At 43.8% G+C, this 72,089-nt stretch overlaps 1 long non-coding RNA gene across 1 annotated transcript; it reads right to left on the bottom strand.

The window, feature by feature from the left end:
- Nucleotides 1–35,974: 35,974 nt before the first annotated feature.
- LOC123107726 (uncharacterized) lies at nt 35,975–38,328 on the bottom strand. The gene is made up of 4 exons (XR_006451729.1): nt 38,092–38,328; nt 37,781–38,004; nt 36,775–37,039; nt 35,975–36,689 (listed from the first exon to the last, which is right to left on the bottom strand). It is a non-coding gene; the product is annotated as an uncharacterized lncRNA (long non-coding RNA).
- Nucleotides 38,329–72,089: the final 33,761 nt, after the last annotated feature.

Below are 72,089 nucleotides of genomic sequence, written 5' to 3'. Positions count from 1 at the left end.
TCTCCATCAACCTCTCCTTCCCCTTTGCTGGATCAAGAAGGAGGAGACGTCGCTGCTCCGTACGTGTGTTGAACATGGAGGTGCCGTCCGTTCGGCGCTAGGATCATCGGTGATTTGGATCACGACGAGTACGACTCCATCAACCCCGTTCTCTTGAACACTTCCGCGCGCGATCTACAAGGGTATGTATATCCACTCCTCTCTTGTTGCTAGATGACTCCATAGATTGATCTTGGTGACACGTAGAAAATTTTGAATTATTGCTACGTTCCCCAACAGCCTTCCGGGGCATCCCCAAGCTTTGGCTTTTAGGTGTCCTTAGATTATATTGGGGATGCCATGGGAATCCCCAAGCTTAGGCTCTTGACACTCCTTGTTCCATAATCCATCAAATCTTTACCCAAAACTTGAAAACTTCACAACACAAGACTTAAAGTAGAAAATCTCGTGAGCTCCGTTAGCGAAAGAAAAGAAAACACCACTTCAAGGTACTGTAATGAACTCATTCTTTATTTATATTGGTGTTAAACTTACTGTATTCCGACTTCTCTATGGTTTATAAACTATTTTACTAGCCATAGATTCATCAAAATAAGCGAACAACACACGAAAAACAGAATCTATCAAAAACAGAACAGTCTGTAGTAATCTGTTGCTAGCGCAAGATCTGGAACCCCAAAAATTCTGAAATAAATTGCTGGACGTGATAAATTTATCTGTTATCAATCTGAAAAAAAATTAACTAAATATCACTTTCCAAATAAAAATGGCAGCAGTTCTCGTGAGCGCTAAAGTTTCTGTTTTTACAGCAAGATTAACAAGACTTTCCCCAAGACTTCCCAACGGTTCTACTTGGTACAAATACTAATTAAACACAAAAAACACAACCAAAACAGAGGCTAGATAAATTATTTATTACTAAACAGGAGCAAAAAGCAAGGAATAAAAATAAAATTAGGTTGCCTCCCAACAAGCGCTATCGTTTAACGCCCCTAGCTAGGCATAAAAAGCAAGGATAGATCTAGGTATTGCCATCGTTGGTAGGCAATCCATAAGTGGCTCTCATAATAGATTCATAAGGTAATTTAATCTTCTTTCTACGAAAGTGTTCCATGCCTTTCCTTAACGGAAATTGGAATCTAATATTTCCTTCCTTCATATCAATAATTGCACCAATCGTTCTAAGGAAAGGTCTACCAAGAATAATAGGACATGAAGGATTGCAATCTATATCAAGAACGATAAAATCTACGGGCACATAATTACTATTTTCAATAATAAGAACATCATTAATTCTTCCCATAGATTTCTTAATAGTGGAATCCGCAAGGTGCAAGTTTAGAGAGCAACCATGAAAATCACGAAAACCTAACAAATCACACAAAGTCTTTGGAATCGTGGAAACACTAGCACCCAAATCACACGAAGCATAGCATTCATGGTTTTTAATTTTAATTTTAATAGTTGGTTCCCACTCATCATAAAGTTTTCTAGGGATAGAAACTTCCAACTCCAGTTTTTCTTCATAAGATTGCATCAAAGCATCAACGATATGTTTGGTAAAAGCTTTATTTTGGCTATAAGCATGAGGAAAATTTAGCACGGATTGTAACAAGGAAATACAATCTATCAAAGAGCAGCTATTATAATTAAATTCCTTGAAATCCAAAATAGTAGGTTCATTAACATCTAGAGTTTTGATCTCTTCAATCCCACTCTTATCAAATTTAGCATCAAGATCTAAAAACTCCGAATTTTTGGAACGCCTTCTAGGTAAAGGTGGATCATATTCAGTCCCATCATTATCAATATTCATATTTCAAAACAAAGATTTAATAGGGGAAACATCAATAACTTTTAGATCTTCATCTTTATTATCATGGTAACTAGAAGAACACGTTTTTATAAAGGAATCTTTCTTAGCATGCATCCTAGCAGTTCTTTCTTTGCACTCATAAATGGAAATTCTAATGGCTTTGAGAGACTCATTGATATCATGCTTAGGTGGAATAGATCTAAGTTTCAAAGAATCAACATCAAGAGAAATTCTATCAACGTTCCTAGCCAACTCATCAATCTTAAGCAATTTTTCTTCAATCAAAGCATTGAAATTCTTTTGCGAAGTAATAAATTGTTTAATATTAGACTCAAAATCAGAGGGCATCTTATTATAATTTCCATAATAATTGTTGTAGGAATTACCATAATTATTAGAGGAATTACTAGGATAAGGCCTAGGATTAAAATTTCCTCTATACGCGTTGTTACCAAAATTGTTCCTACCAACAAAATTCACATCCATAGATTCATTATTATTCTCAATCAAAGTAGACAAAGGCATATAATTAGGATCATAAGAAACACTTTTATTAGCAAATAATTTCATAAGTTCATCCATCTTTCCACTCAAAACATTAATTTCTTCTATCGCATGCACTTTCTTATTAGTAGATCTTTCAGTGTGCCATTGAGAATAATTAACCATAATATTATCTAGGAGTTTAGTAGCTTCTCCTAAAGTGATTTCCATAAAAGTGCCTCCCACGGCCGAATCTAAAAGATTTCTAGAAGCAAAATTCAATCCGGCATAAAAAATTGTATAATCATCCACAAAATCAAACCATGAGTAGGGCAATTACGTATCATTAATTTCATCCTCTCCCAAGCTTTTGCAACATGTTCATGATCAAGTTGCTTAAAATTCATAATATCGTTTCTAAGAGAGATGATCTTAGCGGGAGGAAAATACTTAGAGATAAAAGAATCTTTGCACTTATTCCAAGAGTCAGTTACTAGTTTTAGGCAAAGACGAAAACCAAGCTTTAGCACGATCTCTAAGCGAAAAAGGAAATAGCTTCAATTTAACAATATCATTGTCCACATCTTTCTTCTTTGGTATATCACACAAATCAACGAAGCTATTTAGATGGGTAGCGGCATCTTCACTAGGAAGGCTGGAAAACGGATCTTTCATGACAAGATTCAGTAAGGCAGCATTAATTTCACAAGATTCAACATCGGTAAGAGGAGCAATCGGAGCCATCGTGAGCCATCGTGACAAGAAAGCAATCCAACACACAAGCAAACACGAAATGGGCAAAAAGAGGCAAATAGAGAAGGAGAGGGAGGATAGAGAGAGAGAGGGCAAATAAAACGGCAAGGGTGAAGTGGGGGAGAGGAAAATGAGAGGCAAATGGCAAATAATGTAATGCAGGAGATAAGGTTTTGTGATTGGTACTTGGTATGTTTCACTTTTGCGTAGACCTCCCCGGCAACGGCGCCAGAAATGGCTCGTTGTCGGGAGTCAAATCTTGACTTGCGCGAACCTCCCCGGCAACGGCGCCAGAAATCCTTCTTGCTACCTCTTGAGCACTGCGTTGGTTTTCCCTTAAAGAGGAAAGGGTGATGCAGCAAAGTAGCGTAAGTATTTCCCTCGGTTTTTGAGAACCAAGGTATCAATCCAGTAGGAGGCTACGCGCGAGTCCCTCGCACCTACACAAAACAAATAAATCCTCGCAACCAACGCGATAAGGGGTTGTCAATCCCTACACAGTCACTTACGAGAGTGAGATCTGATAGATATGATAAGATAATATTTTTGGAATTTTGATGATAAAGATGCAAAGTAAAATAAAAGCAATGAAAATAACTAAGTATTGGAAGATTAATATGATGAAGATAGACCCGGGGGCCATAGGTTTCACTAGTGGCTTCTCTCAAGAGCATAAGTATTTTACGGTGGGTGAACAAATTACTATTGAGCAATTGACAGAATTGGGCATAGTTATGAGAATATCTAGGTATGATCATGTATATAGGCATCACGTCCAACACAAGTAGACCGACTCCTGCCTGCATCTACTACTATTACTCCACACATCGACCGCTATCCAGCATGCATCTAGAGTATTAAGTTCATAAGAACAGAGTAACGCCTTAAGCAAGATGACATGATGTAGAGGGATAAATTCATGCAATATGATAAAAAAACCATCTTGTTATCCTCGATGGCAACAATACAATACGTGCCTTGCTGCCCCTACTGTCACTGGGAAAGGACACCGCAAGATTGAACCCAAAGCTAAGCACTTCTCCCATTGCAAGAAAGATCAATCTAGTAGGCCAAACCAAACTGATAATTCAAAGAGACTTGCAAAGATAACCAATCATACATAAAAGAATTCAGAGAAGATTCAAATATTGTTCATAGATAAACTTGATCATAAACCCACAATTCATCGGTGTCAACAAACACACCGCAAAAGAAGATTACATCGAATAGATCTCCACAAGAGAGGGGGAGAACTTTGTATTGAGATCCAAAAAGAGAGAAGAAGCCATCTAGCTAATAACTATGGACCCGTAGGTCTGAGGTAAACTACTCACACTTCATCGGAGAGGCTATGGTGTTGATGTAGAAGCCCTCCGTGATCGATGCCCCCTCCGGGGGAGCTCCGGAACAGACCCCAAGATGGGATCTCATGGATACAGAAAGTTACGGCGGTGGAATTAGGGTTTTGGCTCCGTATCTGATTGTTTGGGGGTACGTAGGTATATATAGGAGGAAGAAGTACGTCGGTGGAGCAACAGAGGGCCCATGAGGGTGGTGGGCGCGCCTGGGGGGTAGGCGCGCCCCCTACCTCGTGGCCTCCCTGTTGGTTACTTGACGTAGGGTCCGTGGGTCTTGTTTGTTCCAAAAATCACGTTGCCGAAGGTTTCATTCCGTCCGGACTCCATTTGATATTCCTTTTCTTCGAAACCCTAAAATAGGCAAAAAAAACAGCAATTCTGGGCTGGGCCTCCGGTTAGTAGGTTAGTCCCAAAAATAATATAGAAGTGTATAATAAAGCCCAATAATGTCCAAAACAGTAGATAATATAGCATGGAGCAATCAAAAATTATAGATACGTTGGAGATGTATCAGGTGGCGTGAGCTGCGAAACTATTTCGCATTGTTTCAAATGTAGACCAAACTCGTAACTCAAATATTCTCCTCCACGATCAGATCGTAGAAACTTTATTTTCTTGTTGCGATGATATTTCACTTCACTCTGAATTTCTTTGAACTTTTCAAATGTTTCAGACTTATGTTTCATTAAGTAGATATATCCATATCTGCTCAAATCATCTGTGAAGGTGAGAAAATAACGATACTCGTCGTGAGCCTCAATATTCATCGGGCCACATACATTAGTATGTATGATTTTCAGTAAATCTGTTGCTCGCTCCATTGTTCCGGAGAACGGCGTTTTAGTCATCTTGCCCATGAGGCATGGTTCGCAAGTACCAAGTGATTCATAATCAAGTATTTCCAGAAGTCCATCAATATGGAGTTTCTTCATGCGCTTTACACCAATATGACCCAAACGGCAGTGCCACAAATAAGTTGCACTATCATTATCAACTCTGCATCTTTTGGTTTCAATACTATGAATATGTGTATCACTACTATCGAGATTCAACACAAATAGACCACTCTTCAAGGGTGCATGACCATAAAAGATATTACTCATATAAATAGAACAACCATTATTCTCAGATTTAAATGAATAACCGTCTCGCATCAAACAAGATCCAGATATAATGTTCATGCTTAACGCTGGCACCAAATAACAATTATTCGGGTCTAAAACTAATCTCGAAGGTAGATGTAGAGGTATCGTGCCGACGGCGATCACATCGACTTTGGAACCATTTCCCACACGCATCGTCACCTCGTCCTTAGCCAGTCTTCGCTTAATCCGTAGTCCCTGTTTCGAGTTGCAAATATTAGCAACAGAACCAGTATCAAATACCCATGTGCTACTGCGAGCTCTAGTAAGGTACACATCAATAACATGTATATCACATATACCTTTGTGCACCTTGCCATCCTTCTTATCCGCCAAATACTTGGGGCAGTTCCGCTTCCAGTGACCAGTCTGTTCGCAGTAGAAGCACTCAGTCTCAGGCTTAGGTCCAGACTTAGGTTTCTTCTCTTGAGCAGCAACTTGTTTGCCATTCTTCTTGAAGTTCCCCTTTTTCTTTCCTTTACCCTTTTTCTTGAAACTGGTGGTCTTGTTGACCATAAACACTTGATGCCCCTTCTTGATTTCTACCTCCGCAACTTTTAGCATTGCGAAGAGCTCAGGAATTGTCTTATCCATCCCTTGCATATTATAGTTCATCCCGAAGCTCTTGTAGCTTGGTGGCAGTGATTGAATAATTCTGTCAACCACACTATCATCCGGAAGATTAACTCCCAGTTGAATCAAGTGATTATTATACCCAGACATTTTGAGTATATGTTCATTGACAGAACTATTCTCCTCCATCTTGCATCTCTAGAAATTATTGGAGACTTCATATCTCTCAATTCGGGCATTTGCTCGAAATATTAACTTCAACTCCTAGAACATCTCATATGCTCCATGACGTTCAAAACGTCGTTGAAGTCCCGATTCTAAGCCGTAAAGCATGGCACACTGAACTATCGAGTAGTCATCAGCTTTGCTCTGCCATATGTTCTTAACATCCTCAGTAGCATCTGCAGCAGGCCTGGCACCCAGCGGTGCTTCCAGGACGTAATTCTTCTGTGCAGCAATGAGGATAATCCTCAAGTTACAGACCTAGTCTGTGTAATTGCTACCATCATCTTTCAACTTTGCTTTCTCAAGGAACGCGTTAAAATTCAACGGAACAACAGCATGGGCCATCTATCTACAACAACATAGATAAGCAAAAAACTATCAGGTACTAAGTTCATGATAAATTTAAGTTCAATTAATCATATTACTTAAGAACTCCCACTTAGATAGACATCCCTCTAATCATCTAAGTGATCACGTGATCCATATCAACTAAACCATAATCGATCATCACGTGAGATGGAGTAGTTTTCAATGGTGAAAATCTCTATGTTGATCATATCTACTATATGATTCACGCTCGACCTTTCGGTATCAGTGTTTGAAGGTCATATCCGCATATGCTAGGCTCGCCAAGTTTAACCCGAGTATTCTGCGTGTGCAAAACTGTCTTACACCCGTTGTAGATAAATGTTGAGCTTATCACACCCGATCATCACGTGGTGTCTCGGAACGACGAACTTTGGCAACGGTGCATACTCAGGGAGAACACTTTTACCTTGAAATTTAGTGAGAGATCATCTTATAATGCTACCGTCAAACAAAGCAAAATAAGACGCATAAAGGATAAACATCACATGCAATCAATATAAGTGATATGATATGGCCATCATCATTTTGTGCCTTTGATCTCCATCTCCAAAGCACTGTCATGATCACCATCATCACCGGCGCGACACCTTGATCTCCATCGTAGCATCATTGTTGTCTCTCCAACTATTGCTTCTATGACTATCGCTACCGCTTAGTGATAAAGTAAAGCAATTACAGGGCGATTGCATTGCATACAATAAAGGGACAACCATATGGCTCTTGCCAGTTGCCGATAACTCTGTTACAAAACATGATCATCTCATACAATAAATATAGCATCATGTCTTGACCATATCACATCACAACATGCCCTGCAAAAACAAGTTAGACGTCCTCTACTTTGTTGTTGCAATTTTACGTGGCTGCTACGGGCTGAGCAAGAACCGTTTTTACCTACGCATCAAAACCACAACGTTATTTCGTCAAGTTAGTGATTTTTTAACCTTCACAAAGACCGGCTGTAAAACACACTCGGTTCAACTAAAGTTGGAGAAACTGACACCCGCCAGCCACCTGTGTGCAAAGCACGTCGGTAGAAGCAGTCTCGCGTAAGCGTACGCGTAATGTCCGTCCGGGACGCTTCATCCAACAATACCGCCGAACCAAAGTATGGCATGCTGGTAAGCAGTATGACTTGTATCGCCCACAACTCACTTGTGTTCTACTCATGCATATAACATCAACGCATAAACCTGGCTCGGATGCCACTGTTGGGGAACGTAGTAATTTCAATTTTTCCTACGCACACGCAAGATCATGGTGATGCATAGCAACGAGAGGGTAGAGTGTCATCTATGTACCCTCGTAGACCATAAGCGGAAGCGTTATAACAACGTGGTTGATGTAGTCGTACGTCTTCACGATCGACCGATCCTTGGCACCAAACGTGCGACACCTCCGCGTTCAGCACACGTTCAGTTCGGTGACGTCCCGCGAACTCACAATCCAGTAGAGCTTCCGGGAAGAGCTTCGTCAGCACGACAGTGTGGTGACGGTGATGATGATGCTACCGACGCATGGCTTTGCCTAAGCACCGCTACGATATAACCGAGGTGGATTATGGTGGAGGGGGGCACCGCACACGGCTAAGAGATCAATGATCAATTGTTGTTGTCTTTGGGGTGCCCCCTGCCCCCGTATATAAATGAGCTAGGGGGAAAGCGACCGGACGAGGAGGGCGCACCAAGGGGGGAGTCCTACTCCCACCGGGATTAGGACTCCTCCTTTCCTAGTAGGAGTAGGAGAAGGGAAGGAAAGGAAGGAGAGAGGAGGAAGGAAAGGGGAGCGCCGCCCCCCTCCTTCTCTAATTCGGACCAGAGGGGGAGGGGGCGCGCGGCCTGCCCTGGCCACCCCTCCTCTTCTCCACTAAGGCCCAATAGGCCCATTACATCCACCGGGGGGTTCCGGTAACCCCCCGGTACTCAGGTATATGTCCGAAACCACCTGAAACACTTCCGGTGTCCGAACATAGTCGTCCAATATATCGAACTTTACGTCTCGACCATTTAGAGACTCCTCGTCATGTCCGTGATCATATCTGGGACTCCGAACTACCTTCGGTACATCAAAACACAAAAACTCATAATACCGATTGTCATAGAACTTTAAGCGTGCGGAGCCTACGGGTTCGAAATCTATGTAGACATGACCGAGACATGTTTCCGGTCAATAACCAATAGCGGAAACTGGATGCTCATATTGGTTCCTACATATTCTACGAAGATCTTTATCGATGAATCCGCATAACAACATACGTTGTTCCCTTTGTCATCGGTATGTTACTTGCCCGAGATTCGATCGTCGGTATCTTAATACCTAGCTCAATCTCGTTACCGGCAAGTCTATTTACTCGTTCCATAGTGCATTACCCCGTAACTAACTCATTAGTCACATTGCTTGTAAGGCTTATAGTGATGTGCATTATCGAGAGGGCCCAGAGATACCTCTCCGACAATCGGAGTGACAAATCCTATTCTTAATCTATGCCAACTCAACAAACACCATCGGAAACACCTGTAGAGCACCTTTATAATCACCCAGTTATGTTGTGACGTTTGGTAGCACACAAAGTGTTCGTCTGGTATTCAGGAGTTGCATAATGTCATAGTCATAGGAACATGTATAAGTTATGGTGAAAGCAATAGCAGTAAACTAAACGATCAAGTGCTAAGCTAACAAAATGGGTCAAGTCAATCATATCATTCTCCTAATAATGTGATCCCATTAATCAAATGACAACTCATGTCTATGGCTAGGAAACTCAACCATCTTTGATCAACGGGCTAGTCAAGTAGAGGCATACTAGTGACACTATGTTTGTCTATGTATTCACACATGTATTATGTTTCCGGTTAATACAATTCTAGCATTAATAATAAACATTTATCATGATATGAGGAAATAAATAATAACTTTATTATTGCCTCTAGGGCATATTTCCTTAAGTCTCCCACTTGCACTAGAGTCAATAATCTAGATTACAGAGTAATGATTCTAACACCCATGGAGTCTTGGTGTTGATCATGTTTTGCTCGTGGAAGAGGCTTAGACAACGGGTTTGCAACATTCAGATCCGTATGTATCTTGAAAATCTCTATGTCTCCCACCTGGACTTGATCCCGGATGGAATTGAAGCGTCTCTTGATGTGCTTGGTTCTCTTGTGAAATCTGGATTCTTTTGCCAAGGCAATTGCACCAGTATTGTCACAAAAGATTTTCATTGAACCCGATGCACTAGGTATGACACCTAGATCGGATATGAACTCCTTCATTCAGACTCCTTTATTTGCTGCTTCCGAAGCAGCTATGTACTCCGCTTCACACGTAGATCCCGCCACGACGCTTTGTTTAGAACTGCACCAACTGATAGCTCCACCGTTTAATATAAACACGTATTCGGTTTGCGATTTAGAATCGTCCGGATCAATGTCAAAGCTTGCATCGACGTAACCATTTACGACGAGCTCTTTGTCACCTCCATAAACGAGAAACATATCCTTAGTCCTCTTTAGGTACTTTAGGATGTTCTTGACCGCTGTCCAGTGATTCACTCCTGGAATACTTTGGTACCTCCCTGCTTTGGTCCACACTTAGGTTTCTTCTCTTGAGCAGCAACTTGTTTGCTGTTCTTCTTGAAGTTCCCATTTTTCTTTACTTTACCCTTTTTTCTTGAAACTGGTGGTCTTGTTGACCATAAACACTTGATGCCCTTTCTTGATTTCTACCTCCGCAACTTTTAGCATTGCGAAGAGCTCAGGAATTGTCTTATCCATCCCTTGCATATTATAGTTCATCACGAAGCTCTTGTAGCTTGGTGGCAGTGATTGAATAATTCTGTCAACGACACTATCATCTGGAAGATTAACTCCCAATTGAATCAAGTGATTATTATATCCAGACATTTTGAGTATATGTTCACTGACAGAACAATTCTCCTCCATCTTGCAGCTGTAGAAATTATTGGAGACTTCATATCTCTCAATCCGGGCATTTACTTGGAATATTAACTTCAACTCCTGGGACATCTCATATGCTCCATGATGTTCAAAACGTCGTTGAAGTTCCGGTTCTCATCAGCTTTGCTCTGCTAGACGTTCTTAACGTTGTTAGTAGCATCTGCAACAGGCCTGGCACCCAGTGGTGTTGGGCTTTGGTGTGAGGTCTGGGCAGGCGGCCTGGACAATACACACCACTTCATCAAGTTGATAGGAGTAGCGACAGATGTTATCAAGATGGTTGCTTCAAACTTATTGATCTATAGATGTTGTAAGGTCTTCATGAATCTATATCTATATCTATACCTACTAATAAAGTAAGGCGCGTTTCTCCAAAAGATTCATCCGTTCACCTTCGTTCACCGATGAATTTTTTTATCCGAGGTGGTACTAAATTTTTGTGCGTTCGTCTGCTAGTAAAAAAACTATTTGTCTAGAATTTCATATCTGGGCCAGGCGCGGGGGCCCAGCGAACCAAGCCTACTTATTTTCTTGCCACACAGCTAGGAGAAACCCATTCGCCGCACGGTGCATCAAATAGTCAAAACTTCGTACAGGTCACCCAATACTGGGTCGGGCCATTTTCGTTTTAACCCGTGTTTTGTTTTTTTTCGTTCCTTTCTCATTTTCTATCCAATTTCCTTTTAATATCCCTCCCTTCCAAGTATAATTTCTTTTTTTATTTTTCATAAATTTGAAATTTTCAAACTCAGCATTACAAATTTTGTTCAAATTTTTAGTAAAATTCCAAAATTCCAAAAAAGTTCCCGTTTAAAAAAATGTTAGGAACTTTAATTCCTTTTTGTCATTCCGAAATTTGTTCAGTAAAAATGGTCCCAATTTTTAAAAAATTGTCTGTGTTTCCATAATTATTCGAGATTTCCAAAAATTGTATTTGCATTTAGAAATGTTTGAAATTCAAAAATATTGTTGTTTTAGTGAAATGTTTACAAATTTAAAATAATTTCACATTAAAAAACAAATTTTCAATACTTGTTCTGAATGTTAAATATATGTTTAAAAAGACTGTTCACTAATTCAAAAATGTTCGTGTTTTTATAAAAGATTGATGTTTCCAGAAAGGTTTTGTGAATTTCACAAAATACCAATTTCATATTTTGTTCATGTTTTTCGGAAATGTTCAGAATTTTTAAAAGACTGTTAGGGATTTAAAAAATTGTTCATGTTTTGACGAATATTCAGAAATTCATTCTTATTTTTATGCAAAAGTCAACCAAATCGGAAAATGTTTTGAATGTGATGGTGCACTATTTTCTTAAATATTCTAGCTGGTCTTTGGTTATTTGGACTCGTGTGTTCGACTAGCTAGCAACATGTCGTCAGGTCTTTGATTTATGTGCTAGAATTAGTAATCCATCTTGTTACTCCATCGTACGAGACACCGACAACCCACCACTATGTAGATCTCGGATCTCGTGGGCCAAACATGACCCGCAAGAAGACCGCAGCTCCTCACTCTGTCGGCCACCGCTGCGGTGACTGTTTTCGGAAGACACATCATTTCTATCCCGTTACTTCTCATAAAAAATCTCCTTCGTTGCAACACACGGGCATATGTGCTAGTAATTAATAAAATGGCTGTCTGCATAGCCCTGGTGCAGAGGCCGGGGTTCATCCTTTCTCAAAGAAAAAGGAAACAAAGAACAACCATTGATATTTAACAAACCTAGATCGTTTTCGTTTTGAATCCACGGAGCAGAACTTTGGGGAACAGGACTAGTTTGGTATGCTGTTTGATCCCTGATTGTTGTTTTAGCCGACTGGGGCGTATCTTCTATCTCTAAATAGGAGTTCCCTGTAAAAGTAAAACGAGAGAGAGGGGAACAAATGATTGAACAGTGATTGTATTGACTGAAGAATAGGGTATTTATACCCATGTACAGAGGCGGTAATTACATAGTCGGTAACTGGCGGTTGCTAAACTAAACAACCGACCTAAGCATTGATTATTAGGATTTAATTAATCCTTAACACTCCCCCTAATCTATGCTTCACTAGATGGATATTCATCATCTTGATAGACTCCTCCTAATATATGGCCGCCCTTGAGAATGCTCATCATCTTCATCTTCAGAAATGCTTGTATAATCTTTAAAGTCTCCTCTAAAAACCCTGTGGGAAAAATATGAGGAGAATAGTGTAGATATGTTGCTAAAACTCCTTTAAAACCCAGTGGGAAAAATAATAAGGAGAAAATGATGCAACATATAATGATTATTGTCTCTTGATAACTCATGTGAGAAAAACCTTCCAAGAAGGAGAAAAATCATTGGTGAGTTTAGAGAACAATAAATATGCTTTGTATACTTTCCTTTAAAAACCCAATGGGAAAAACTTGAAAGTATAGCATATAATCTTAAAAAGATATTGCCTCATTAAAAACCGTTATGAGAAACTTTGAAATAAAACTCATAAGGAAAAGAGTGCGATCTGATATGTCACTGAAAACTCCTTTAAAACCCAATGGGAAAAAATATAAGGAGAAACTGACATGACATATGTGAACACTTGTATCAATATTGTCTCATTAAAAACCTTTTATGAGAAACCATGGGGAAAACGCATGAAGGGAAAAATAGTACAATATATGTAATCTGATGATTGTTAACAAGTTATAGTTTGGGAGATTACTCCCCCTTAACTTTGCAAATCTCGAGGATGTCTCGTACCAATTTCATTGACATGATCATGCCATTGTGAATAATCTATTGGATTTCACAGTATTTTCTTTGCAAATTGTTTCCTCACTTTTCTACAATTCATGAGAATAAGTGATCTTTGAGCAATGTGCTTTATGATATTGCTCTTCATATAACCTGTAGGTATTGAGTAACACAAGTGGTAGCATCTTGATAAAATCAAGTTATGTGATTGTTATGAATCTCAACCACAAGATTTTGAGTGTGGTTAATCATTCTACCGAGACATGCATATTATGTGATTCTTTTAGATAAAGCAATTATGTCAGAATGATAAGTGGAAATAGTCATTAAAGTCTATTTGGATGACTTTCATGAGAAGACTATTACAGTGAATTCAGTCATTGATATGGCATTATTGGGATCAAATAAAGAGCCAATATCATTACATCATCTCATGGTCATATTCTAATTTTCCTGATGGAATCGTCCAAGATTTATTATGAGCTTGAGATATAAGCTAATATTTCTTATATCGACCATATACGTTTTGTTGGTGTGATATATCCACATTGAACTTCTCATACATGTTTTGGATATATGTAGACTGATATGTATTCTTGAGAGAATGCTCAAGTTATAAACTTAAGCTAAATTTGGTTTAATCCAAATTTTCCGTCTTGAGATGATTTTGTGTATGTTTAGGTCTTGTATAGACATTGATGATGAAGTCATTGATATACACTAAGTGATATAAGGAAATCAAATTTGGGATTCCCTTATTAACACATAAGGAATCATCATTCTTTGAGTACTCCTTTTGAAGAAGGAACTCATTTAGTCGGTAGTACCATATGATTTCCGACTATTTCAAGTCAAAGAGTGACTTATGAAGTTTTACACAAAACTTGTTGCGATTTGCTTTTGGGTTCGGAAGTATAAGCCCTTCAGGGAATTCAATAGAGATTTCCGAAATGAGTGACTCATATGAGTATGTAGCCACATCACCCATCAACTGCATGGATAACATTATTATTTTTATCGCCAATGATATTTAGTATCGAAACATAATTCCACTCATACCTAGAGGGTATGTTACATCGTAATCGATGATCGGGTCTCTGTGTGAACCCTTTTGCTACAAGCCTCGCTTTCTCACCACCTCATTGACTTTGTCTATGAATGAGAAGTTTTTAGTATTCCATGTGGAAGATAGTTATGAGGAGTAGGTATTACTGCGGTAAATACCACTCGTTTGCAGAGCGAGTGCTATTCTTCATTACTTGCTTCCTTTTTGTGAACCAATATGAATGCAAGAGGCACTCTACCATGGATTTTGGTTCAGGGCCCAAAAGATTTTAGCAATATTGAGAAGAAAATATATGTCAACAAATGTAGTCTTTATGTTATATGATTCTGATGGAATCATTGAAGTTTTTGGAAATATATTTATTCCTTTTTAACTCCTTGTGATTTCCTACAACAAATGGAGTTAAGGTGTTTCGATGTTCCGGCACCACAACATTTGTGCACATTTATGCCGGACCTTGGATGATGAGCATCCAGTGAGGTGTTTTTAAACTTGACGTTGAATTACATTTACTGGTTGAGGATTTGATTTCCTCTGTTTCCGCGGAAGCATATGAGAAGTTATATCTCGTTTTGTCAGATTTTCTCCCCCTCTTGCTCTCATTTGGGGAGAAGAGTGGTTTATCAGGTACCTCCACTCTTTCTGACACTTTACTGAAGGAATATAGAATTTAGTAACACCTTGTTATCAGTAAATGTATGTGGCAGATTTGCAATGTTTTGCAAATATATGATTCTCTAAACTTCTAGTTCAGATTTTCTGAGTATGTGGATATAAGGATTGAATGTCAATAACATTTCTAATTTATTTCTCAGCATTCTTTGTGGTACTTATCTCCCCCTAATGCCGGAAAATATCCTTATTGCTGATGCAATCAGCATACGGGCTATGAATAATTTTGATTGACGGATAAGCCTCACATAGATCCCTAATTTTCTGTGAGTGCCCATTGATGTACGCTGGAGTGGTGATATCGGTATGTAACCGAAATATCGCAGATTGGAAATACTTTGTTGACTTTCACGTAATTATTACAAGGGGAAAGTAGTATGATATGCAGTTGGTATGATTTAAATCATACTTACGGTGTGTAAGGCCGTATCTGTCTAGCAAGAGGCTAGTAAATTACAATTCTTTAAGGTTGGTCATGTAATTAATTTCACTATCTTTGATAAGATATTTAACTAAACCATTATGGGTATGTACATAAGGTACTATTGCTCGTGAAATGAGTTCAACAACATTGTCCATTCGAACGGGTCTATCCCGTGTTTAGGATAATTTGCTCTCACTTTGATAAGTTGAGCGATTAATTTAGTAAGATCATTCATGGTTGTGTGTGACAAGAGACACACTTGAAATCATTTTATAAATGTTTATATGAGTACCATGAAGTATCTAAAATAATCCCACATAATGATTAAGTAATCCACATATATCTTCTAAACATGCTGAAGAAGAATGAGTGGCTCATTTAGAATCTAGGTGAGAGTGCCTTAAAACTATTTTCCCCTATGGCACATGCGGTGCACATAAAATCTGATGATTTGGGATATTTTGCAACTTGTTAAGTTGTGACCAACAGAATTGTCAATAATTTTCTAATCATCCCCAAACCAGGATGGTTAAGGCTCCAAGCCAAATATTTAATTTATCAAGATCTAGAAAATTATTGTGTACGCAACAATATTGAGTATGACGTGATTCATACATCCAAAATTTATCGAATATCATGTTCGAGAAATAAGATATTGAACATCGCACTACTTGTAGTACAACAAGTAGGTATTACGCAAACATACCATCGTTACAATGGAATTCACCATCCCTTTATTGCACTATATTTTTGGTTCTCACCTTCTGATGAAGATTTGAGAATAATCATTTACCAGAATATTTTCTGGTTGTAAGTTTGCAAATTTTAAAATTTATCCCAAATATGTGGTGTGGTTTGACTATGTATTTGAGGGTTTGGTAATCATAAGTACGATGTTTGTATAACCACACATTTGACAAACTTGAGAGTTGTCTTTGTGATCGTTTGAAAACGATTTATTCCCTATTAGAGGTAATTCTGTCTTCAGTTGCCTCCACTTTACTTTGAATTCCTCATGGTTCTATTTTGTGAGCACTAAGTTGCACAAAATACTAAATACTAACAAGAACTACAAATAATGTAATAGAACCCGTTGGGTGAATCTGATGATTTTAAGAAATTACATGTTTCTCCATCATGGAAAATGGTAATACCATCATATGAGGATGTAAAGGGTATTAAGGTCTTTTCAACCGGATTTACATACGAAAATATTTGATCATAGGATCTCAACATAAAGTTGATTAAATGACAGAATTGTGAGCTGCCATAGACTTGAGGTCTTAAAAAATAAATGGATGATCATTCGCGATGTTCTCATGGCAGCATGTTTCTCTTAAGTAAAATATTCGAGATGAATAAATATTCATCCATTGTGTACTTAGTTTGAGAACTAAGTGAACTTGGTGACTTATAAATTCCATATGTGCATATTTAGCTATCAATAGAATAGCCATGTGTTACATGAAATGATCATGCACTATTTAATTTACTTCTTGGAGTAAAAGATCTATATGGATGAAATGATCTTGTTGAGAACAATCCGCCAAGGTGATGCTTGGTGAATCTGGGTGTAGCCTTCAATGCAACGCATGTGATAAAATCGTTGCTAATGTTTTATACATCATTCTTGACAAAATGTATGACTTTAAAGTCAATGTCAAAAACATATACTTTGCATGTTTAACATTGGTAGTCACTATTAAAGTATAGCCACAATGTGATGTGGACCTTACAATAGCGCTTGAGAAACTCGAGAGTTGCTCTAAATTATGGTCACCATCTTGATAGATGGACAGCACTATAATTAGAAATAATGACATAGGCTTCACTGCCATGCATTTAACCAATGTAATTGAAGACCATCATCGGGGTATGCACATATCTGCATAATTTTCTACGACTTATTCAAACAAAATGAGGCTTAAATAATGATAGTAGTAGGAAAAAAATCAACATGTAATGACCATGCATTAGTATTTGTTACAATGAGAGTAACCATTTTTAGTGAACAACAACAATTGCTTCAGAGGAGCAAATTTTTAAGATAGCTGATGCTATATAGTCATATGTGTAGACCTCAATATATATAGAATAACACTATGAAGATAATCACCGGATGCGGTGTAGATCTCGCAGTAATAGAAAACATAGTCTGACTTTTGTCAGTAGATGTTCATATCTCTATTACCTTATGTTATGCTATATTTAAGAAAATCACTTTGAAGGTAATCATCTGTCAGAGTGACATGATGTAGACCTTGCAGTAATAGTGGATAATCTGCAAAATTTTGCAGTGGATGCCAATATTACCATATGATATCTTGAGGTAGTCACATCTATTATTAATATTTGGAAGAGCACTTTGAAGGTAATCATCTTGTAAAATTGACAAGATGTAGATCTCACAATAGTGGTGGATAATCTGCAAATGGTGCAGTAGATGCCACCAGTACCTTGTGATTCACAAATAAAATTTGAGGTAGTCATATTAAGTATGACACTTCGTAATCCTTAATTTGGATTTTGTCAAGATTTGCAAGAAAAAATAATTCCAATTGCAAAGGCAGAAAAATGTTGTTCTAAAACTGATATTGACAATGAATGCTGAGGCAAACATATAAAAAAAATACTACAAATTTTAAAGAAATCATATCTAAAATGTAAGAATTTTTTTCATTTTTGCAACTATATTTCTGTGGAAATACTTTTGCAATATGTGAAGACCTGCATGCTTCATACTTAAATTATGGGCGTAGAATGGAGTATCAACCAGACTACTTAGAGGGTTAAAGACTGAACTTAGCCTGACTAAAGAAGCCCAGGGACTTATATGTAAATAAATACGTCCACTGGGATTCAACTGCAAGATGGCCGAGAGGATAAGAATCCCCAATTTCTCTTGTGCGGTCAGGGATTAACCGCTGCCGCCGGAGAAGTATGCCTCAGGTGAGGGAGAGTCGCCGGGGAGCGTCGCCGTGGTTGGATGGACGCCGCCCTTTCGCCTTGTGACGGAGGAAGCCCCGGATGAGGGCGCGTTGCGCCATGCGCGTGCGCCTGAGGGCGCTGCCGTCGCGTTGCCGCAGTGCCTCTTCCAGCCCCAGCCAGTCATCCGCGTCGCCGTGTGTGCTCTAGCCATTGCATCCCGTGGATGAGCAGCGAGGCGCATGGACGCGGGAACCGCTAGCGATGTTGCAGATCGCTTGATCCAGTGCAAGAAAAACTGAAGTACGTATGGTACCTTTTTGCTCTTTGCATCACTAAATCGAAGAGATTTTCCTTGTATGTTTTCTCTTGTTCTTCGTTCTTTTTGTTGTTCTTGCTGACCGGATGGTTCTTTCTTGATTGAAGCTTTTCTTCCTTGGTCAATGATCTCTTCCGGTTGATGCTTCAGCCATCTATTCATCTCACCATATCCACATACTATGTGCAGAAAAGCAGTTGATGTTCAGATCAAGGGAAGAACTAAAATTAAACGGAATTAGTGTTTCCTGATTGATTTCCCGATGCTCGTTCAGGCAGTCGCTGTGCTGACGCCGTTTAAGGCGTTCGTGCTTGACTCGTTGGCTGCCGCCGCCGCCGACTGGAAGGGTCCCGCTGATGGTGTCTGCGCCACCGGGAGGAGCGAGGCCGCATCACCCCGCGCCGGAGGACGCCCCATGCACCAGAGGGCGCCTCGTGTGGTGCTTATGTGCGGGTGACCGCGCCGCCGGACGAGGGCTGCGGTGTCGCGCGCCCGCTGGTGGCCACCGCGCTGCAGGGCTAGAACAGAGGCGTCTCCTATGCTTTTGTGGCCTTCTCGCTCTCGGTAGAGCCGAGTGCTGATAACGTGTAAAAGTAAAACGAGAGAGAGGGGAACAAATGAGTGATTGTATTGACTGAAGAATAGGGTATTTATACCCATGTACAGAGGCGGTAATTACATAGTCGGTAACTGGCGGTTGCTAAACTAAACAACCGACCTAAGCATTGATTATTAGGATTTAATTAATCCTTAACATTCCCCACTAGCTAATTTTATTGGCATGTAGTGAAGCCACGTCATCCTCTATTTTCCCGCTGGCAGTGTCCCGCTTCCTGCGTCGTTTCGCTGCTCCCGGTCGCAGCGCCCCGCTCCCCTTCTTCGGTCACGCCTGCCTCGGTCGGTCGATTCGTTTTGCCTGGCCTATTATTATACACGAAGGCTGTTTGCATGTGTTCAAACTCATGTGTTTGCACGTTATAAGCCCATGGAAAGCCCATACGAAAACAAAACCATGAGAAGTCCATGGACCATAGTATAGGATATAAGAAAAAAAATCTCAAAAAAAGGATATAAGAAAAAAAAATACATCCATCCTCATCTTTCCCATCGCCTACATCTCTCGCTCGGCCAGCCGCCGCCGCCCACCAGGGGGCCTTCCGTCATCTTCCCCGGCAATCCCTAGGCAGCCGCTGCCGCCAATGATGTTCCACAAGCACCCTCCACCACCCATGCTTCCCTCCATCCAGCCATCGACCGACGCTCCTAACCCTTCCGCCGTCGTCACCGGGGGCGGTCCCCCGGCGAGCCGCCAAGCCCGACGGTTCCCCTACCAGCCACCAGCGCTAGCTCTTCCGTCGCTGTGCATTAACTCAAGGTCATTCGTTTATCTGCTCGCTGCCCTTTTTTTGCCACAATCTCTTCCACAACCATGCCACAAATGCGCATGAAACGGCCGCACTCACCACTCCATTGATGATCCCTCATTATCTCCGCCTCCGTTACCCTTCATTTGTGGAGAAAACTGTGCTTAAAACCCCCTTTGTACCGTCATCGTCGTCGACCATGGACGCTTGCTTGCATCCACATCTACGAACGGCTTTCTGCTATGTGTAGGTGCATACTCCCTATTTTCAATCGTCGTCTCTGAATATTCCTATCCTGAATATTATGTTCTCCAATTTCTCGGGATGCACTAGGAATCAAAAGGTGTTGAATGTATCGGTCTTTGGCTGCTTGGATATCTTCACAGGTCGTTTGCTGCTACCATTTGTTTCACATTGTTATTTAATCCCACTTTGTCATCTGCGTAGATCATATACTTCCTCCGTCCGAAAAAACTTATCCCTCAAATGGATGTATCTAACACTAAGTTAGTGCTACATACATCCATTTGAGAGACAAGCTTTGGACAATCTTTTCTGGACGGAGGGAGTAGATGCTAATATGACAGTCTAGGATTTGAAGTTTCGAGGTACTTGGCATTACTTCTAGGATACAACCTACCTTATCCAAAAAAAAAAAAAACACTCTTGGTTCTCATACTATTATACCACAAACAGTGCCTCCGTGTAAATTGTCCATTCTGTTTTCAATGTTGCCTCACGGATATTCCAATTTTTCTTGCTTATCTCCTATACCTTTGTACATTTCTTTATTTATCTTTCTCTAATATGCTAGCTCCATTGTTCCTGTTTTCATCCACCCTTAACATTGAAACCGTGATCTTATGTTTTCCAATTTCTCAGATTGCACACGGAATCAAAAGCTCAACGTTGCCTTGTCCTTGCTGCAACTACTAGCACGTCAAGCTCACCCTGGCCCCCACCCCGCCATGTGCGGCATCTTCGCCTGGTGCCGGCCCGCCTCGCTGGTCGCCAGATAGCCCGGGCCACCACCTCCTCATGGCCCTCCTAGCCGCCGTCGCACAGGGGCGAGGTGCTTGAGTTTGTCATTCGCTGGAGCACTAAGCTCAGATTCAACACCCACAGGAGCCAATATTCTGATGGTAAGGAGGGGGGACGAGATTTCAATCTGATTCTAATCTACCATCACAACAACTTTACTCAAACCATCATGGCCCTCCTGGCCGCCGTCGCACAGGGCGAGGTGCTTGAGAGGTTGTTTGGTTCCTTGTATGGTTTTTCATACATGATGCCCAAATATCTACTGGAAAGTAATCTACTGTTTAAAAAGTTTGTCTTTTTCTTATGAAGTTGTACATTTTTGCATGCCATATAGGGGCATTCTGTTGGGTGATTTGGTAGTTTATAGTTCTGCCTATGTTTATGTAGTTTTCAATCAAATTGTATTTAAATATTTATCTTAAATTCGTATATTGGTACCAATTTCTTCTTTTAATGAGCTAATGTTGCGTATGTTTATATAAATATTTCTCTACAGCCAACATTTTATTCTGATGCTTACCATTGTCTTTGCAATTTGAGACATTTTTTACATTATGAATTCTCATCGGGTGCCATCACTAAATTTATCCGAAGTCACCAATTGTTCACTGTTGACACCCAAACCAAAAGCTTCTGCTCTTCTCTTCAGCTCGGTCCCGCCTGTCCTTTCGTGTGAAAACCATCTAACATCATATTATATCCATTTCTTCTTTTTTGTCGGGCCCTCAAACATAACTATGGTAACAAGATCTTCATGATATAGATGTTGCAGTGACAATAAATGTCGTTATTACTGATCACCATAAAGGCTTAAAGTTTGCATATGTTGATTTGTGTTTGCTATATTTGATCTAGATTTTACTATAGAGGTTCAAGCCAATGACAAGAGGGGAGATATGCAACTAATCTATATGTATCATTTTATTTTACAGTAATGCATAACTAATTAGGTTTTTGTTATCGAGCAGTCATTTCAAGGAAGAGGTTCATCTACAAGCACTTGCCACGGCACAAGGACCCAACCTCACATTCTAGATTGTTCACTTATTGTTTTACATAAACATGCATATTACGTCCTGTCCTAAAAAATTATATCCGCCAATGTATGTAACGAATTTTATAAGTAGCTGCTATAGTGAGTTTGCTATTATCAGAATTGTATTCCATAACTATGTGTATGGTCCTATTTTGTTTCCAATATATCACATTTATGATTTAACTTTAAAGTTCTACATCATGCGTTTATGAAGTCCCGCAGCAACGCGCGGGGTATCAACTAGTTGGAAAAGAATAAGGGACGTATTTGGTTATTTTCTGAGCCGGGCCTAGTTGAGAAAAGAAAAACGAGTCATGCTGAGTAGAGATTGGTTGAGAAAATTATGATAAAATACGCCGTTTGCATGTTGTTTGGTTGATTGTATATATGCATGATGATTAAGAGTTAACAGCTGCATTTAACAGGGAGATAACAACCACTCTAGGACGTGCTCCGTGCATGCTCATCAGCATGAATGGCTACTGCTCGGCGTCAGCGCTGCCACCGGCGCCGGTGTACCAGCAACCGCCCGCCGTCACAGTCAACGAGGCCGGGCACAAGGCCTATCACGGCGGCACAACGAAAGCCGAACAAGCCGATGCGGGCAGCCACACCTAATTCAGCAGAACAACAACAAGTACGACACGTATAGGGCCCCAAAACGAAAAGTTTACACCGAATTCAACACGAGAGCACGAGCAAAAGTTGTCGAACTTTGCTGATCAGTAGATTAACCACCGGACCAACTAGTACTCTGCTGATCAGTAGCATGGCGCTGCCTCTTACTTGTAAATTCCGAGATCCAGCGGCTCGTCGGACGCCGCGGAGGATACGAGCGACGAGCTGCCCCCACTTGACGCGGACGCGGATCCGGGGGCGGAGGCGGACAGCATGGACGCGGGTTGTTGATCATCGGGAGCACCCCGCCATGGATTACCACCACGACCACTCTCACAAGGTACCAAGTGGTTGGTCGTGTAGATTAGCTATAGCTTAATACGAAATAGAAAACCCACAACATGAAAATCGTGTCAGACAGTGAGATGAAGCTACTAGTCAAAGAAAATTTCAAAAGTTCGACCGTGTGACATAAATTTGACAAAATTTATTCAAAAAGGATTCAAAATTCCAGATTCTCCTTCTCTCTCTCCCCTGGCCGCCGCCCATCCCCCGCGTCCCTCTCTGAGGCGACTCGGGGGAACCCTAGCTCCCTTCGCCGCCGGCCCTCCTCCTTCCTCCCTCCCCCCTCGCCGCCGCCGAGGGACACAGCCGGGCAAAGCCCGGGCAGTGCCGGCGGCGGCGCTGGCGGCAGCGCGAGTTCTTCCGGCGGCGGCTTGGCGGCGTGGCGCGGCGGAGCTTCGGCGATAACTCGGTCCTACGACGGGGTGGAGGGCAGGGCACCGTCCAGTGGTGCTGCCTCCGCGGTGGCTGCGGCTTGGAGCCCTTGACCCTGATCCGATCTGGATCTGGTGGTGCTTGGGTCTGGGCCATGGCGGCTGGCGAGGCGTGGTGTTCGTCGGGGTTTGTCGGCCTCTAGGCACCATGAGGGTGCTGGCGGCGACGCGTGCCCGGCGTGGTGAGCTGGTGGTCATCTTCTTCGTCAGAGATGGTCGGCCAGTGGCTTGGTGATCGGATCTCAAGATCCATCATCTAGTCCCGGCTATGAGTAGGGGAGACATGGTTGCCGGTGAAAACCGAGCCGACGGCAGGCGATGGTGGCGTTCTCGCCGTTACCTTGATGGAGGCATCGTCGTGTAACTACTGTCGCCCCACTCGTGCTGCTCCGGGGAAAACCCTAGGATCTGGTGTTCCAGATCGGACGATGGCGGCACTGCGGTGTCGTTTCTCTCTTGGGAGCATCGTTTGTGGAGCAGCGCTAGAAGTCAGAGGCATGAGGTGGAGCGGCTTCATCTTGCACGGAGCTTCGGTGGAGATGTCAAGTCATGCCTGACCGACAGGTGCGCGCTACGCTTTGTCATGTCTGGTCGGCAAGTGCTACGCACGACAGATCTTCCAAGAACTTCAAGTTGTGTCGGCTGGTGGTACTTGGCAGCATGGCACTGAAGTGTATCAGTGGTGACCGCGACATGCTCAGCTGTTTGCGCGCAGGGAGAAGGTGTCGTTGGGCGCCGTGATGACGTTGACGATAGCTAGACCGACAAAGGTTGATACATCAATACAGTTCTAAAGATGAAGCGATGGCAGTTGGCGGCAGCGGCCTCTGAAAGCACACCAAACCAGTGTGTCCCAGACCTATACATATTTCGGAAACTGGAGAACAACGAAACGAGTACTTGCTTCTTGTGCGAGAAACCTCGGTTGCCGACGGCGCTCCTCCAGGCCATTAGATCGTTAACCCAGAGAATTTTTTTCCCTAAGTGAATCAAGGCCGTAGGCCCGCATTGTACGGAATTGTTTGGACCAGGCTTAGTAGGTTGTAAGAGCTTGTCTATATGGATGTTTATACTTGTTTTCCACGACCTGAGTCTAAAATAGACGTCCAACAGCTTGTTTATATGGCCATCCAAATGTACACATCCTTTAAATCGATCTTGACAATGTCCACGCTTAGACAATGTGAAGGCGTTGTCTAAACTCAGCTGCGGTCATGTTTTCTTCCTCTCCCCGGCGACGGCCCACCTATTATGGTTCTGATATATGAGAGAATCTTTTTAGACCATTGTCTATATAAATATATAGACATCCAAATATACACATACTATTGGAGATGCTCTAATAGGCTACGGGGCACATCCTGTGGGGTCCCCATGGTTTCAGGGGCCCGGGGAGGTCGCCCCCTGTGTCGACTCAAGGCCGGGCCGGGTAGGTTCTTAGAGGCGTATGCACAAGGAATTCCTACCGTTTAGAAAAAAGTATGAAGAATTCCTAGCTGTCATCAATGTCAAGCCATTTTTAATAAGAGAGCCATGACAAGAACGCATCGACGGGCTCGTTCTGATATGACTAGTAGAAGGCCCGTGCGTTGCCACGGGCTTTTAAATATTTTTACCGTGTGCATATATAAACATAATGCATATCAAGTTTTACGTGTAAACATAATTGAAATCCATATCACACAAAATATTCTTCGATACAAAATGTAATTCGATAATATATACATAGAAAGACACGCGATGCACAAAATAAAGAAAGTGGTACAGAAACATAGTGCTCTTTATTGTGCACTATATTACACAAGGTAGATAGCATCCTACATGACTTTTATGCTTAAGACCAATCATCTCACGAAGCATTTTCATTGTTATTAACCATTAATTAAAGACAACAGATGGAGCATTTTGTTACCTTTAAACAAATATTCCAAGATGCTGCAACCAAAACCTTAATACATTATGGAATTTCCTAACAAATATTACATAGACCCAAATATACAGCACAACATCCAATAAAAAATCATTATAACACACCATCTAACTTAAAAGTCTGGCATATGAAAATTTAGACCTCCGATAGAAAACGCTGAATTTCAGCAGGAAATATCAAATACATGCTTCCCTGTCCGATGTATAAATATGTGTAATTCTCAATTGATGCACTTTTGAAATCTTCTAACTCACATAACACCATAATTACAGTGATTGTGCAACATATTTTTTAGAAAGCATGCATAAGCCTTCGAGTATAAACACAACTTTTGGTAGGGAGTCAATAACACCCCTAGGTAGCCAAGCCTTTGAGTATAAACAAAAATGATTTCTCAAGCTTTCTTTTGCTTCATGGAGCTGTAATTATTGCTAACAGAAACAAAATAGAAATCACATGATAAAAAAGAAACAACGCAATAGGAGAAAATGAGGCATACTACGTGGCCATGTCGCTAACCTGGCCATCACAACCTCCGAGACCAAGGGGCGAGGAGGTGGCGGCATCAGCTCCAATGAACCTATGACACCAAAATGATTATGTTTGCCGTCCTCGATCGTCGGCATCATCGACTCAGTGGTCGGTCCCCTTGTATCTTCTTCCCCATGGATCGGGATTGATTCGACATAGGATCAGAACAACAAACAGAATCAAAAGTCACAAAGAATTATAGCCTAGTAATGCTCAGTCAGCCAAATTAAGAAATATCGGTAACACATGCATATCTATTAATGATATTAGTGAACAATGCAAAAAGCAAAGGATTCCATTTGTCGCAATTAGTACACACGACAACTACTTCATAAGTTCATATGACCAATCAGTTAGACCACATGGTTAAATTCATTCATAGATGAACAATAGATGAACAACTAACAAAAGTCGAGAAGGATCCTTACAAAAACAATGATTGGTCAGGAATTTGGAAGGAGGGAGGGTCTATTATTAACGCTAGTGAAGGCGCATGTCATGCCAACTCTACAAAGTTAATTCCATTTACAAAAATCACATCGGAAAAGTATTGTGCATTCATGTTCTAGTCTTAATATCCCTTAGGTAATCTTGTTTTCAGCTGAACGACGATCATGTCAAGCTAAACGAAGAGGACGCCGACAGGGCCACATTGTTCCCTGCCCACCACCGCCCACTTCCACACGCCACCATCCATGTTCACCGCCTGGATGCCGGCCCCAGCTCTCAAGGCCCTAGAACCGGTGCGCCCACGGGTCGCCGCGTTGGGTATGTACCCGCCGCCACCGCGTTGGACCTTCTCGTCCTACAATGCAATAGCCATTGCCTTAGTTGTCTACATCAGACATCTGAAATGAAACAAAAGTCAAATGCTACTAATTAGACGTAATACATCAAAATGTCAAACAGAGTCAACACTTTAATTATGCTTCATAGGATAAGAATCAAACATACATAGTTAAACCAAATACTTAACAAAGTGTCAACAACATTTCACAGATTTTTTCAGAATTTTTGAAGCACTAACCTGGCTTGGCTCAATGCCAATGTGGTTCAGCATATCAATGCATAGATGTAGGAATCATCCTTGTACTCTGCACAAACAAGGGAAAAACATGAGCTTTCATGTTTCCGTGTATTATAGTTGAGCAGAAGCGATACATGGACAGTAGTATGAATGTACAACAGTGGGAAAGTTGAGGTTCCCTGGGCTGAATGTCGATGAAAGGTGCCTCCCATTTGCCCTTGTAGTCTAGGTTCCTAATTATCTGACTACACAAATATCCCATGTCAGAAGTTGCAATGCCAATGCACACTGCTGTTTGTCTACAATTTGACTATCTAATCTTACTCTAGCAGAAGTACCTTTTGCATCCATGGTCTCTTGCACCGGGGTACGTACCAAACTCCTAACTTCTTACAACTGATGATATTGTTAGGCGATGGAATTTGGAGTAACTTCTTGCTGACAACTGATGATATTGTTGGGCATTGAATTAATTGAACCACCCAAACTACTTTCAATCCTTTCTCGAAAGACAAATCAAGGAGACCACGAGATAGAAAAAGAGAGAAACTTACCATTAAGATAGAGGACAAGTCAGGCAGTCTTGCACATGGTGTTGGTAGGCAGCACCGCCGTGGTCGGGACAGTTCGCGCCCCAAATCCATATCCTCCATTTTTGCAAGATTCTGTACACCACATCTTTCTTACTAAAGTGGGAGAAACCATAAATCGACTATCAATCATCATTAAGTGTAGAATATGGTCATTAAAATTCATTAAAATCATTGCACATCGCTTGCTTGATTCTCCTCTATTAAATTAGCATTCATCACGGTGCCTTCTAAAGACAAGGCATGACAGAAACACAAAGCACAACCCAAGCACATTGGTTTATGTACCATACTCATTGTAAAAAATTAGAAGCTTCTGTAAGATGTGACACTGTTTACATGTTTGGAGTGAATTGCATCCTCGTACAAAGGATAGAAGAACTGAATGCTTATGTACTTATAAAATACAAAAGTGAAAAGGGTAATTAAATCATGTTGGGTTAAAAACCTTACGTTCCCATGGTTCTTTCTCAGATCAAAGAACTCAAAATATCAGCAGTGGATATTGGAGCCAGGAGAAGAAACGACGTGACCTTCACCCACATCCTTAATGGCCAGCCTCATCTCCATGCCCAGGACGATCTGAAGCCTCCCTCAATAATTCGACACCTGCACGATGACCGACCGTCAGATCACAACACTCGGCTTGGGCAACGAATTCGAGGGATTTCTAGACCAAGCGTTGAGAGTACCTAGGGGTCACCTTGGTTTTTGTACACGACAAAGAGGAGTGTGGGAGGCGAGCCCCAACCCATCGAGACCACGATGCCTTGAGAGAAAGCTAGGGGAGGCGATGGTGAAGCACGACATCATGGCGCACGTGCCCTACGTCTCAACGCTACAGTCGAGCGTCGCCATGTAGCCGCACAACAGCTTGCACTCCATGAGTTACATACTATTTTCGCTCACACGACGAACGCCATCCGCCCGTCACTGAGACCCATCCTCTCAACCCTGCTGCTCCACGATCACGCGACGCCGTGTTAGTTAATGCAGAAACATAGGAGGCGGGCATCGTAAGGTAAAAAGTCCGGTTTGGACAGGATGAAAGGCGAACCAAAATAAAGCAAAATTGGACAGGGAAGGGGGTGGATGAGGAGGCGAACATACAACGAGGTCGGGGTGGCTGTGGCCGAAGCATGAGGCTCGGCCTCCTCGCCGATGACCAGATCCGCCGTCAGAGATGATCGTCGGCATGCCCAGGACGATCTGAAGCCTCCCTCAATAATTTGACACCTGCACGATGACCGACCGTCAGATCACAACACTCGGCTTGGGCAACGAATTCGAGTGATTTCTAGACCAAGTGTTGAGAGTACCTAGGGGTCACCTTGGTTTTTGTACACGACAAAGAGGAGTGCGGGAGGCGAGCCCCAACCCATCGAGACCACGATGCCTTGAGAGAAAGCTAGGGGAGGCGATGGTGAAGCACGACATCATGGCGCACGTGCCCTACGTCTCAATGCTACAGTCGAGCGTCGCCATGTAGCCGCACAACAGCTTGCACTCCATGAGTTACATACTATTTTTGCTCACACGACGAACGCCATCCGCCCGTCACTGAGACCCATCCTCTCAACCCTGCTGCTCCACGATCACGCGACGCCGTGTTAGTTAATGCAGAAACATAGGAGGCGGGCATCGTAAGGTAAAAAGTCCGGTTTGGACGGGATGAAAGGCGAACCAAAATAAAGCAAAATTGGACAGGGAAGGGGGTGGATGAGGAGGCGAACATACAACGAGGTCGGGGTGGCTGTGGCCGAAGCATGAGGCTCGGCCTCCTCGCCGATGACCAGATCCGCCGTCAGAGATGATGAGGTCATCAGCCCCGTGACCTGGATCCCGCCAACAGGGTGATGCAGAGAGAGGTGCGGCGGCGTCCTACGGGTGAGGACGGCGGGGGAGGTGAGGGAGCAGCTGAGCGCGGTGGTGCGGCTGCGTCCCTCGGGAAGACGAACGGCGAGCGGCCCGAGGCGGGAGGCGGCGAGGGGGAGAGAAGAGTCGTGCGATGCGGGGTGAAAGTCCTTTGATGTAATTTGACTACGTATGGAAAGATTATCAGTGATTGACCGACTTATGGTAAGTTAATTAATTTAGATTTGATTTTTAAATATTGATTAGAGATTAACCGTGATTGATTCTCTCCCATAAAGACATTACTAAATAATTTGTGTCCACATGGGAAAGTTCTGATCCGTTTGGCTTTCGGTACATGGGATGGTGGAAGGAAAGACGAAAATAAACCGGACGAAAATAAACCAGACGAATAATAACAGTGGACGCAATCCTAGCAACTGCTCCATTAAGAATAGAGATAATGCCTCAGGATGAGGAGGTCACGATTAGAGTATGGCAAGAAGAACTTTTTTGAAAAGCTTTGATTCTGGTGATAATTACCATATTCGAAATTTTCTTAGTTATAGCCTTACCATACATGGATTGATTTATTACTATAATTATCATATTTGAGATTTCTAAGTTTATAGCCTTACCATACGTGGATTAATTGTGATTGATTACCATAATACCATAATATTGGATTAGGGTATTGTCGGCCAGACGAGAAAGAGAAAACCGATGGGAGGGGGGTGGTGGGAGGTGGGACGAAGAAAAACCGGTTGAAAAAAAACCGGTTGAAAATAAACCGGTTGAAAGTGGGAGGGACTATTCAACCAATTCGTCCATTAGAAGTAGAGATAGTGGTTGTTTGGTAGTCTAGTAACCTCAGTGTATTTTTTGTTATGTTTGAAATGATCTGTGCTTTTGGTTAATAGTTACGTAAAAGAAAAAAAAGATCGATGAGCACGTGTGTGCATGTTGTGATTTGTTGTTGTGCAATATATACAATATTTCTTTTGAGCTCATCAATGCCACACTTAGTTTTTCGTTTGGGCCCCTGACAACTTCTGCGTGAAAATGGTGGACCTTACGGCGCCGCTGCCATGTAAATCCATGAGAACAACTGCATGAGCTCCTAGTTTGCGTCTGTTGTGCTAGGTAAGCAACCCAGCGCTCGCACGCTAGCGGGTGAGCAAATTTTGTTTGACTGGCCGACATTGCAATCAAAATAAAAAAGATTGGTCGATGTTCCCATCGACTTTCTAAACCCCTGACGACTGTCAAGTGGATCACTTGACTGTTGAACTATGACCTAGTTGACCCATGACTTGAATTTTTTTCATAATTTGAATAAAGTTTGCAAAAATAATTTTTTTATAAAATTTAAAATAAGTTCATAAATTTAAAAAGTTCCCAGAAATGGAAAAAGGCCAAGAATTTGAAAATAGTTCACAGCAATAAAATATTTTGAATTTGAAAAATGTTCATCAATTTTACAAAATAATGAATTTGTTTTTTTATTTAATGAAAATGGAGAAGGAATTAATTATTTTCTTATTAACATAAAATTAAGAATTAAATACAAACAGGATAGTGAATGAGCGGGAGATGTGCGCCCCGTACAGTTTGCGCGCGGGAGCTATTTCTCGTCTTCAACGAGACCTAGGAGATGGCAATGAAATATTTTGGATTTTAAATTTGTTCATGAATTTTAGAAAATAATGAATTTTTTGTGATTTTATAAAACTAGAAAAGGAATTAGTAATTTTTGATTAAAATAAAATAAAATAAAAAATTAAGAACGAACATGATAGTGAACAAGCGGAAATGTGCGCCCCGTACCAGCGGGCACCAGCAGCTAGCCACTTGGCTAGGCACGGCTACGTCATTCACTAGTAGGGCGGCCTCACTTAAGTCGAAACGACTCGGTTTTTCCATTGTTTCTTCTCTTTTTTTCCCTTTTTATGTTTTTTTTGTTTTCTTCTTTCCATTTTATTTTTTCTGTTCTCTCTTTTATCTTTTTTCTTTATTTCTTTCTTTCTTATTTTGTTCTCTTCTCTGATTTTTTCATTGTATTCTTTTTTCTTCTCCTAGTTGTTTCATTTTTCATATTTTTCCTTTTGTTTCTCTTTTCTTTTCATTCTACATTCTTATATAGATGATCAATTTTTTTTCAAATACTTGTTCAATATTTTTTAAATCCTTGCTCAACATTTTTTAAAAACTTGTTCATCATTTTTATATACATGATCAACATTTTTTCAAATATTTGTTCAACATTTTTATATATATGGTCAACATTTCTTAAAATAGTTGTTCAATATTTTTTCCAATATAAACATAGTGTGAAATGTACATAAAATAATCATAAGATTACCTCGGGTGAAGAATAACTAATTCTGCACCCTGGGTGATGAATAGACTTTCAAATACTTGTTCAACATTTTTTAAATACATGTTCAACATTTTTTATATACATGATCAACATTTTTCATACACTTGTTCAACCCTTCTTCAAACACTTGTTCAACATTTTCAAATACTTGTTCAACATTTTTCAAAAAAATTAAATACTTGTTTACCATTTTTAAAATACTCATTCAGTATTTTCAAATACTCATTGAACATTGTTTATAGAGTGTTTTTTGCGGTAGGTATATATAACAACACTTGAAAGTATGAAAAAAATAAAAAATAAAGCAAAAATCGAAAACATACAATATAAAAATACAAAAAATAGTCTATGGCTTCTCGGGCGCGTGGGCCTGCCGACCTTGCTTGCCCGCTTCAGCGCGAATAGGGGCACCCCGGTTTGCGCCAAGCTAGCAGATAAGAAGAATGGCATAACGAATTTTGGGTAGCAAACATGGATGCCGTAAATCGCTTATAACGAGAATAGCATATCTATTGTGTGAAGGCACACTCACGTAGCGCAGTCCCGTTAGCTTAAGCCATTCACTCGCTCTATTCCATGTACTATTTGGTTCCTATTTTCTTATTTATGTTCCTATTTATATTATTTTTCTTTTGTTTCTTTGCCAGTTTTTCTCCGATTTTATTTTTTCTCTATTTTTCGTCATTTTTTATTGTTTATTTTTTATTTTATTGCTTCTCGGTTTTCACTTTTTTACTTTTCTTTCTTTCCATGCCACCTTTTTACATACACATTCAACATTTTACGTGTACATCAGGATTTTTTTTGGTATACACGTTAACATTTTTGAAATACCTAATTAACATATTTTTAAATGTAAGATTTTCCATACACATGAGTAACATTTGTTAATTTTTTTCCATTTTTTCCTGAACATGGTAAATTTTTTGTATACATCAGGAGCATTTTATATATACACGGTTAGCATTTTTACAAATATATGATTAACTTTTCAAAACATATAGTTTTTCATGTCTACTTTCCATACACAATGTACATTCTTTGTATATATCAGGAACATTTTTGTATAGAAGTTTAATATTTTTCAAATATACTATTTACATTTTTGAATCATATTTTTTTATGTCTACTTGTTTCCATAAAGAGCGTTCATTTATCACATAGACCAGAAATATTTTATACAAATTATACAACTTTTTTAATATACATAATTAGTTTTTAAACATTTTTATGTCTTTATTTTTCATTACATTATACAATTTTGTATACATTAGAAACTTTTTTCTATATATGTTTAATAGTTTTCTAATGCGGGTTTGTTTTAAGAAAAATTAGATAAATTTATTTTTATGATAAATATATTCGTAATATTTTGAAATACAAGAAAAATAAAAAAATGAAAAATGACAAAAGAAGGAAAAAGCACTGAAGGCCTATGTCCGCGATGGAACGACCTAATCTGGTGGCTGCCTGGAGCGAGACGTCCTACAATCTCGCGTTAAGCGAGACATAAGGACGCGCGGCAGTAAATAGGGGTGGACAGTTCGTGGCAACTCGCGCTGGGTGTCGTTCACCGCTTCGTTTTTCTTTTCTTTTATTATGTTTTCTTTTTTACTTCACTGAAAATCAGTTTTTCCAAAAAAAACTCTTTTGCGTTTTTTTGGTAATTTCTTATTCGTTTATCATTTTCATATTGTACGTTTTTATTGATTTGGTTTTCTTATTTGGCAGTTATTTGGGACATTTTGTGTAGTTTATTCAATATATGGTGAACGTTTTCTAATACACATTGAATTTTCTTTATTATATGGTGAGTATTTTTCAAATATACATTGGACATATCTTAATATATGGTAAATATTTTGTAATATACAAAGAACATTTTTTAATATACGATGACCTTTTTTTACTTATATGATGAAAGTTTTACATTACATGGTGAAATTTTTAAATATGCGTTGTACCTTTTTTGAAAACACGTACTGAACAGTTTATTAATTACAGTATTATTTTATTCCAATAGGTTTTAAAATATCTAACACCTAAAAAACAACATCAGGTTTTTTGGGGTCAAAACTGACTAAAAAACCAAAGAGAAAAAAAATAGCCACTTGGGGCATGGTAGGTTAACCCATTGTCGCCAGTGTGTGTGTGTGTGTGTGTGTGTGTGTGTGTGTGTGTGTGTGTGTGTGTGTGTGTGTGCGTGTGTGTGTGTGAAAACAACAGAAGTGTTGGGCCTTCACCCCTGTAGCCCGCCAGAAGCACAAGCTCGTGTGTGTGTGTGTGTGTGTGTGTGAAAACAACAGAAGTGTTGGGCCTTGACCCCTGTAGCCCGCCAGAAGCACAAGCTCGTGTGCTGGCCTGGTCCAAAAAAGAGGACAATGCGAACCTTTAAGCGTTGTACAGTGCAAGGTGTTTAGAGAAGAAGAAAAGTAAAAGTAAATATTTTTTCTTAAACACCAGTGTTTACTTTTAGATAACGGGTGTCTAAATAAGCGTCTACTCTTTATAAATAAGCACCGTTGAAAACACTGGTTTATGTCTCGAAACACCTATTTGTATTGTACAAGGCCTTATAGCGCCACTAAAGGGTTTCAGGCCATCATTAATAGCGAACAATATGACGAAGCATTGCTCGGGGACACGCGCGTGCCGCTCATGCGCTGCGCTGCAATCAGGGAGCGCAGGCAGTGGCTTGCAGGCAAAGGACACACATCACCTTTTTTGGTTTCAAACATTTGTTTATTTCCATCATTTCAATTTTCATTTCAAAATAACGAATATGAGAAACAAAATCTTGTATGAAAAATTCTTCATCAATTCAAAAAAAATCTCAAATTTGAATTTCTTTTGTGAATTAGTAAAAAAGTTCATGAATTCCAAAAATGTTCATCAATATGAAAAATATTCACAAAATCTGAAAAATGTTAATGAATATGAACAAATATTCGAAAATCAGAAAGATGTTCAAGAATTCAAAAATGGGAAAAGTGGCACATCGAAGCAAACATAAAATAAAAATAGAATAAAATTGGAGCAGAAAGTAAAATAATTTTTTTGAATCCTTTCCAAAAGCTTGCTTAAACAAGTGGTCTACCCATATGTATCTAACTCTAATGGGTTGGCCCATGGTAGCGCACTAGTGAGCAATTTCGCATGTAGCACTCCCTACGAACAATACATATCATTTGCGTTTTATAGGTCATGCTTTTCGGGATTCACCCTATCATTTTTTTAGTTCACCCGACCATGTCTAAGGCAATGACTTCACAGGAGTAGGCTTTATATTTGGTTTCTAAGGGCATATACATAACATAGCCAGTGACAGAATCAGGGGTACGCAAGCTGGGGCCGTGGCTAACACCATTGTAATTTTTGTCCAAAATCACCCCTTTATTTTAGCTCAAAAAGCTCTAACTTTTTATATATGTTTGGACCCCTTTAACCTTTCATCTTTTCTATTAGTCGCCCTTGTACATGAATTCTGGATCTATCCCTGAATACAACCCTACACTTGGCAATGGTGAGAACTGGGAAGGGAAGGTGGAGTTAAGCCGATCAAAGTTAAGGTTAAGTGGAAGTCCTGAGACTTGGTATTAATGAAAATTAATGTTGATGCTAGTTTCTCCAAGCAAAAGAGCGAAGCAAGTATGCAGGGACGGATTTAGCCTTGTCTAGTGACCGTCTCTATTTGTAGACACGGATTTCACTGCTGTCTCAAGTTGTTTGACATGGAATTAATGGATATGCCATGAGACAATTGCTAAATTCATCTCTAGATGCCGTAGAGACTGATATGACTTTGGCTACAAGACATAAAAACCGTCTCTTTGAGTTATTTTTACTGTGGATCTATGGCGTACAGGGTTCGGGGTAGCTGTTTGAGACCACAAGGTAAGCCTATCATGGCCCATGCATGCCTTACAGGATAGTTTCGTGGGTAATCCAATGAGCGTCAAGGCTTATCCATTCGTGGTGGCGTATGTCTCTCGCTCATGAGATCAGCCTCAAGTGATGCCTATGAGCTGGTTAGAGCACTAATCTTACAAAAGTTTGACTACATGCTTTTAGAACGTTATCGTCTCAATAGTTTGTTTATATGTCAACAAATACGAAAATTACATATGGGTCGTACTGGCATATGGTACTATTATCCCAGCGGTTGGTCCTCCTGGAGATTCGAGCTCATGAATGTATTGGCCCATGTATTCGATTAGTGCAGGCTTTTTTGAACAGTGCATGAGTGTGTTGTCTGTAGTCATTGATGAGGCCCAGGGGGGCAAGGTCCAGTACGGTCCTCCCGTTACGGTGTTTAAGAGGGCTGTCCATCGCGGAGTTGGGCCATTTAGCCGGGTCCTTTGCACCTAGTTCATCGAAAACTTGTATTCCTCACGTCGTCCTCTGCCTCGTCCCTGCTAATTTGCCCACACAGGCTCCGAAGAGATCTTTTCGTAAAGGGCACATTCTCCACTGTCCCAAAGAACCCTCCAATTATGTTGTACACCTTGCTCAGGTTGATGTTGTTCTTCCTTAGGTTACGAACAAGGTCTCTCGTGTGCACGTCAATGTGCTTGTGTGACGGCCAGTGCAACATTTCACCACAATTTGGCGTCATGACATGATTATGCTTGACACGATGCTCTATGATGTACCACACGTTGTCCGATGTCCTCGACAGCCTAATCATTGCAGGGCACTTGCACCTACACGATCTTGTATTTTCTCGAAGGGGTTTCCCCTGCAAGGCAAACATTTGTCTTTGTCAGTAATCTACCAAAAAAAACTCCCAGGGCTATTGCGAATTTTGCAACATTCATTCATACCGAGCATCCGCACACAATCTCCTACATGGTCTTCCTCTTATCAGGATTTAGCCTGGTTTTTCCGTATCTAATGCCGAAGCCATGTTCCCACGAATACATATTGTAAAAATCATAAGCCTCTGTCAGGGAATCGAAAGTGGTCCCTAACTCTGGCTTGACTACTTCATCACCCTCCCTGTCCACGAAGCCCCTGATAGTCTTCTCAAGCGCTCCCATCCTGCCAGGGCAAGGCATACGCTCTATCGGATTTGCGCCCACTCGTACCCTGCTACGAAAACAACAAGCTGCTGTCAAAATAAATACAATTTTTTACGTATCGACAGTTCTAACGTACGTATCATCAGTTCTTATAAATCTGCTATCTTATTCACCCTATGGAACTTCAGTTCCTACAAATCTGCTAACTAATCTTTTTTCTGACACACTGTCAACACTTTTACATTCATCATCAGCTATCAAACAGAAAAGCTCTGCATCTCAACTTTATTTTGTGGCTAGTTTTCCATATGAACATGTCTTAGTTTTCAGGTCCTGGGTCAATGCTTTTTACCACCCACATTAGTGGCTAATCAGTGAGGTTCTGCACCTCCAGTACACATATCAAGCAGGAGTACTTATTTTTTTTCTCCTTGCAATCGATAACCGTAATCAAGTCAAACCACAAAACTTGGCCTAACACATTCTTGTTTGCAGAGACCTCGGTCAGGTGCCTACTAAATTCTTCACTACTAGTCTAATTCTGCAGGAAGATCATGCTAGACTTCTGAACTACTCCCTCCGTCCCAAAATTCTTGTCTTAGATTTATCTAGATACGGATAAAATTCTTGTCTTAGATTTATCTAGATACGGATACATCCGTATCTAGATAAATCTAAGACAAGAATTTTGGGACGGAGGGAGTACTGTACATTATTGTTGCAAGCGACAGATAATATTCACCTTGGCGAACACAAATTAGATTCTCAAATTGCCACACAATTATTTCAGTAGGATTTTTCAACGTACCTTCTTATCCAGCCTACAGATTTCGGATCAGGTTTCACAGCTGACTCTCCCGACTCCGCTGGGGCGCTCTCTCCACTGCATTCGGCAGCGCCGGCGGCACAGCTGTCATGGGCAGCCACAGAAGAGGCAACAACCCAACGTCTCCTCCAGCCAGCACCATCGCTGACTTCATCTTGGACCGAACCCGCCGAGACCGCCACGCCTGGGAAGATTGGCAACCTTCGCTGCACATGACGAACAGAGATGCAATTAGGGATGGGCGGGACGCAACGGTGTTTTGCAGAGTGGAGGGCAGGGGGAGGTTGTCTCACCTGCACACCGGATCTACAGGGAAGCCCCCGTCGGCAGTCGCCGCTCCCGAGCCAGGCGCCGCCGCCCAGGTCGCCTTTGCCTCCGCCTCCATGCCAGACGCCCGCCTCAACCTTCTCTAATTTTGCGACCAACCTTTTTTTTGTGGCCTAGAAAATATCTAACCGATGGGGGCATCCAAACAAATGAGCCCATTAAAGGCCCCCCATCCAGCGCTCCCATTAGTGCGGTAGGTAGGAAGAGGCTAGCTTTCTCTTCCTTACTCGGCCTGGATTCATCCGGAGGCTTGTAGCTCTCTCCAGATGCATCGACGTGGCATTTACCTTCTTTTTTTCTTCATTTATTTAAATTAAGCTCGCGCAGCAGCACCCGTCCAACCCCCTGGCTTTCCACAGATGGGGGGGGGGGGGGGTGTGGTTTTATCTCTTTTTCTGGCTGTGACCGTTTTGCTAGGTGGACGGAAAAACCTGGACCATAGCCCAGGAAAATCGATCGCATCTGTACCGTCAGCACAACTCCGTCCACTCCCGCCAACTAGCCATGCCGCCCCGCTTGGTATTTCTACCGTACATACGCCACACATGCAGCCCCCCCTCATTTCCCCCAATTTCTGCGGCAGGCGACGAACTTCATTTATGACGCCTGCATGTCGGATCTGTGCCAACGGACGGCTGTGATAATACTACTACATAGTAGTATGACCCATATCGCTGCTCTCAAAAAGAATGGTACATAGTAGTCAGAAAAAGAGAGAGATACAGAGAGAGCATGTGCGTGAGACTCCCCGACACCCCGAGAGAGATTGTGAGCATGTGTGAAAGAAAAATGCCGATGCATATAAAGTGTGTGCACTTATGTGGTAGATAGAGAGATATATAGCGCGTTTGTGAGAACGGGCCGAGGCATAGTGCATATACGTGTAAAAGGCGGTTCTACGCATTAAATTTAAATATAAATGGCATTGTTATTTTTGGATGAGATCATGAATTTTGCAAATTGCGTATGGACGAAAATCAATCTATCAGACACCCATACTCTAGTGAATTCTAGCATGTGCATGTGTTTATTTCATATTATCGATTCATAGAGTGAGAGCGGCTTGAAATACAGGCAATGGATGCTTTTGCAATTCATATATAAACATTAATTAGTGCACTCCATATTGTTAGTGTGAAGCACTTTATACATTTGTCACTTGCATGGATACATTCCAAATTGCTAGCTATGAAATAGAATACATGTCGAATTCAACATAAAGGGGGTTTCGAAGATTCGAATTCATAGGAAGTGCATTCATCTATTTGAACCCGAGATAATGTCATTTGTAAATCAGATGTAAAAGGGGTATCAATCTTTTTTGTGCGTTTGAACATGCTATATATATTCATACGCATGTCTAACTTTTTTTTGCAGCCAAGGAGATTATATCTGGAACCATGCATGAACTGAGATAAGTTGCATATTTTTTAATATATACTCGTGTACAATGTATATTCAAATGTACCACCTCCATTCCAAAATAATCGTAACTTTAGGATTTTCAAGAGTAAAGATTTGTGAAGTTTGACAAATCCTGAATGTTCAATTCAAGAGAACCAAAAAGGTTAATGCTTCTTCTCCCAAATATTGAACGAAGCGCCAAATAGGCCTCTGGCCACCCGAAACCGAGCGAGACTAATGTTTGGTGGTAGGAAATTACTGTCCCGACTCTGGTCCGTGTAGCCTATCGGCCCGATGTCCACCGGGGTAGGTTTGTAACTTCACCAAGAGGCCAGTCTCAACCGCCTCCGAGAAGCATTCATACGCCATGGGCACCTAAACACCCATGCGCTCGGCCGAAATCTATCCCGCCCACATTTGGGACACCTAAGATTAATGTCCTATCCCCAACCCGCAATATGTCCGAAATTTTAGATGGGGCAAAGTTTGTAACTTTCCCCAAATTCAAACAAGCGCGCCGAAACATTGTTCCCCCTTAGTTCCTCGCCTCCCTCTGTTTCCCCATTCATACTCCGTGGTCGCCAAAACGCCCTCTCCACTAGCCGCGAAACCCCAGCCTCCTCCATCCTCCACCCCATAGCGCCCAATCCACCGCCGCCCTCCTCCATCACGCCGAAGCCAGTACCCCGACGTCGTCGTCCAATGCAACCCTCAAGGACTTAGCAGCTGAAGTCGATGTAGAGCTGCCTCCACGACGCCGACGCCGACGTGCGCCGTACCAGAACTACTCCGACCACGCCATCCTGCGCCTCACTGCTGTCGCTCCACTGTCGCAACCGTCCACCGCACCGGAGCTGTTCCCACTACGCCGTCGTTCGCCGCCTCGGATCTGCTTCCCCGTCGCCGACAGACGGCCACCACACCACCCTCAACAACTTCGCCATGGGTTCATTCAAGGCTGCACCGTCCTCCACAACTTCTTGTTTCCAGCGAACCACAAGAAGTTCGTTGGAAAAACAGAAGGAGGACACATCACTGCCAGCAGAAAGATGTACTCCTATTCCCTTCATGCAAACCTTACGTCTCTGCTCACACCGTATTCATCCCACGAAAGAAACTAGTTGAGCGCTTCTTACTGCATCTTCTTCGTGATACTAAATGCACAAGGGTTCCTCTCTTTACTATTTCACCTTTGCTAGAGGTCAGTAGCCCGCCTGGATTTCAATTCAGGGTCAGTCGAACCGCAATTAAAAGAAGCAGCACCCGCTTAGGCGCGCGGAGCACCTAGTCCGCATGTTCGCCGAGGAAGCGGCGCATCGGTGTCTATCATAGGGGTGTGGGGCACAGGAGCTGCTTACGCCCGGTCTGGAGGTCGGCGGGGCTTGAATGGATTGCTGGGGGGCAGTGCCAAGCACGGCGGTGCGATGAGGCCGAGGGGAGGGCGCAAGAAGGGGACTGGGCCAGTGGTCGCTGCCGTTTCGAGGAAGTTCGTCAACACTGACTGGCTGGAGGTAGATGAAGGCGATTTGCCCGTTCTTTGTACATCGGACGGTGCAGAAAAAAATGGATTGACCTATTTGTTTTCAGTCGAATGTTATTTTCATAGAATACAGTAGTAATTTAGTGTGCCATGCATGTTGCAGAGCTATCATATGTCTCCCGTCATTTATTTCTCACCGACCTGCTATCTTCTACCTTTACACTGTACTAATTGTGCACACACTTCACCCATACTCACACTTGTTTTTTTATGCATGGGTATTTCAGACTCTGACGCAGTGTTGATGAATCCTGAAAAGAAAAGACAGAAGTCGCTCCAGTGTAATTCGAAGGTAAGCACTAAGTGTTTCAACGCTCTAAAGGATGCAGTCTCAGCAGTTGGAGACAGTAAACGTAGCTCTATAGTTGATGATCTCAATTGCCACACAACCATCCCAGGTGCTTGCTTTAACTTCGCACTGTCAAATGTGGTTGCATGTTGCATATGGTGTCTACCTTGTATTGCTTTCAATTTGGTTAAATTGTATCTGCTTACTTTGCACATCATACCTTTGATAATGACATGCCTTCCTGTTTTTGATACATACTCCCTCCGTTCGGAATTACTAGTCCAAGAAATGAATGTATCTAGATGTATTTTAGTTGTAGATACATCCATTTTTGTGACAAGTAATTCCGAACGGAGGGAGTACTACATATGTCTATTAACCATGTTCGTACATCAAACTAATGCTCTTTTGTATCCCTCGTCAATCACTTATGATGAGACAGTCACCCGGGTGGGTTACTGTGAGACGCCATACTAGTTTAAAGAGTGCAGTGTCATCCTCCCCACATGATTCTCAAGAAACAGCAAGGCTAAATGAAGACAATCAACGTAGCTCTCTAGTTGATGACTGCAATTCCCCCACACCACCATCACAGGTGCTTGCTCTAACTTCGCAGTGTGATATGTGGTTGCATGTTGCATACGGTGTCTAGCTTGTAATGCTTCTAATTAGGTAAATTACATCTGCTTGGTTTACACATTATACCTGTGAATATGACATGACTTACTATTTTTGGTACACACTACATCTATGTGTTAACCTTGTTCTTACATGAAACTACCTCTCTTCTGTATCCTGCATCAATCACTTACGATGAGTCACTTTTATTCATTGCATATTGCATATTATTTCTAGCCCATTGCCATGTATTGCTTCTAATTTGGTCAAATACATTTGTTAGGGCACCCTTTTAATTTGGCAGAGTGATATTGGTTTCATCTTTCATATGGTTTCTAGCTTGCATTGATTCTAACAAGTTCAAGCACCGTGTGCTTAGTTTACACTTTATACATCATACATGTCAATATGTCACGCCGTCCTGTTTTTCATACATATTCCATCCTCCTATCACGCGGCTGCCTAAAGTAGTGTTCGTCAGTATCATGCATCAATGAGTTCTGAAGAGCAAATTTTATTCCTTTTTCTTGTGGGTTTGACTTGACAAGGCAAAATCAAGAAAGAGGAAGAAAAAGAGTAAGGAAGGCGATGATGGTGGTCCTCTGCAGCAACATAAACGGAGCATCTGTACCGATTCTCCTTGTACTGATAGTGCATTACAAGGTCCAAGTCTCCACTCCCTACTCCACCATCCATGGTGCTTGCTCTAACTTGGCAGTGTGATATCTGGTTACATGTTGCATATGGTGTCTAGCTTGTATTGCTCCTAATTAGTGTAAACTGCATCTGCTTAGCTTACACATGATACGTGTGAATATGACACGCTTTCCTGTTTTTGGTACATACTATATTTGTCTATCACACCATGTTCTTACATGAAACTACTCTTCTTGTGTATCCTGCATCAGTCACTTATGATGAAACACCTTTAAGTTGGCAGTGTGATATTGGTTTGCGTCTTGAATATGATTTTTAGCATGTATTGCTTCTAGTTTGATGAATGCCACCTATGAAGAGACATTTTTAACTTGGTAGAGTGATATTGATTGCACCTTTCATATGGTGTCTAGTTTGTAGTGCTTCTAATTTGTTGAAGTGCCTTCTGCTTAGTTACCACATCATAGGTGTGAATATGTCAAGCCGTCCATTTTTTCGTACATCTTCCATCCTCGTATCAGGACTTTGCCTTTCATTAGAGTAGTGTTCGTCAGTATCATGCATGAATGAGTTTTGAAGAGCGAATTATATTCATTTTTTTGTCGGTTTGACCTCACAATGCAAAATCAATAAAGCTGAAGGAAATTGGCAAGGCATTGGATGATGGTGGTCCTTCCAAGCAACTGAAAGGAGGTTCTCTACAGATTCTACTCCGCCATCCTCCCAACAAGATTCACAAGACAACGCAAGGCTAGACAGTCAACGTAGCTGTGTAGATGATGAGCACATCTCCCCTACTTCACCATCACAGGTGCTTGCTCTAACTTGGCACTATTATATGTGGTTGCATGTTGCGTATGATGTCTAGCTTGTATTGTTTCTAATTTTTTTGAATAGGATCTGCTTACTTTACACATAATGCCTGTGAATATGACACGTGTTCCTGTTTCTAGAACATACGTGTACATGATGAGCACATCTCCCCTACTCCACCATCACAGGTGCTTTCTCTAACTTGGCACTATTATATATGGTTGCATCTTGTGTATGATGCTTAGCTTGTATTGCTTCTAACTTTGTTGAATTGCATCTGCTTACTTTACACATAGTGCCTATGAATATGACACGTGTTCCTGTTTCTAGAACATACGTGTACATGATGAGCACATCTCCCTTACTCCACCATCACATGTGCTTTCTCTAACTTGGAACTGTTATATGTGGTTGTGTTTTTCGTATGATGTCTAGTTTGTATTGCTTCTGATTATGTTGAATTGCATCTGCGTAGCTTACAACTTATACCTGCAACGATCACTTACCCATAAGACACATTTAACTTGGGACTGTGATGTAGGTTGCATCTTGCATTGTCTTCTAGCTTGTACTTTTTCTAATTTCTTGAAATGGCACTTACGACGAGACACTTTTTACCTGATAGAGTGATATTGGTTGCATGTTCATATGGTGCCTAGCTTTCATTTCTTCTAATTTTGTTGAAATTCTTTCCGCTTACTGTTTTTTCATACATATTCCATCCTCCTATCGTACATGTGAATATGAAACGCTGCCCTTTTTGTATATATTCCATCCTCGCATCCTGCGCTTGCCTTACATCAAAGTAGTGTTCATCTGTATCATGCATCAACCAGTTATGCAGAGCTAATTTTATTCATCTTCTTGTGGTTTTGACTTCATAAGGCAATATCACAAAATAGGAAGGAAAAGAGTGAAGGAAATATGCCCTAGAGGCAATAATAAAGTTATTATTTATTTCCTTATAATCATGATAAGAGGTTTATTATTCATGCTAGAATTGTATTAACCGGAAACATAATACATGTGTGAATACATAGACAAACAAAGTGTCACTAGTATGCCTCTACTTGACTAGCTCGTTAATCAAAGATGGTTATGTTTCCTAACCATGAACAATGAGTTGTTATTTGATTAACGGGATCACATCATTAAGAGAATGATCTGATTGACATGACCCATTCCATTAGCTTAGCACCCGATCGTTTAGTATGTTGCTATTGCTTTCTTCATGACTTATACATGTTCCTGTAACTATGAGATTATGCAACTCCCGTTTACCGGAGGAAAACTTTGGGTACTACCAAACGTCACACGTAACTGGGTGATTATAAAGGAGTACTACAGGTGTCTCCAAAGGTACATGTTGGGTTAGCGTATTTCGAGATTAGGTTTTGTCACTTCGATTGTCGGAGAGGTATCTCTGGGCCCTCTCGGTAATGCACATCACATAAGCCTTGCAAGCATTGCAACTAATGAGTTAGTTGCGAGATGACGTATTACGGAACGAGTAAAGAGACTTGCCGACAACGAGATTGAACTAGGTATGGGATACCGACGATCGAATCTCGGGCAAGTAACATACCGATGACAAAGGGAACAACGTATGTTGTTATGCGGTCTGACCGATAAAGATCTTCGTAGAATATGTAGGAGCCAATATGGGCATCCAGGTCCCGCTATTGGTTATTGACCGGAGACATGTCTCGGTCATGACTACATTGTTCTTGAACCCGTAGGGTCCGCACGCTTAAGGTTACGATGACAATTATATTATGAGTTTAGGCATTTTGATGTACCAAAGGTTGTTCGGAGTCCCGGATGTGATCACGGACATGACGAGGAGTCTCGAAATGGTCGAGACGTAAAGATTGATATATTGGAAGCCTATGTTTGGATATCGGAAGTGTTCCGGGTGAAATCGGGATTTTACCGGAGTACCGGGAAGGTTACCGAAACCCCCCGGAGCTAAATGGGCCATGATGGGCCGTAGTGGAAAAGAGAAGAGGCAGCCCTACATGGGCTGCGTGCCTCCCCCTTCCCCTAGTCCTATTAGGACTAGGAGAGGTGGCCGGCCCCCTCTCTCTCTTTTCCCCCTCCGCGAATCCTATTCCAACTAGGATGGGGGGGGGGGGGAATCCTACTCCCAGAGGGAGTAGGACTCTCCTGGCGCGCCTCCTGTGGCCGGCCAGCCTCCCCCCTCTAGTCCTTTATATACTGAGGTAGAGGCACCCTAGAACACACAAGTTGATCCACGTGATCTATTCCTTAGCCGTGCGCGGTGCCCCCAGCCACCATATTCCTCGATAATAGTGTAGCGGAGTTTAGGCGAAGCCCTGCTGCTGTAGTGCATCAAGATCGTCACCACGCCGTTGTGCTGACGGGACTCTTCCCCGACACTTTACTGGATCGGAGTCCGAGGATCGTCATCGAGCTGAACGTGTGCTCGAACTCAGAGGTGCCGTAGTTTCGGTGCTTGATCGGTCGGATCGGGAAGACGTACAACTACTTCCTCTACGTTGCGTCAACGCTTCCGCAGTCGGTCTGCGTGGGTACGTAGACAACACTCTCCCCTCTCGTTGCTATGCATCACCATGATCTTGCGTGTGCGTAGGAAAATTTTGAAATTACTACGAAACCCAACAGTGGCATCCGAGCCTAGGTTTTATGGTTTGATGTTATTTGCACGAGTAGAACACAAGTGAGTTGTGGGCGATATAAGTCATACTGCCTACCAGCATGTCATACTTGGTTCGGCGGTATTGTTGGACGAGACGACCCGAACCAACATTACGCGTACGCTTACGCGAGACCGGTTCCCCCGACGTGCTTTGCACACAGGTGGCTTGCGGGCAACTGTCTCTCCAACTTTAGTTGAACCAAGTGTGGCTACGCCCGGTCCTTGCGGAGGTTAAAACGGAGTCTATTTGACAAACTATCGTTGTGGTTTTGATGCGTAGGTGAGATTGGTTCTTGCTTAAGCCCGTAGCAGCCACGTAAAACTTGCAACAACAAAGTAGAGGACGTCTAACTTGTTTTTGCAGGGCATGTTGTGATGTGATATGGTCAAGGCATGATGCTGAATTTTATTGTATGAGATGATCATGTTTTGTAACCGAGTTATCGGCAACTGGCAGGAGCCATATGGTTGTCGCTTTATTGTATGCAATGCAATCGCGATGTAATGCTTTACTTTATTACTAAACGGTAGTGATAGTCGTGGAAGCATAAGATTGATGAGACGACAACGACGCTACGATGGAGATCAAGGTGTCGCGCCGGTGACGATGGTGATCATAACGGTGCTTCGGAGATGGAGATCACAAGCACAAGATGATGATGGCCATATCATATCACTTATATTGATTGCATGAGATGTTTATCCTTTTATGCATCTTATCTTGCTTTGATTGACGGTAGCATTATAAGATGATCTCTCACTAAATTATCAAGAAGTGTTCTCCCTGAGTATGCACCGTTGCCAAAGTTCGTCGTGCCCAGACACCACGTGATGATCGGGTGTGATAAGCTCTACGTCCATCTACAACGGGTGCAAGCCAGTTTTGCACACGCAGAATACTCAGGTTAAACTTGACGAGCCTAGCATATGCAGATATGGCCTCGGAAGACGGAGACCGAAAGGTCGAGCGTGAATCATATAGTAGATATGATCAACATAACGATGTTCACCATTGAAAACTACTCCATCTCACATGATGATCGGTTATGGTTTAGTTGATTTGGATCACGTAATCACTTAGAAGATTAGAGGGATGTCTATCTAAGTGGGAGTTCTTAAGTAATTTGATGAATTGAACTTAAACTTATCATGAACTTAGTACCTGATAGTATCTTGCTTGTTTATGTTGATTGTAGATAGATGGCTCGTGCTGTTGTTCCGTTGAATTTTAATGCGTTCCTTGAGAAAGCAAAGTTGAAAGATGATGGTAGCAATTATACGGACTGAGTCCGTAACTTGAGGATTATCCTCATTGCTGCTCAGAAGAATTACGTCCTAGAAGCACCACTGGGTGTGAGGCCTGCTGCTGGAGCAACACCAGATGTTATGAATGTCTGGCAGAGCAAAGCTGATGACTACTCGATAGTTCAGTGTGCCATGCTTTACGGCTTAGAATCGGGACTTCAACGACGTTTTGAACGTCATGGAGCATATGAGATGTTCCAGGAGTTGAAGTTAATATTTCAAGCAAATGCCCGGATTGAGAGATATGAAGTCTCCAATAAGTTCTATAGCTGCAAGATGGAGGAGAACAGTTCTGTCAGTGAGCATATACTCAAAATGTCTGGGTATAATAATCACTTGATTCAATTGGGAGTTAATCTTCCGGATGATTGCGTCATTGATAGAATTCTCCAATCATTGCCACCAAGCTACAAGAGCTTTGTGATGAACTATAATATGCAAGGGATGAACAAGACTATTCCCGAGCTCTTCGCAATGCTGAAAGCTGCGGAGGTAGAAATCAAGAAGGAGCATCAAGTGTTGATGGTTAACAAGACCACTAGTTTCAAGAAAAAAGGCAAAGGGAAGAAGAAGGGGAACTTCAAGAAGAACAACAAGCAAGTTGCTGCTCAGGATAAGAAACCCAATCTGGACCTAAGCCTGAAACTGAGTGCTTCTACTGCAAGCAGACTGGTCACTGGAAGCGGAACTGCCCCAAGTATTTGGCGGATAAGAAGGATGGCAAGGTGAACAAAGGTATATGTGATATACATGTTATTGATGTGTACCTTACTAGAGCTCGCAGTAGCACCTGGGTATTTGATACTGGTTCTGTTGCTAATATTTGCAATTCGAAGCAGGGACTACGGAATAAGCGGGCACTGGCAAAGGACGAGGTGACGATGCGCGTGGGAAACGGTTCCAAAGTCGATGTGATCGCGGTCCGCACACTACCTCTACATCTACCTTCGGGATTAATATTAGACCTAAATAATTGTTATTTGGTGCCAGCATTGAGCATGAACATTATATCTGGATCTTGTTTAATGCGAGACGGTTATTCATTTAAATCAGAGAATAATGGTTGTTCTATTTATATGAGTAATATCTTTATGGTCATGCACCTTTGAAGAATGGTCTATTTTTGATGAATCTCGATAGTAGTGATACACATATTCATAATGTTGACGCCAAAAGATGCAGCGTTAATAATGAAAGTGCAACTTATTTGTGGCACTGTCGTTTAGGTCATATCGGTGTAAAGCGCATGAAGAAACTCCATACTGATGGACTTTTGGAACCACTTGATTATGAATCACTTGGTACTTGCGAACCGTGCCTCATGGGCAAAGATGACTAAAACACCGTTCTCCGGTACTATGGAGAGAGCAACAGATTTGTTGGAAATCATACATACCGATGTATGTGGTCCGATGAATATTGAGGCTCGTGGCGGATATCGTTATTTTCTCACCTTCACAGATGACTTAAGCAGATATGGGTATATCTACTTAATGAAACATAAGTCTGAAACATTTGAAAAGTTCAAAGAATTTCAGAGTGAAGTTGAAAATCATCGTAACAAGAAAATAAAGTTTCTACGATCTGATCGTGGAGGAGAATATTTGAGTTACGAGTTTGGTGTACATTTGAAAAATTGTGGAATAGTTTCGCAACTCACGCCACCCGGAACACCACAGCGTAATGGTGTGTCCGAACATCATAATCGTACTTTACTAGATATGGTGCGATCTATGGTGTCTCTTACTGATTTACCGCTATCGTTTTGGGGTTATGCTTTAGAGACGGCCGCATTCACGTTAAATAGGGAACCGTCAAAATCCGTTGAGACGACACCTTATGAAATGTGGTTTGGCAAGAAACCAAAGTTGTCGTTTCTTAAAGTTTGGGGCTGCGATGCTTATGTGAAAAAGCTTCAACCTGATAAGCTCGAACCCAAATCAGAGAAATGTGTCTTCATAGGATACCCAAAGGAGACTGTTGGGTACACCTTCTATCACAGATCCGAAGGCAAGACATTTGTTGCTAAGAATGGATCCTTTCTAGAGAAGGAGTTTCTCTCGAAAGAAGTGAGTGGGAGGAAAGTAGAACTTGACAAGGTAACTTTACCTGCTCCTTTATTGGAAAGTAGTACATCACAGAAAACTGTTTCTGCGACACCTACACCAATAAGTGAGGAAGCTAATGATGATGGTCATGAAACTTCAAATCAAGATACCACTGAACCTCGTAGATCAACCAGAGTAAGATCCGCGCCAGAGTGGTACGGTAATCCTGTTCTGGAAATCATGCTACTAGATCATGATGAACCTACGAACTATGAAGAAGCGATGGTGAGCCCAGATTCCGCAAAGTGGCTTGAAGCCATGAAATCTGAGATGGGATCCATGTATGAGAACAAAGTATGGACTTTGGTTGACTTGCCCGATGATCGGCAAGCAATTGAGAATAAATGGATCTTCAAGAAGAAGACTGACGCTGATGGTAATGTTACTGTCTATAAAGCTCGACTTGTCGCGAAAGGTTTTCGGCAAGTTCAAGGGATTGACTATGATGAGACCTTCTCACCCGTAGCGATGCTTAAGTCCGTCCGAATCATGTTAGCAATTGCCGCATTTTATGATTATGAAATTTGGCAAATGGATGTCAAAACTGCATTCCTGAATGGATTTCTGGAAGAAGAGTTGTATATGATGCAACCAGAAGGTTTTTTCGATCCAAAAGGAGCTAACAAAGTGTGCAAGCTCCAGTGATCCATTTATGGACTGGTGCAAGCCTCTTGGAGTTGGAATAAACGCTTTGATAGTGTGATCAAAGCATTTGGTTTTATACAGACTTTCGGAGAAGCCTGTATTTACAAGAAAGTGAGTAGGAGCTCTGTAGCATTTCTGATATTATATGTGGATGACATATTACTAATTGGAAATGATATAGAATTTCTGGATAGCATAAAGGGATACTTGAATAAGAGTTTTTCAATGAAAGACCTCGGTGAAGCTGCTTACATATTAGGCATAAAGATCTATAGAGATAGATCAAAACGCTTAATTGGACTTTCACAAACAACATACCTTGACAAAATTTTGAAGAAGTTCAAAATGGATCAAGCAAAGAAAGGATTCTTGCCTATGTTACAAGGTGTGAAATTGAGTAAGACTCAATGCCCGACCACTGCAGAAGATAGAGAGAATATGAAAGATGTTCCCTATGCATCAGCCATAGGATCTATCATGTATGCAATGCTGTGTACCAGACCCGATGTGTGCCTTGCTATAAGTCTAGCAGGGAGGTACCAAAGTAATCCAGGAGTGGATCACTGGACAGCGGTCAAGAACATCCTGAAATACCTGAAAAGGACTAAGGATATGTTTCTCATATATGGAGGTGACAAAGAGCTCGTCGTAAATGGTTACGTTGATGCAAGCTTTGACATTGATCCGGACGATTCTAAATCGCAAACCGGATACGTGTTTACATTAAACGGTGGAGCTATCAGTTGGTGCAGTTCTAAACAAAGCGTCGTAGCAGGATCTACATGTGAAGCGGAGTACATAGCTGCTTCGGAAGCAGCGAACGAAGGAGTCTGGATGAAGGAGTTCATATCCGATCTAGGTGTCATACCTAGTGCATCGGATCCAATGAAAATCTTTTGTGACAATACTGGTGCAATTGCCTTGGCAAAGGAATCCAGATTTCACAAGAGAACCAAGCACATCAAGAGACGCTTCAATTCCATCCGGGATCTAGTCCAGGTGGGAGACATAGAGATTTGCAAGATACATATGGATCTGAATGTTGCAGACCCGTTGACTAAGCCTCTACCACGAGCAAAACATGATCAGCACCAAGGCTCCATGGGTGTTAGAATCATTACGGTGTAATCTAGATTATTGACTCTAGTGCAAGTGGGAGACTAAAGGAAATATGCCCTAGAGGCAATAATAAAGTTATTATTTATTTCCTTATAATCATGATAAAAAGTTTATTATTCATGCTAGAATTGTATTAACCGGAAACATAATACATGTGTGAATACATAGACAAACAAAGTGTCACTAGTATGCCTCTACTTGACTAGCTCGTTAATCAAAGATGGTTATGTTTCCTAGCCATGAACATTGAGTTGTTATTTGATTAACGGGATCACATCATTAAGAGAATGATCTGATTGACATGACCCATTCCATTAGCTTAGCACCCGATCGTTTAGTATGTTGCTATTGCTTTCTTCATGACTTATACATGTTCCTGTAACTATGAGATTATGCAACTCCCGTTTATCGGAGGAACACTTTGGGTACTACCAAACATCACAACATAACTGGGTGATTATAAAGGAGTACTACAGATGTCTCCAAAGGTACATGTTGGGTTAGCGTATTTCGAGATTAGGTTTTGTCACTCCGATTGTCGGAGAGGTATCTCTGGGCCCTCTCGGTAATGCACATCACATAAGCCTTGCAAGTATTGCAACTAATGAGTTAGTTGTGAGATGATGTATTACGGAACGAGTAAAGAGACTTGCCGGCAACGAGATTGAACTAGGTATGGGATACCGACGATCGAATCTCGGGCAAGTAACATACCGATGACAAAGGGAACAACGTATGTTGTTATGCGGTCTGACCGATAAAGATCTTCGTAGAATATGTAGGAGCCAATATGGGCATCCATGTCCCGCTATTGGTTATTGACCGGAGACATGTCTCGGTCATGACTACATTGTTCTCGAACCCGTAGGGTCCGCACGCTTAAGGTTACGATGACAGTTATATTATGAGTTTAGGCATTTTGATGTACCGAAGGTTGTTCGGAGTCTCGGATGTGATCACGGACATGACGAGGAGTCTCTAAATGGTCGAGACGTAAAGATTGATATATTGGAAGCCTATGTTTGGATATCGGAAGTGTTCCGGGTGAAATCGGGATTTTACCGGAGTACCGGGAAGGTTACCGGAACCCCCCGGGAGCTAAATGGGCCATGATGGGCCTTAGTGGAAAAGAGAAGAGGCAGCCCTACATGGGCTGCGTGCCTCCCCCTTCCCCTAGTCCTATTAGGACTAGGAGAGGTGGCCAGCCCCCTCTCTCTCTTTTCCCCCTCCGTGAATCCTATTCCAACTAGGATGGGGGGGGGTGAATCCTACTCCCAGAGGGAGTAGGACTCTCCTGGCACGCCTCCTGTGGCCGGCCAGCCTCCCCCCTCTAGTCCTTTATATACTGAGGTAGAGGCACCCTAGAACACACAAGTTGATCCACGTGATCTATTCCTTAGCCGTGCGCGGTGCCCCCAGCCACCATATTCCTCGATAATACTGTAGCGGAGTTTAGGCGAAGCCCTGCTGCTGTAGTGCATCAAGATCGTCACCACGCCGTCGTGCTAACGGAACTCTTCCCCGACACTTTGCTGGATCGGAGTCCGGGGATCGTCATCGAGCTGAACGTGTGCTTGAACTCGGAGGTGCCGTAGTTTCGGTGCTTGATCGGTCGGATCGGGAAGATGTATGACTACTTCCTCTATGTTGCGTCAATGCTTCCGCAGTCGGTCTGCGTGGGTACGTAGACAGCACTCTCCCCTCTCGTTGCTATGCATCACCACGATCTTGCGTGTGCGTAGGAAAATTTTGAAATTACTACGAAACCCAACAAAGAGTAAGTTAGGGGATGTTGGTGGTCCTCCGCACCGATGCAAACAGAGACTCTCTAGATTTGCCACTTCTACTGCTAATGAAGTTGAAGTCCCAAGTCTACATGATGAGTTCATCTCCCGTACTCCACCATCGCAGGTGCTTGCTCTAAGTTGATAGTGTGATAATTGGTTTCATGTTGCATATGTTGTCTAGAATGTATTTCTTCTATTTTGATTAAATTGCACCTGCTGAGTTCATACGTTATACATGTGCATATGACATGGCGTTCTGTGTATAGAATACACTGCATCTATCTATAATACCATGTTCTTACATCAAAGTACTGCTGCTGTGTATCCCGCATCAGTTACTCATGATTGGACACTTTTAACATGGCAATTAGATATTGGTTGCATCTTGCATTGATTTCTATGTTGTACTGCTTCTAATTTTTCGAATTGCCACTTATGACAAGACACTTTTAACTTGGCAGAGTAATATTGGTTGCATCTTTCATATGGTGTCTAGCTTGCATTACTTCTATTTTCTTGAAAATCCTTCTGCTTAATTTACACATCGTAGCTGTGAATATGTCATGTCGTCCTATTTTTCTTACATATTCCATCCTCATATGGTTGTCTTACATCAAAGTATTGCTTGTCTGTATCATGCATCAATGAGTTCTGAAGAGCGATTTTATTCTTTTATGTTGTGGGTATGGCTTGACACATGGCAAAGTAAAAAAAGAGCAAGGAAAATAATATAGTAGGGAGTGGTGTTACTCGTCAAGTGAAACAGAAAAGGATTTGCCGTCCAGATTCTGCTGGTACTTATAGTGCAGTAGAAGGTCCAAGTCCACCGGCTAAATCTACAAACACAGTATCACCTGCTCCACCAGCTGCAGCATCCACTTCAACTATACCAGCATCTCAACGAGTTACTTGTTTGTTTGCTCCGGAACTGGCTAGTTCCCAAGCTGCCTTCACACCTAACACTACTTTCGAAGCACTGCTGACACAATAGGACTTGGCAAGATCAGATGAACCTCATGAGCAGTAACACCAAAGACGGTACCTGACCGAGTCAAGTTGCAGTTGCATGCTCCTTTATATGTACTCTCACAGTTTGATGTACACTAACACTTTCCATATTCGTTGTTGAACTAGCACCATGACCCAAGCGGAAACAGACATCAGGGATAATGCTTGACAGATTAACAAAATCTAAAAGAGGAAGAATGAAGATCCATTTTGAGGCAGGTTTAAAAAGGCCACGTGATGCTGCAGAGTCAGCCAAGTTAGTATCAGAGGCAGCCGTTGCCGTTAGGTGTCATGCACGTATCCTCCCAACGTGGATCCAGTACAGGAATGATAAAGACAATACCCAGTTTAACACCTTCCTTGACCATTTATCCGTAAGTAATGTTATTCATCGCAATTAGTAATATTGTCTTGCTTTGTCCCATACTTTCTAGCTTCCTCCTAATAAGACTCATATTCTTTTTTCAACAGATGAGGTTCGAGTTGGATCCGAAAGATGATGCAACTAAACAAGCATGCACTCATGTTTTTCAGTCTGCTCTGCGACAATATCGGTACCACCTCGGAAAATCTCACTTTGAAGGGAAGGCTAACAATGAAATCGCCCAAACATCTCCAGTGGAATATATTACAGATGAATACTGGACAACCCTTGTTAAACACTGGTCTGATCCAAAGTATCAGGTAGGCTATATGTATTTGATCAGACCACATATTAAACTTGTATTTATGTATGTGCCTTACAAGTGTATCTTCTTCTAGGCTAACTGTTAGAAGAACAAGACCAACCATTCTAAAGTGAAATTCCAACAAACAACAAGATCTCGTAACTATATTGCACACTTCGAGGCTCTTGTAAATAGCTGCTACTTCCTTCTTTTTTCTGTGCCACATTATCGTCTCTATATTGACTTGTTCCAAATACAGAGGAAAGCCTGTGCAGGCCAAAAAGAACCTGAATCAAATGAAGTGCAAATCTTCAAGGATTGCCACACCAGCAAGATGAAGGGCATGAGCACACCAGTTCAAGCCGCTGTTGTAAGTCCTCACTCCTCCTGCCTTTGAACTGATCGGTACTGTGATGTGTTCATTTAACTACTTGGTTTGCAGCCAATGTCACTTACTCTGTTCACTTTTATACACAGTTGTCTTAACATATCATTTCACCTTACATGGTTTAAAACATATGAAGGATATTCTTTTGGTCTTGATCTGTATTCTAGTTGTTATGTTCACGTGCGCACACAATGATAAAATAGCCTGTTTGTTTTATATCTGTTTGCCAATGATATGAATGATGTCATACTATGTTCATCCTACTTTAAACCATGCCTCTTTATCCTTAGATGTCAACGAATGTGAGGAAATAGACAATATAGTAGGCATGCTACATGGACATATGTTCTGAAAGTGATTTTATTATGTAGTTGGCACTATAATACATGCTAATTTATTATAGTAGTTCACCAAAATAAGTTATGTATAAACGTGTAACCTACTTTGTTTGTTTTTGTCTCATTAGTAACTTATCTGGTACACTAATCTACAATTTCAACCTTTTAGGAAGCTATGGAAAAAATGATTGAACAACCACAACCAACTGAAGGTGACGAGGCTACCACAGGCACAATGTCACCTCTTGCTGCAGTGCGCCAGTATCTCTCCACTAACAGTGCAAAAAAGCACCTTCCTGCATAATTCTGGGTTGGTTGTCAAGGTAACCTCGTCCAAATCGCCTACTGAACAAAATCTTCCTGCTAGACAGAGTGATATATCTGTTCTCTAGACACAAGTCCAATCCCTAATGGACGTCGTTTTGGAAACAAGAATATTGGTTGACAAATGTCGTCAACATATGAATGGTTTTGAAACCAGACTATCAGACATTCTCTTAGTTGTTCAAGAGCAATGGCGGAAAAGAGGTGAAGATCGTGCTGCTCCATCAGATTCTATAGCCTGAAACATTAGCACTCAGGTCAAATGATATGTACTTCTATACATCTTATGGTGCTTTTATCTGCAAGGACTGTAAACTTTATGCCAACAGGACTTTTGTTGTGATACATCATTTATGATGCTGCCAAAGGCTGCAATAATTACGACGCTATTTTTGTATAGTGTAGGTTTATCTTAGTAATATATTCGGTCGAAAGCTTCGTAGGAGCCCAACATGCCAACATTCTTCGGGCCCATTTCAATTGGGCTAAAAACGATTATGGGCCGAAATTTGCATGTAGCCCACTAAAAATATCTGGGCCTAAATCAACATAAGATTTCATATTTTCTGGTAGGCCTGTGCCTATAGTGGGCCTTTAACAGGCCTAAACATAATTTGGGCCCTCAGTAACAATAGGCCGTTTACAGGTGTAAATATCTCGAGCCCATAAAAAACATGGGCCTTTAAAAGACCGAAAGTGAGATTGGGCCCATTTACGATGCAGATCTTTCACATGCCAAAATTCGGACGGGCCGTAAATGCGCCGAACTAATACACGGGCCTTTAACAGGCCGGAAGTTTGGTCGGGCTAGATTATCATCATTTTTATATGGGCCGTTAATGGGCCTGATGTGACGTTGGGCCACATATGGCCCATGGATTTCGTCCGATGTTAACAGGTCGAAAATCACAACAGGCCGAAAGTGGACCAAATCTATAGTGGGCCTCTAACAAGCCGAATGGCAGACATGGCCGAATAGGACCCAAATCCTTCACGGTCGTTTATTGGTCAAAAGTTTCAATGGCCTGTAAATGGGCCCAAATGATGCAGGACCTTTAACAGGCCGGAAATACACTGGGCCGTAATTCGGCCCATACACTTAGCGGACTATTAATGGGCCAGAAGTGACCATGGGCCGCGATGATGACAAGTTTAGGACAGGCCGTTGACGGGCCGATTTCACACTAGCCGTACGGGCCTTAACTGAGAATGTTGGGCCTTTAGCTGGGCCGGCCCATTATGGTCCGCAAAATCTCGCGGGCCTTTAGCTGGGCTGGCCCATTATGTCCCGCAAAATCTCGCGGGCCTTTAGCTGGGTCAGCCCATTATGATACGCAAAATCTCGTGGGCCTATTGCTGGGCTGACCCATTATGGACCGCAAAATCTTGTGGGCCTTTAGTTGTGCTGGCCCATTTAAACTTTATGGGCCACCTTTGGGCCGGTCCACGTGTCAACATATCATAGGCGCATCTCGGCCATTGGATGAGTGACACCTGTGCCAACGTGGAGCTGACACGTGTTTCCGTCAGCCAATCAGAATTTTACACGTGGAAAATCCCCATTGGTCCGGGCTGTTAACGGGTTATCGGATCCAAAACCTGACCCGATAGCTTAATGGCGTTCCGTTATAGTCGATGCCTTGTATCGGTCACCCTTGACGAAAGCACTTCTGTGACACACGATTTATCGTCATGGAAGTGGAAACTTCCATGATGATAATTTTGGTAATGTCATGGCACACTTCTATGACAGCACAGGTATGACTATCTTGATTCTGTCATAAATTTGTCATGGATGTACATGCATGACAGAAAACGTGGCCTACTGTGACAAACACGTATCATCACGGAAGTGTATTTTTTGTAGTGCACCCTGGAGATGATTGGGGCGGATTTCATCCACCGCGGAATCGTTCCACTACACAACAAGGGGAGGCCAGCCTGGCTTTTCAGGAATGCGGCTGACATCATGAGGCTTCGCCCCGGCTTGAACCATAACTTCACGGTGATGGGGCATGCCCACTTCTGCCAGCGGCTTTTGCAGCTCGACGTGAACTGCGACGGTAGGGCCGAGAGGACTGGCAAGGCCGCGAAGGTCGGAAAGGTTGGCAAGGGGCCCCTTTTTGGGTTGCCAGCGCGGGTGGTCCCGCTGAGCAACAACTCTCGCCAAACTGATATCATCGCCATGATGCAGGACTTCAATGCGCATGGCCTTGACCCGAATTGGGCCAAGCCGGAGGAGGATCAGGTGCAGGAGTTCTTCGACACCTTGTCGGAGAAGTACATCCGCGACGAGCCGCTATTCATCCAGGACACCACCCAAGCGGAGCTGGACTATATCGCCGCCAGGGCGGTGGAGGGGGAGCTCGCCAAGGAGGCTGGCAGCGCTGGCGGCATGGAGGACGAGGCCGCGGAGGAGAGGGAGCTCGCCCAGTGGGCGGAATCCGCGGGGATGCCAGCAGCACCGGCACCGGGGCCCGTTTCATTGAAGATGTGGTCGATGAGTCGTTCGAGGAGGAGGGCAAGGCTGTTGAGCCCCCAGCCACGGGGAGAGGGCGTGTCCTGCGGCGGGCCAGCTCTGGCGAGCCGGTCTGGCCCGGCAGGGCCGCGCAATCGCAGCAAGCCCAGGAGGCATCCGTGTGCTAGACGAGGGCCGCGGCGGCGAGGAAGGCGGTGAAGGCTGCGGTGGCGAAGAAGAAAGTGACTGCCTCTTCTTCGTCCAAGCGTCCTCGGACTCCACCTGCTTCCCCTCCTCCCGCAGACAACGACTCATAGGTCGTCTTCGACTTCGGGTCCCTTAGCCCGAGGAGGAAGAGGAAGGCAACAGAAGAGGAGGCGGAGGATGAGTAAGTATCTTGTCTTTTGTCATCTCCGTCCCCTCAGACCGTGCCGCTTTTCTTGACTTGTCTTCATTTTTGCAGGGATATGGAGACGCTGGCCCATAGGGTGGCGAAGAGGGCCAGGGCCTCGATGGGCGGCTAGCCCCCGGCGATCTCCTCGAGTACGCTGCTGGTGGTGGAGAGCAGCCCGTATAGCAGCCCCTGGCACAGCCCCTAGCGTGCGTTCATCACTTGCTCCCCATCAACTTGTGCTGGGGCACGATCTTTTGATGCTGACCTTGCCGTGGTTGCAGGAGGAGGACGGCAAAAGGAGGAGCCACTGAGGGCCACCCCCAACATGCCGCCTCCATCAACCACGCCACCCCGAAGGGTGTCGGGGACATACCCCGCGATATGATCTGACCGGAGTTATAACCCGGCTGGGACTTGGTAGACCGGAAGGTGTTACGGCAGGTGGTAAACCGGCAGGTGTTAAGGCAGGTGGTAAATTGGTTGGTGTTAAGTCATACGGTAAACTGGCTGACCGTTAAGTCAGACAGGTAAAACAAGCAGTTAACCCAGACGGTAAACCGACAGGTTGTTAAACCGGCTGACAATAAAGACAGGAGTTAAGTCAGATGATAACTCAACAGACAATAATGAACCGGCAGACCATCTTAAACTGGCACCAGTTATAACCCGGCAAACAGTGATAACTGGGTTGCCAGGAGTTATGAAGCCTGAGACGTTATGAAGCCCAAGATGTTAAGAAGCCCATGAAGAGAAGTCATAATAGTTAAGTCTTAAGTATGAGTTGGACTCTACATGTAACCCGCCCCATCAACTTATACAAGGAGGGGTAGGGCTCCCCAAAGAGGGATAAGTAAGAAGAAAAAATCTTAAGGGTTAGTGTTAACTGGGAGAGCTGGTTTACGGCGACTTCCTCATGATCATAATGAGACATAGCCTCAAACAGCATGTAGGGTTGTTACCGGATGATGTTTTCCGGGGCCTGAAGCTGTCTAAACCCTTGTCTTGCGTTGCGTCTCTCGATTTCGCTCAACCCTTCTCAAGCTACCACATAGATGCGTTGGCTTCACGACTAAGTCCTCACACTAGGACATCTGCCGTGACAATTCCACGACAGTTGGCGCCCACCGTGGGGCCGCGCACGGTGGTGTTGAGTTCTTGAAAGGATCTTTTTTAGGGTTCGAGAAGTTTGCAATTTCCCGGCTCAACAAAAGCCGAGGTGGAAAAATTCACATCAATGATGAATCCGTTAGTCAAGACTGAACGAAGTATGCTGCGGCGACGGATATGAAATTGAGATTGTTTTAGAGTTATATGTTGTGCGGCCGCCTTACGCGCCGTGGTAATCCGCTTATTCCGGGTTGAGGTTTTCTGCAGGAGGCGATTCATCTGCCATGTTCTTACTTACGGCCCGACTGGAAATTCAGGCGATCCGTCCGACCGCAGGTTCTGCCGAGTTGTCGTATTCACAACTTTTTATCTGTTTTACCTGGTGGAGAATCCCGAAGGGCTGCAGCTATCCTTGCTCTTCCGACGCCTTGCAACTGCTACTCCGTACGCAGCATCCGCAAGGGAATCAAGTCCCGAGGCAAGCATTGATCTACCGTTGCTGCTTTATGTGTGAAGACCAAAGTCAAATTGTCAACTATTATACCATTATCCACTAGGACGTGTGGAGGCGTACAGAGCATATTACTGGTTACAAAGATTGCTATACACAGCTGAATGAACTGATCTAAGCCGAACTGCGGCCACGATTCAGACGTGGATTGATCCAACTGGCCACGGCCTTCATCCTACATCTGTCGCCGATCAATGGCCGCTACGTGCCAAACCGAGTCATCATCCTCTTGCGGGTTTCACCTAGAGCAGCGGTTGTGCGTCTCCACCTCAAACCGGGCCAGCAATGCGCCTTGACCACCGCGCTGCAAGCAAGGACCCGCCTCGGTTTGAACAAAACGCCGTGTCGCCGCAGTTTTGTTTCGCCTTCTGTGCCTTGTCGACTGAAACTAAAACCGGGAGTATATCGTCACAAGAGAAATAACCCTCGTGCTGCCTCTGCTTCAAAACCGCCACCGCCGAGTTGCCGCTGGCGCCAGAATTGACCTGCTTCACCTCCGCTTGACTGAGCCGCCTTTATACTTCGCCGCTTCACCGCCGCTGGTGGCAGTCGTCCGCCTCAAAGCTGGTCTTGCCTCCGCCTGCGAGCCTTGTCTGATCTGGAAGATGCGGGGATAGTTCCGCCTCGCCTCTTTGACAACGACCCGGTCGCCATCGAGCCCCTCTTCATCATCTGGATTGAGCGGCCGCCGGGTCATCACCGCGCGGCCTCGCCTCGTCTCCTGTCTGGGTCGCCATCACCTACCTATTTCCGGCGCCGACGAACCGCTTCGACAGCGCTGGCCTCGACGAGCAGCCTGCTCCGCTACAGTCCGCCTCAGCCACGAGACCACCGGATGAGCCCCAGACGGACCGGGATATGCCTACCTTTGAGCCGCCACTCGGCATCCAAGTTTTGAGCCGCCGCCGGGTTGAGTCACCGGCACCGCACCCTTCTGCCATGACCTTGCCTTTGTTAGAAATAATCTTGATTATTAGGTCTGGTTAAGTCCTGGCACGTGTAGGATAGGATAGTTTCCTAGTTGAGTCAAGTACGAGCTGGTGGTATAGGAGTCCATGCTAGTTTAGCTAGCTGATTAGGTTGCGTCTATACACGAGTAGTAGTTAGGGTCGGCTAGGTGTTCCGATTTGAGTAGTATTAGGAGTTAGCTTTGTGTCCGACTAGGTTAGCTAGTTTAGACGCCAGGGCATGTATATATATACGTGACCATGGCTGTAGTTTTGATGTAACATCGTGAGAAAAGAAGAAAATAAAAAAAAAGGAAAAAGAAAGGTACGACACGTGCCTTTGGCAAAAGTTTTTGAGCGTGCGTGTTCGTCTATTTTTATGTGATCGATCCTGAAGGCTGAAGTCCAACAATTGGTATCTAGAGCAAGGTTCAGGTTCGAACGCTTGCCCCATCTACTAGCGCCTCGGGGCGGGCCATGAAGTCGCTGGATGATGCGGTGAAGAGGAGGAACAAGCGATCGTCGTTCGTCGGAGCGACAAGGAGGGAGACGGTAGGTTGTCGTCGGCAAGGCTGTGGAAGAAGATCATTGATGGGAGAGGTGGTGCCGAGGTGCGGTGCTGGAGCTCATCAAGATCATTGTCCGGGAGAGTCGGATGAGTCAAGGTGTCGTGCGAGTTTGCACGGTCAGTCGTCGTTGAGTCTGTGAGTCGTCGTCGTGTCCAAGTGCTCGTCTTGGTGATGATTTGTTGAAGTGGAAGCGGTGTGCATGGTGTTCCGTGAATCATGTCCATGTCCTCGAGCGTCCTGATTGCGGCCAGCGTGGGTTCGGTGTGATGCCGTAGGCGGACGGTGGTAGGTGAAACCATCGTAAAGCGAGGAGGTGTGCGAGCAGTGGAGAGCGGATCTATTGCGAGCAAGTACAAGGAGTATGGTGCGGACCGAGTGCAAGGCAGCGGCCAATCAATGAAGGTGGCACAACATGCCAGAGCAAGGAGGCACTGCATGTTTCCAGGCGGGTCATACTTAATGTATGGATATGATAGTTGAAGATCAAGTTCGACATGTAGTGGGACAGTGACCAGTTAAGTTGTACGATGTGAAGACTGATGATGTGTTTAGTCTTGCACGTTGTACGCGTAGATGCGACCGTGTGGACTGGTAGTCCGGATCGTACATCGGAGTTTGGATCGTCAAGTCATGGATCTCCAGCGAGTGAAGATCAAGACAGAGTGAGCACGAGGAGATGACAAGTCAAGATTAAAGAAAGATTATTAGAAATAATCTTGATTATTAGGTCTGGTTAAGTCCTGGCACGTGTAGGATAGGATAGTTTCCTAGTTGAGTCAAGTACGAGCTGATGGTATAGGAGTCCATGCTAGTTTAGCTAGCTGATTAGGTTGCGTCTATACACGAGTAGTAGTTAGGGTCGGCTAGGTGTTCCGATTTGAGTAGTATTAGGAGTTAGCTTTGTGTCCGACTAGGTTAGCTAGTTTAGACGCCAGGGCATGTATATATATACGTGACCATGGCTGTAGTTTTGATGTAACATCGTGAGAAAAGAAGAAAATAAAAAAAGGAAAAAGAAAGGTATGACACGTGTCTTTGGCAAAAAAATTTGAGCATGCGTGTTCGTCTATTTTTATGTGATCAGTCATGAGGGCTGAAGTCCAACAGCCTTCACCACGGCCAGGCTCCGCGCCCTGCACCATCTCACGCCGCTGTCGCGGTGTCCCATCACCACCCGTCTCCGCGGTGCTGCGTCGTTCCGCCCGCGCCAGGCTGCCGAGTCGCCGCGCTACCTTCGCAAACCACCGACCGGCTCGTTCTTCATCCTCCGCAAGCTGCCGCTGTGCCCGCAAGTCACTCCCCTTTGCTGAGGCCAAGTTAAGATGCCGGCATGAGTCGCCGGTCTCTCCGAGCCGCCTCCGCCACGCACTGTTGTCGAATCACCTTCGCTTCCCCGCCTCCATGGCTTTAGGCCGCCCCTACTGCCGCGACTGTCTCCGGCCTCGCAGGCTCTTACCGCGCCCACCGGTTTACAGCTCGACTACAGTGGGAGAGCCGCCGAGGCCGTGACCCGCCGCCGGTCTACCCCACAGCTCCGGGTTAAAACTTCCTCTCGGGCGGCCGCAGGCCGGCCTGGCTGTTTCAGCCGCTGCCTCGGACCGCCCACGTCGGACCGGGCTGCGACACCTGCTGGTTTACCACGCCGCCGCCGATTCAACCCGCCGAACCTCCGCCTTGACTCACACCCCAGCACCTCAAACCGTCCGGCCTCGTGGCCGTCTCCGTCGAGGCTTCAAGCCAGACCCGCTGCCACGTACCTATGCGTCTGCGCCTCTTGTCCGAGTCGCCGCCCCCTGCTCTGCTGAAAGCGCCGCAGCCCACTACAGATAAAACGCCATTTCCTGAGCCACCTCTGAAGCTCCCCCGCCGGGTCAACTCTTCTCTGAGTTGCCATTTCGCCCTCTGCTGTGGCCTTCCTATAAACCGCTCCAGATTAGCCTCGAGATCGCGAGCTACTTCGGCCCGCCACGGACGCAGTTCACCTTCCGTTGTGGCCAGCTTGGCGCTACTGTGGGTGCCTCTCTGCTACACTAAACCGGCCAGGGTTCAACACATCTATACTAAATCAGGTGGAGAGAGCGAAAGTAAGTGCATGGAGTCTAGATGACATGTATCAGCAGAGGGAGGCAAATGACGTTCTGTTAATTTTTTTCCGGTTTAAAGGTGCTGCGTCACATTGATCAAGTTACCCCTCCACGTACTTGGCAGTCACAACATGGGAGTATCACGGCTCACGAGTGACCTTGCATGGTATTTTCAATCAAAGTGATCCATGTACAAACCTCATGTGAGACAAGAAAAAGACAAAGGAGGGAAGGATACGTGGAGGACTGGTGCTACAAATACTAAAGCTATACAGAGCAATACTATATCAGAAAGACCAACTGTTCATTTAAAAAAAAGGGGAGGGTCACGTGGATGTTATACTACATCACATCAGCAGAGCTCAATGTGCATATATTATTCAGTATTACATGGCACCATCATCTGCGTTCATCCGACAAAAACAAAATCCGGTGTTATCCCTCCTATATATTTTATAAGTACATTCCTCTGAGCACCATTACACTACCCTATTGCCGTTTTTATATACAGGTGAAATTATTATTCTACTGCGGGGATAGGGCACGCACTGGCAACGTTCTACAACGGCGTTTTCCTCCGTGTCACATTACCCGATGAACGGGTCACCGGTTCATGTGTCTGCACCGGCTTGCAACGAGGAGAATAATTTACCCGTCCATGCCGGTTTACATTGCCGCGACCGGTTTAAAAAGAAGGATTCCGGTTCAAAATCCGGTTGAAGAGTCATCTCTCTCCCATAAAGCTTTGAAGCTCTCAATATCCGGTCTAAGAATTTCCGGTTCAAGAAGAGTATTATCTCTCGCAAAGCTCGAGCTCTTAGAAAAAATTAAAGGGACCAAAAAGAGTCTGTTGCAAAAGCACAGCTCAAACATAAGTGCCCCTTGAGCACAGCTCACAATATCACTTGGGGGCTTGGTCATATTCGAACCATAGCTACACCTCTTGATCCGGCTATCAAGCCAATATTATCATCAGAGCACAGCTCTGGTTACTTCGGTAATCCGGCTATCAAGCCTATATTATCATAAGGGGCCAAAGAGAGTCTGCTGCACAGCACAACTCAAACATGGGTATCCCTTGAGCACAACTGACAATATCACTTGGGGGCTATGTTTGAACCATAGTCACACCTCTTGATAGGCTTAAAGCCACCAGGGAAATCACTTGGGGGCTTGGTCATATTCGAACCATAGCTTATACCCGCTTGATCAGCATAAGGGCACCAGGGAAATCACTTGGGGGCTTGGTCGTATCCGAACCATAGCTACACCTCTTGATAGACATAAGGCCACCAGGGAAATCACTTGGGGGCTATGGGTTCGAACAATAGTTACACCTCTTGATAGGCATAAGGGCACTAGGGAAATTACTTGGGGGCTTGGTTGTATTCGAAGCATAGCTACACCTCTTGATCGACGCAATGGCACAATTATGACTACATGTGGGCTCTGGTCGTATCCGAACCATAGCTTAAACCCTCTTGATCATACATATACATCATCATATATTGCATCATACGTTGCATCATCATTACATCATCATAGCATGTATCATATGTGCATGAATATACCGGTTTATATGGCAGGAATCGGTTTTCAAACCAGGTTATATTATTCAAAATCTTTAATACCCAACATGGCTGGATTTTATTATGGTTATCAATAACCAGTATTATGATTAAGGCTTTCAAAGTCGCTTTAGCGCAATGGCTATCATATTATCAATGGATATGATTTATTCTACAATTGAAGGAATAGTCCCGAGTCGCAGCAGGCTTACGACCCGACACTTGGGGGCTACATTATTCAAGTTAAGATTGCATCAAATACACAAGTCTCATGTTGCTGCAAGCATGCACCATGACACTTGGAGGCTAATGCAAAGTTATTGTTTTCTCACCTTATTGAAGACCCGACTCATCACATCGTAATGAGCCGGCCCTTGGGGGCTACCAATTGCTCCTGTCAACAATTCAAGGTATTAAAGCTTTTAATCCATTATATTGAAGGGTCCACTACTCGGTTGGTAAAGCACAAGGCTCTTAACCTTGTGGACGTGGGTTCAAGCCCCATGATGGGGGTTACATCATATAATGTTATTCGCAATGAAGTATATATAAAGTCCCAGCTCAATATTATCTTACTGAGCCGGCCCTTGGGGGCTACACTGGTTGAAGTTTTTATTAGCATAAGGCAATTTCAAGTCCCAGGTTGCTGCAAGCATGACAACCCAACACTTGGGGGCTACATATGTGGAATGCTCAGTTCTGGCTGGTGATTGAGATGAACAACCTGGATTTCTTCAAGCTTGTGACATTCATATTGAAGCAAATCTTAAGCTGTTGCTGTGCTACCTTCTTAAGACTTGGGGGCTACAAGTGATAGGCATATAAGAGGTACATTTTCAAGCTTGATGTTAACTACAATTATGACCCGGTGCCATCAATATTTGTAAACCGACAATGATAAACCGACAAAGTTCTAGATTCTTAAACCGACAAAGTTCTACATCCTTAAACCGGCTAAGTTCTACATTCTTAAGCCGGCTGAAGATCAGATGAATATTTCAAAGATCAATATTTTTGTTTAGCATTGGGAGCTGAGTCAAAGGAGTTATTCTTCACAATATTTCTCTGTGACAAACCAATATCAGCAAATTGATTATGAAGCTGGCCTATGGACCGGGATTTTATAGAAGAAGGAAGTAACAAGGACTTAAGGATGATCAGAATCAGTTTAACATGGATAAATCCAAATTAAACTGGGGGCTAATGTCGGGAATATACCCCGCGGTATGATCCGGCCGGAGTTATAACCCGGCTGGGACTTGGTAAACCGGCAGGTGTTATGGCAGGTGTTAAACCGGTAGGTGTTAAGGAAGGTGGTAAACTGGTTGGTGTTAAGTCAGACGGTAAACCAGCAGGTTGTTAAACCGGCTGACAGTTAAGACAGCCAGGTGAAACAGGCAGTTAACCCAGATGGTAAACCGGCTGAAAGTTAAGACAAGAGTTAAGTCAGATGATAACTCTGCAGCCAATCATAAACCGGCAGACCATCTTAAACCGACACCAGTTATAACCCGACAGACAGTGATAACTGGGTTGCCAGGAGTTATGATGCCCGAGATGTTATGAAGCCCAAGATGTTAGAATCCCATGAAGAGAAGTCATAATAGTTAAGTCTTAAGTCCGAGTTGTACTCTATATGTAACCCGCCCCTTCAACTTATATAAGGAGGGGTAGGGCTCCCCAAAGAGGGACAAGTAAGAAGAAACAATCTTAAGGGTTAGGGTTAACTGGGAGAGCCAGTTTACGGCGACTTCCTCATGATCATAATGAGACATAGCCTCAAACAACACGTAGGGTTGTTACCGAATGATGTTTCTCGGGGCCCGAAGCTGTCTAAACCCTTGTCTTGCGTTGCGTCTCTCGATTCCGCTCAACCCCTCTCAAGCTACCACATAGATGTGCTGGCCTCACGACTAAGTCCTCACACTAGGACATCTGCCGTGACAATTCCACGACAAGGGGCATCCCGACAAGGGCGACAGGCACCGAGCCTATGTACACGGAGGAGGAGGCGAACCTGGGCGCCGGTGGCTCCGTCCCGGCACCGAATGTTGCTGGGGAGGGGGCCACTTTTTCCCAGCCTGACACGGGTGAGTTGTTTGCCTTCTGTCCCCACTCGTTTTTCTTCTTTTGAATTTTGGTCTTGACTTCACCTCATTCCCCTTCTCGGTATCCAGATCCTTCCTCGGCGGGCTGGGAGGATGTGGACACTGTCATTGAGGAGGTTGCCTGGGATGCCGCGACCGAGGCCGACAAGATCGCCGTTGAGGAGGCCGCCAAGGGAGCTGCTGAGGACGCCACCAAGGGGCCCGCCGGGGAGTCCGGCGAGGCCACTGCCAAGGAGGCCAGAAAGGGGCCTGCTGGGGAGGCCAGCAAGGCCGCTGCGAGGAGGAGGTGGTTGACGACCATCCTTCCTCCTTCACCGCCTCTGGCTCAGGCAAGTACCTGAAGGTGAGCAACGAACTGGTCGTCCACCTCCCATGGACGGCGAGCACCAGGGCGCCCGTCGAGGGGGAGGTGTTCGATAACGAGGTGCTTGCCGCCGCCGGGATTGAGGTTGTTGACGAACCGAGCGCCGGTGGCGGAGGTTCCCAGGAAGAGCGGCTCCTCCAGGGCATGAGCGCCAACTTCCATAAGCTCCAGGCGCTTCATCGTGCCCGCCTGGACAAGGCCAAGTCCAGGATGGCGGTGGTGGACAAGGCGGAGGAGGACCTCGAGGGGTGCGTCTCCGAGGCGCAGGCTCGATTCCGCCAGGCCTGTGTGGAACTGAAGGCCGCCCAGTATCTGCTGGCCGAGCGCAAGCTGGAGCTTGTCATGAAGCAGGCTGATATCAAGAAGGCCCAAGAGGCGGCGAGACAACAGGCCGCCAAGGATGAGGCCGCTCGGCGCCAGGACCAGGCTGCACTAAACTCCCAGGAGGAGGACCTTGCCGCTCGCGAGGAGAAACTCGCCGCGACACTCCGTGGCAAAGGACGAGGAGGTCGAGAAGCTTGTCATGCAGCGGACCCAGGAACTAGAGCAGAGGCATAAGGAGGCACTCAATGCCCAGGCCGAGGACCATGCTGGCAAGGTGAACAAGCTGGAGGTGGAGCGGGACGGGTTGAAGAAGCAGGTCCTGGAGCTGACGGGGGAGAGGGACGCGGCCAAAGGCGCTTTGGCTGACGCGCAGGCCACAGTCCTCGGCAAGGCCGAGCTACTCTCCAAGGCCAACGGCTCGATCCAAAGACCTGAAGCTGAAGCTGAAGGGTCTCGAGGGGACGCTGTCGGAGGTCAGGGCCCGGGAGGAGACCCTGACGAAGAATCTGGAGAAGGAGAGGCAGCTGCGGAAGAACAAAGCCGCCAACCACGAGGAGTTTGTGAAAGGCGAGAAACTCTGGATCGACCGCCTTGCCGGCGTCGCCAGAAGGATCACCACGCAGCTGGCTACCATGGGGATGCCAAACCCGAGGTACGTCCCGGAGCCGAGCGTGAGTCCCAATGCCAGGCTGACCTGGTTCTTCGACACTACTAGGGAAAAGCCTAGCAGTAGTGGGGTTTTTGGGCCTATTAGCAGCGCGGGGGCCGGCGCTACAGCTAACGTATAGCAGCACGACGGGTGCCACCCGCGCTACTACTACGTCCGTTAGTAGTAGCGTGGGTAAAAACCCGCGCTACTACTAACCTGCGGAATTTTTTTTTCGAATTTTTTGCGTGAATTTTCAAATTTCTGAACTATTTTAACCTCTAATCTCTAATAACCCTCATAGCTGCTCAATTTAATCTCTAATCACCCCTCATCATTCCAAATCATCTAACTTCCCGGACGGTCACCCATCCTCTCACTACTCCAGCCTGAGCATGCTTAACTTCCGGGTTCTATTCTCCTCGATTCCAAGTCTGCACTTGTTGTTTTCCTGACAATAGTAAGATGTCAATCCTATTAACCCTCGGGAGTTTAGCTTGAGCATGAAGTCACACATTTCGCTGTTTGAGTTTAAAACTATTGTTCTAAAAAACAATAATTATTTAGTAACACTAATATTTCTTGAATAAGGAGTTTGAACACATTTTGACCAGATTTGACCAAAATTCCAAAAAACTGAAATAATTATTTAGTAACACTAATATTCTTGAATAATTATTTAGTAACACTAATACTTCTTGAATAAGTAGTTTGACCACAGTTTGACCAGATTTGACCAAAATTAAAAAAAAAACTGAAATTTGAGCATAACTTTTTTTCCTTTTAGAATTTGAGGATTCTAAAAATTTGCAAACAGGCCATAGGCGGTCTCCATCATATGCAGATTTTCATGCTGAACATTTTGATATATTATACGTTTTTTCTGACATTGTATGCAAAAGTTATAGCCGTTTTACATTTTCCCTACACTTTTTGCAAAACATGTCCAAATTTAAGTTTTTAAATTTTCCTAACTAGTAGATGTAGTAACATAACTACATCTCGAAGGATTTTAATTTTTGAAACATTTTGATATATTATACGTTTTTTCTAACATCGTATGCAAAAGTTATAGCCGTTTTACATTTTCCCTACACTTTTTGCAAAACATGTCCAAATTTAAGTTTTTAAATTTTCCTAACTAGTAGAAGTAGTAACATAACTACATCTCGAAGGATTTTAATTTTTGAAGTTTTTATCATTTTCTTTTGCTTTTTACAAAACCGAAAAGGCGATCCCCCCGGGGGGGGGGGTAGAGTTTCAAAATGGGACCTTTAGTAGTAGCGAGGGATTTTACCCCTCGCTACTACTATGACATGTCCCGGAGGGGCACGATTGAGACCTCTTAGTAGTAGCGAGGGGTAAAAACTTAGTAGTAGCGCGGGTTTATAACCCTCGCTACTACTATGGCATGGCCCAGGGGCACAGTAGAGACCGCTTAGTAGTAGCGAGGGGTAAAAACCAGCGCTACTGCTATAAACTTAGTAGTAGCGAGGGTTAAAAACCCGCGCTACTACTATGGCATGTCCCGGGGGGCACGGTAGAGACCGCTTAGTAGTAGCGAGGGTAAAAAACCAGCGCTACTGCTATCAACTTAGTAGTAGCGATGGTTAAAAACCCGCGCTACTGCTACTTAGCAGCGGCGCCTGATTTTAAACGCGCTGCTGGTAAGATTCTGTGTATAGGCTTTTCCCTAGTAGTGCGAGGGTGTTCTCGGGGCCCTGGAGCAGTTCCGCTCGAACAGGGCGGCCTCTCTGGCCGATGAGGCCCGGAGGCTCTGCCGGGGTGCCATGACCAAGGTCCTCACCAAGGTAGCGTAATGGAAAACTGACCTCGACTTTGACGCTGCACTGGAGAGCTTGCCGGAGGAGGTGGACCTCGCGACGCTCAAGGAGCGTATCAAGCCCGTCATCAGCCGCATCAACAAAGTTCGGAGGATAGAAGGCCAGCACCGGGACTAGGCACCCCATTTCTTATCGCCGTTACAGGTTCACGACCAAGAATTTTTTTATCTTTAGTTAGAACCTGTCGGAGTAATGGGCCACGGGTAGGCTAACCCAGGCCTAGAACCTTTCAAGACATTGAGGCAGACATCGCCCCTCGAGGCCCCAAGACGAAGAGCCGCCTTCTGAGAGTCGGCAGCGAGGCAGCCGGCTGCCCACTCGCGGCCGAGTCCCAGGGACGACTTCAGGATGAGCCGACTCCTGACTAACGACTTCCAGAGAAGCCGGCCTTGGGGAGTCAGCCCGCGACGCCAACAATCCCCATGCCCTCATAAAGAGGGACGGGACGGGGAGTGGCCACGGTAAGGTCCACTCCCACCCTTTTCCAAGGGCAGGCGTGGCCACAGTACGCCGTACCCGTGGAGATCTCCGCCCGGCGCGACATTGTTGCCATGCCGGCCCTGACGTCAGCCCCAGTGGGCGGAGTCCTGTGCCCACGACGACCTGCCGGTACGACCCAGGGACGACGGGTCCCGGCGGGTGTATGGAAGACGGCGAGAGCGCTACCAGTCGGCCCAGTTGGGAGTTGGCCCCCAGGAGTCGGCCGGCCCCTTCCACGGGCCCCACGCGCCATTAACCAGACGCGACAGGGAGTGGCAACAGTGATCGCCCGCTGGACGCCGGAGCTGTTGCCACGACCCCATGACCGAGCCCGAGTCATTAGAAGCACGGCTACAGTAATCTACAGCCGGCAAGACCCGCCCGCGGCGGACGTGACCTGTCGGCTCCGTACCGAGCCAGTTGGCGGGGCCCACCAGTCAGCGGGCCCCAGGAGTCTGCGGATAAGACAGCGGCCAGAGAGACTGACGACTGGGCCCGCGTCTAGCCGGATTACCATTGTACCCCTGGGGGGGTAGGCCTATATAAACCCTCCAGGGCACCCATGCAAAGGGTTGGAATCCATTAGCACTAGACCAAATCATATAGGAAGGAGAGAGCTAGCCTTGCCTTCTCCTACCTCCAGGAAACAGCTCAAGGAGCAACCATGTAAACACTTTGCCATAGTGATCATGCGGAGACCCCATAGAGCAGCAGTAGGGGTATTATCTCCCCGGAGAGCCCTGAAGCTGGGTAAGATTCGCCGGCCTGCATGTCTTCGCCTCATCCCGTTTCCAGGCACCGGCGACGTTCTACTTGCCCCCACCATGATAAGCTATCCTTTGGCATATATCGCACCTAACCCCCCACAT

This window comes from Triticum aestivum, chromosome 5A (assembly GCF_018294505.1).
Source record: "Triticum aestivum cultivar Chinese Spring chromosome 5A, IWGSC CS RefSeq v2.1, whole genome shotgun sequence".
In the NCBI taxonomy this organism is placed as follows: domain Eukaryota; kingdom Viridiplantae; phylum Streptophyta; class Magnoliopsida; order Poales; family Poaceae; genus Triticum; species Triticum aestivum.
This window is presented reverse-complemented; position numbering and strand designations above follow the sequence as displayed.